We start from the raw sequence: 70,317 nt of genomic DNA on the forward strand, positions 1-70,317 counted from the left end.
ATTACGCAACACGCTTTCTGCTTGACAATAATTAACCACGGATTCCTCACGCAGAGACGACAGCGCAGCTTCATTTGGTGAATGAATACCTTTTCTAGAGCAACTGTCTGTGTAAAGGTTTCGTAAGTGGATCAGATTATACCTTTGTAAATATTTTTTTAAGTTAGGCAGCATTGAAAATAGGAGAAACGACTTTTCTGTCACGTCTTCGTGAAACCGAAATTAGATTGAAGAGCATTTCGAAAGGTTAACGGTTTAATTGAGGGTCAAAAGAACGTAACGCGTCCTTGTTTAAAGAAGGTATACAGAGTAACATTTATCAAAAGAGAAAAAAAAAATTGAAATTAAATTATATTTAGATATAAATATATATATTTATTATAGCAAATTGAATTGAATGTGAAGGAACATTCCAAATATCAAAACCAACATGCATAGAATTTCCAGTTTAAGAAATTCAATTCAGTTTAATTCATTTTTATTACATTTACATTGTCTCAAATCGGCTTTACACAGATAACGTGGTAAGAAAGAATGAATAAAATGTTCTCTATAAAGGTAAGTTTGTCCTGAATGAGTGATTCGGTGGCAACTGTGGCAAAGAAAACTTCCCTGAGATGGCATAAGGAAGAAACCTTGAGAAGAATGAGACTCAAGAGGGAACTCGTCCTCATCTAGAAATACACAAGTGGCTGGACAATAACACAGGCTTTCATAGTTTATACCAACCCCTATGACACATCACAGTTATGTAATACTGATATACTAAAAGTACACTTATCTATTGACATTTGTCCTCCTAAGTTCAGTGTCAGAGCCCAGATTTTTACGTCACCGGAAACCTGTCAAGGAACCCAAATGTTGCGTCAATGGGCATTGCAATGCTGGAACCAGTTTGGGTCTAATAGGTCAAGTAAAGGGAAAATGGAATCCGATGTCATCCAAAGACATCCTACACAATTGTGTGCCACCGACTTTGTGCAACAGTTTGGGAAGAAAATCATATGGCTGAAAAAGCCTTCTGTCCAAAAACGTTTGACCATATAGTGTATTATGATAATTCTTTTTTTACTATAAATGAATGCACTTCCAGTAGCAGCATGTAAACATAGATGTTGCATGATCATCAGGGCAAACAGCAGCTTTAAAACAAAATAATGTCAAGAGGCTTTCATACTTGACTTACAGTGCTGTAAAAAACTATTTGCCCCTTTCTGAATTTTTTTTGTTCATTTATTTGTCACACTTAATTGATTCAGATCTTAATATTATTTAAAGATAGCCCGAGTGAATACAACATGCAGTTTTTAAATGATGATTTCAAAAACTCTTTAAACCTGCTTGGCACTGTGTGAAAATGAATTGCCTCCCTCAGGTTATCTTTGTGTAATATAAAAGATTTGCTTGATGATCTGAATAAACTGTATGCTGTGTTCTAGTGAAATCTCTTCGAGTTATCCGAGGGGCTGCAGAATTAAACACCAGAGAGTGAAATGAAAAAAAACAGGAAATTTTAACTTGATCACTTTTTGACTCTTTAAATGTGAGACATTTGCACAGACACTGATTTTCCTCCATGTTATCAGTAAATGTTAATTCCCTAAATTATTTTCTGTGTTACAAATCAAGCAATTACGTATTTACATTCAGTATAAACAGTGGAGGAATAGTACATATAAATGGCTGGCCAAGCAAATGTCCCTGAATATTCTTCATAATCCGAGAAGCCCTTTCAGCAAAGGCCAAAGCTTCTTCCACAAGTTTATTGTCCTCTTTGTTGATGTATAAAGCTATTGCTCTATTGGTTTACATTTAAATATTTTACAACCTGTTATTATTCGGAAGGGCCTCATTATATTCGTAGGACCTTGACGTTAAGTTGGACTGTTTAAACTGTGCGACGCCTCAGCTGGAAACTCGTTATCTTCATCACATGACTCACACATTGATCCTATCTAAAAGCTTCTGTGATTATTATAGGTGAAGAGAAAAAGCGAGGAAACATGCAACTCATGCAAGTCATAAAGCTGGATAATCAGTCCAACCTAATACATTTCATTATACATTCTAATGGAGTTTACAGTTAAATTGTTATCTTCCTTTGTTGGGTGACTTTTAATGAATTTTGCTGTGTTTGACAGGGATATTATATTTGATTCGATGTGATTTTAATATTTTTCTTCTGGAAAAACAAAGAATGAATATACCACAAAGAATGAATAGTATAGTATCAAATATAGTATATAGTATCAAATGAATTGCATACAGGAAGTAAACATATACAATATAATAAAATAGGATTAAATCAAATCATTTTTTACATAAAATTAATTCTAAAGTAGCTAATGGTATATTAAAGGTTATGCATCCGGATTTTGGCTCTGGACAACGTTTCTCATCAGACACTTCACCACCATGTCCCAAGTCACATGCTACACATCATTTACATTTGTTCCCTGTCACATTATCAGCACATGAATTTACAGTAAGTATCACTTTACATTGCACTCTTTGTCTTATGTTTGTTACGATTCTCATTCTATGAATCGAGTTATGGTCTCTTTCTTTGTTTTGTGTGTGGATTTCATTGAGACAGTTTGGTACTTTGCACCTTATTAAACTTTATCTGCACTTCCATGTTTTTTACATGACAACAAGGATAATTCTTTGTTTATTTCGCTAATCTGCCCGTTAAAAGTAATTTTTTTTTTTATTTTGTTGTATGGAACATATGGTATGAAAATTTACTTTGAACAAATAAATATATAAATGTACAAATAATACCTTTTTTTCATTGAATTCTCCCATAGCATGAACAACAGCTTTACACACTCTTGGCATCTGGGCAGTTTGTTTATTCAAACTGCCCAGATGCAAGAGTGTGTAAAGCTGTTTCATACCATATGTTGACCATACCATATGTTCATACCAAATATTCACCTATAATACTTCCAATGCATCTGTAAAACTTGCCAAAGATGATCTTCACTAGTTGGAAATTTCTTTCTGACCTTGTGATCCAGTTCATCCCAGAGTTCAATAGGATTTAGGTGTGGTGACTGGGCAGGATATTCCAATGATAGATTTCACTCCAACCGACTGTTTTCTCTGTAAATAACACTTACAGAGCTCGGATGTACGCTTTGGGTAATTTTCTTGTTGTATGGTGAAGTCAGTTCCAATGAGCCGCAGTCCAGATGAAGTATGAAACAGTGGCCATGTTGGTTCAGTTTTCCTTTCACCTGGAATAAGTCACCAATTTTCCCTGCTTCAAAACAACCCCAAACCATTACGCTTTCAAATCCATGTTTGACTGTGGGGGTGAGGCAGTCTGCTTACATCTTCTCTCTTGTTCTCTGTTTCACAGAAGTTTTTCTTTTAGAACCAAAATATCAAATTTGAACTTATCTGTACACAAAACGGAAGAAATTGATTCATTGTCCAATTGTGTTTTTGATTAGTTTTTTTTTCCTAGTTTTACCTAAATGTCATTCTTTTTACATTTTAAGCAATCAACAACAAAACAAAGACATCAGAAAAAAAAAATTACGAATGAATAAATAAAATGAAGAGAAAAAGATGATCCATATAGTTCAGCAGACGCTATCAAACCCAATATGATTTTCTTTGGAATAAACACAATAGCTTTCATCCAAGGTGCATGAGATGGATAGCTTGAGGACTTACAGGTAATAAGAGTTCTTCTCTTTGCCAGGGCAACAATTATTGTGGCCCAGTAACTGTGATTTGCAAGTGAAAAGAGAAGCGGGCTCTCCAAAAATAGCAAGCAAATTTAGAGGAAATTAAGAGGGGGGACACAGATCCTTGAAACTAGCAAGTTGCACGGAATTGAAACGATGAGCAAAACCCAATCCAAATCTTCAAAGCAGACAAAACTAAATGGTTTGAAGAATAATGTGATAATGTGGCAAACATCCCGAAGCAATAGAATGCTTCTAACATAGTGCAATTGGTGTCTGGAAATGATCTAAAAATCTCTCTTTTGTCTGGTTATAACCCCCTGCTGTGCTCTGGCTTTCTAATATGATGGAACTGTCGTGGATGAAGCTGATAATGGCTTTGTCAATCAATTGAACAAGTATTTATTTATGCAAATAAATAATGTCACAGTGTTCTGTAACACTTCCCTTAAGGCTTGACATGCAAACAGATTCATGCTGGGAAACACAATTACAGCCAATCAGATCCAGTTCATTTTGGCACCAAACCTTTTTAGTATAATGACAAGAAATTCATTGTCATGAGTTTTTTTTATTTTAGATCACAATGACTCATTATGAGTCTGTTAAGAAAATGACACAGTTTATGTTTATTGTTCCAGATGTCTACATTTTGATGTCCAATTTTCCCTTCACTTTTTTTTTTAAGGCTTTATGTATTGTCAATTCCGTGTTACTATGTTAATTTATTTGTTACTGACTCACTATTGTTTCTTTTTAGGCAAAGTATCCTGTTGATGTCGTATATGAAAAAGTCTTTATCTCGTCCCTGTTTTATTATTTAATATATATTTGTCATATATATGACATTACAACAGCCAGAATACACAAAAGGGCAGAGATTTTCTTTATAATATATATGTTCACAAAATATCTTGTTTATTTATTCATTCATTCAGAAATTGTTTAATTTAGTACTCAACGGAACAGAAACAGCTTGTTTGCCATATATACATAACAGCAAATTGAAACTTTTTCTTTGCATATTCCAGCTTGTTAGAGCACTGGGTCAGCGATTATACGCCAGAGGCGTATAATTATACGCCATTATAGGGAGATTGTCGGTGCTAGGGCTCAAACTTTAACAAAAACAACAACTTTAACAGGTGAATATTTTTATAGTCTGAAATTATTAGAATATTCTTATAATCACATCCCCTACACACCCCCTACTTATTAATCACAATCTAAACTCAAGAGTACACCGATCAGGGATAACATTAAGCCTAATATTGTGTTGGTCCCCCTTTTGCTGTTAAAACAGTTCTGACCCATCGAGCATCAACAGCATTAACTTTTTCAGCAATATGAGCTACAGGAGCTCATCTGTTTAGTCGGACCACACGGTCCAGCCATCGCTCCCTATGTGCATCAGTGAACCTCGGCTGCTCATGACCCTGTCGCCGGTTTACCACTGTTCCTTTCTTGGAGCACTTTTAATAGATACTGACCACTGCAGACCAGGAACATCCCACAAGAGCTGCAGTTTTGGAGATGCTCTGACCCAGTCGTCCAGACGGCACAATTTGTCAAACTCGCTCAAATACTTACGCCCGTTTTTTCCTGCTTCTAACACGTCAAATTTGAGGACAAAATGTTCACTTGCTGCCTAATATATAACACTCACTAACAGGTGCCATAATGAAGAGACAATCAGTGGTGAAGTCCTTTCAAACAAGGACAAAATATCAATGTTACTGTGCTTCACCCACTGAATAACATTTCTTTTTGATAGCTTAAAAGATAATCAGATTTAATAGTTAGTCTGACTTCTGAAACAGATGGAACAACCATTAAAATCATTTAATATACTACTTATTTATTGCCCACACATCATTATATAACTACATTGTTGAGAGTCTAAAGGCTTGTGAGAGAAGGAATAGGTGGCAGGTGGCAGGTTTAGAATAGAATAGAATAGAATAGAATAGAATAGAATAGAATAGAATAGAATAGCCTTAATTTGTCACATATACACTACAGGACAGTGAAATTTGTTCTTCGAATATCCCAACTTGCTCGAAAGCTGGGGTCAGAGCGCATTGTCGGCCATGATACGGCGCCCCTAGAGCACAGAGGGTTAAGGGCCTTGCACAAGGGCCCAAGAGTCCTCAACCTCAAACCTAAAGCTATATTGACCACAACTCTATTCACTTTTTAGTAAATAAACACATACATAACATTACATAAAAATATGAATTAAAAGTGCACTATTTAAAATACATTACAAACATCACTGGATGGTGCCTTGGGCCCCAGGCCACTATAACCACACACACTGGGTAGATTTGATGAGAACGGTATGAATAATCAGGTGAAAACAGGTGTTTATTATTGTGCCTTTGTGCATTCCATGAGGCGGATTATTCAACACCATCCAATGGTGTTTGTAATGTATTTGAAATAATGCACTTTAAATTCATATTCTTTCTCATAGAGCAAATTACAGTTTACTTAGTTTAAAGTGTTCATTAATACATGAATTAACAAACATGCACTAACATAGTAGCTGCTGTTCACTCATGGCGTAGTTAAGGTTGGTCTCGATTAGTATACGCCTTAGCTCATTATTAGTTCATAATAAAGTAATATTTAGTTTATATATTAGTACATGCTTATTTATGTACTGTTGTTGTAACGTGTTACCCATTTTTCTTCAAGGCTCTTGGGATGTTTCTGTTTTTCTTGACCCACCTTGCTCATTGTCAATGCGTAAGTGCTTACAAAATAGCTTGCTTTTCTCTCATGGACAGCTAATCTATCCTTTTCCACAAAACAGGCCTTTGTCTACAGCTAAAAGACAACCAGAGCAATAAATTAACAATCATGGCAGCTGGGCAACAAGAAGCACATGTCAGACACCTGTTCCAATATGTCTGATCACTTTTAAATGTTCGGGTTTAAACCAGATGTTAGATATTTAACACATTTATATGTAAATGATTGTAAATGGAAGAGAAATTTAGATGTATTGTCTTGTAGTCATTGTCTTTGCTCAGACTTAAATGACTTTATTCTCTAGTAAGAACAAAGAGTTGGCCTTGTCATTCTGCTACTTTTGAAAAGTACTATATTTTCTTTGGCAATGACTCAGTTAGAACACAGGGAAGGTTTTTCATAACATGACCTTGTGTACCTGAAGTTGAGTCATTCTCAACGATATTGAGGAAATTATTCATGAGCAAATTCCAGGTTTTTAGATATCCGTGTAAATAAAAAGGGTATAATGTAGCAGATGCTAAAGTAGCTAATGAGCTGAAAGAAAACCGAAATTTTGATCGTCATTAAGTCTTGATAAAGAAAACTTTCTGAAGGAAAACAGTGTTATGTTTAGTTAACAATAAGTGAGGAAGTCTCCCACCCAAAGCCCCAAAGCACTGTGGCCTGATGTTGAAGAGAGCTCTAGAGAGGAAGTGAATAATAAACACCCCCCCCTCTCTCTCTCTTTCGCTCTCTCTCTATTTTCCCTCTCTCTCTCTCTCTCTCTCTCTCTCTCTCTCTCTCTCTCTCTCTCTCTCTCTCTCTCTCTATTTTCCCTCTTCCTCTCTCTCTCTCTCTCTCTCTCTCTCTCTCTCTCTCTCTCTTTCTCTCTCTCTTTTTCTCTTACACGCACAATTGCTCCCCCTCTCACATCCTTTTTGAACTTTAAACCTCTGAGCTACCATCACTCACGGCATGCTCCTCTGTACAGGGTTTCATTGCCTTCATGTTTTTACCAGAACCAGAAGCAGAGAAAATAGTTTCTTCTGTAATCATGACACAGATGCCAGAGTGAATAAATAATTGCACTTCAGGATTCACTGATTACTTGACGGAGAGATAAAGGTAAGCAATAACTTGATCGGTCAATTGTAGTCCTGTGATTTTTTTTTTTTTTTTGCTTTATGGCTGATAAGAAGTAACTAGCTCAAAAGTTACAACAAAGTTAAGCATTAACAGAATCTAGGCTTAAAACCACGAACCCTCATGAAAGGTCTTTTAGAAGTTTATGTCTGGGAATCTGTTAAAATCAGGATCGGAGATTAATATCTATTTGCTGCTTACAGAGAGCATCACTGCCATTCGAACTGATTGGTACAGGTGAGAGTGGTGAAAATATGTCCGCTACTCTGGATGAGTACTGTGGGTCAGTTTTTTGGGTAAGTTTCAAACTGCTATTTTTTTTTTTTCTAATAGCACTTGACCTACTAGTTATATTGTGTATATATACAATGTCAGGTGATTAAATTGATATAATATTCCATTATTATTTAAATAGTATTCATATGTTTCTTAATTACCACTGAATAATAACCCTTATATTTGTGGTAAATACACACACACACACACACACACACACACACACACACACACACATATATATATATATATATATATATATATATATATATATATATTCAAACCCGACTAATAGGAAGACTTTCTTTATCAGTTCTTTATTGGAATGTCTTTAAAATGATGTATTATATAAACATAAAACCGAAAGTTAATAATCAACGAGTGATGTTTGCTGATGTTCTGTTTTCAGTCATGATGATAATTATGAATGACTATGCAGGAGCCATGCTGTGTATATAATCTTTACTTCATCGGCTATCTTTGGACCATGACTTTGCATTTTAGTGTGCGATGAAGACATACACTACAAATCTCGCGTGGTGCTCAAACAGCACTCAGGTGCATAGTAACTTGTAGAAGTAATAGTAATAGCAATAGTAATGTGAAAACTACTTTTACCCTTTGTTTTGTTCAAACCTGTAATATGTGCTGCTGATAGACATACACAAAGTCTGCACAACCCTGTTTAAACTGCAGGTTTTTGCATTATATAAAAATAAATTAAACCAAGATGCTGCATTATAATTAAAATAAGCCACAAAATTCTAATGAAATTCTGAAAATATATGCTTTAGTGGAAAAAAAAAAAAAAAATCGTAAACTGGATATTCATATTATTATAGTAATTTTTTTTTCCTCAGAATGTATTGTACTGTAAATATTGAATTATTTTTGGTAGTTCATTTTCAAAACCGCTAACATGGCTTTACTTTAACATCACTATATGGATAAAAGTTTGTGCACACATAAGAGTTGCATGTTCTATTTGAACACCTGATTTCACATTGATCCCCGTTTACTGTTAAAAAATAAGCTCAGTTTCTGTTGTAAGATCTTTGAGTAGATTTTGAAGTGTGATTGTGGATATTTGTGTTCATTCAGCTACAAGTGTGTTAGTAAAGTCAGGTACTGATGTAGCTGAGGTGAGGAGGCCTGGGGTGTAGTCAGCTTTCCAATTCATCCCAAAGGTGTTTTGATTATTTAGTAGTGTTCAATAATAATCAATAATAGTAATAAGTTTGTAATATGCTGGAACAGTTATGGGTCTCGTAGTTCAAGTGAAAGGAAAATGTAATGCCACATCCAAAGACATCCTATAGAGTTGTGTGCATCCAACTTTGTGGTAACAGTTATGTCAGGTGTCCGTCAGGTGTATATTATGCTCACTCATAAAGTGTTTACTATCATGTTGACAATTAACATATGAAACGAAAGACCATGCTGGAGCTGTATTATGCTGATAATCGTGACTTGCACATTAAAGTACTTTTCGACCATGAGTTTGCTGGTTTAGTGTGCTATGAAATCTTGCAAATCACATGGTACAAAAAGGCACCTTTAAATTTGCTAATTTATGCTACATATCTTTAATATTCAATCCTGATCCTTTCCGGATCACTTACTGTAAAATGAAAGTGATAAAGTGTAGTAATTAAAAGCAAAGTTTGCTATATAGAGTGCCCTCCCAGAATTATAAGCACTCTTAATAAAAATAATCAAAAAATCAAAAAATTATATATTTATATATTTATATATTTATATACATATATAATATAACATATACATAGATACATTGATATACTGTTATATCTAAGTTTTTTTGTACTTTTAATTTCCTTTTATTTGTTAGTTAGTTACTTATTTTAAAGATTTTTAATAATTAGATTATGTAATGTTTTCAAAATAATCAGCACCCCTACAATTAGTATTTGATAAACTAAGCAGTGAAGTCTTTTCCTGTAAAGTCCAACAAAGTTGGAAACAATTATGGACACACTGACACATTCCTCGATGGAAAATATTGTACGCTACATATAGAAAAAATCCAATTTGGATCTTAAATAATTTGTTGTAATTAATCAGGGAGAAATGCTGCATTGATAAACACATTTTCTTTCACCAGTTCTGCATTGATACAAGGATATTTGGCTCATCCTCCTAAAAAGCTGTACCTATGGCAATGCCTGAAGCAGAATTCATAATAAAATATTGTAATCTTCACAATCTTCAAGATCCTCTGACTTTCCTGCTCCTCTAAATGCTGGATTAAGAAACATTTTACTGCATATAAGTTGTGTTTACAGGAATTGGTTTTGGTTTCGAGCCAGTGTTCAACATTAAATGTTATATCAGTCATGCAGTGCACCAAGAACAGAAAGTTCAACAAATGACCTGTGCTGCCAGAAATTGTGATTGCACAAATGATTACATAGAGCCAAGACACGAGGCAAAAGATGTAAGACCTAATGTCAGAGAGTAAAGGCATTACTTATTCACAAGCACATTACAGTGGGGTTTTGGGTCCTTTACCTGCTTAAAAATCACTTTTCTTTAGCAAAACTTTTGATTATGTGCACAGGCATGTACATAGAGCTTATTCAGTGTGCTTTTCATAAGGAAAAATAAAACTGATAAAGGATAGATTTTGACCATAATACACCAATGCCAAGTTGCTGAATTCCTCTTTGTACAGCTTGTAAGCGGTTTATTTTCGAACAAAAACACTGTTGCTTTAAAATTAAAGTTTAAAAGTTTGATCTTAAAAAACGCAAAAATCAATAAAAGCATGTACTTAAGTTATTTTTTTCATTCCTTTGCTATCTTTGTCAATGTATAGGGTGACAAGTGTGTGTGTGTGTGCTTGGTTAATGAATGGATTTTACTCCAAATGGATGTAACCTCATATTTATATATACTTATTATATTAATTTTATACAAACATTTTTGCCTGTTTTTTTTTTTTTAATGAAGGGTGCCAATAATTCTGGAGGGGCTCTGTATTTTGCCTGAAGGATTAATAAAACACATAATACCTGATGTATTACTTTGGTAGTTACTTATAATTACTTTAACTGCACAAATGACTCATAGTTTAAGTACTGTGGGTTTGATTCAGGTGATGCTTTAATACAAAGGTTTTCTCACATGATTACAGTTAAAAGTTTTTTGGCTGCTTATTGAAGCTGGGATTTGAGTTTTGCAGTCTAGACTAGACTAGTGCAGTCTGGACTAAACCAACTAATGTCACTGATGCCAATAGAAAGCCTACAGGAAATAATAAATATTCAAATGTTCATAATGATTAATATAGGTGTCTATGTTATTTTATGAATAACATTGTGTATAATGGCATGGGTTGTGTAAACTTTATTTGTTATTGATTTCTGGATATAGTTATAGATTAAACTATTATTCAGCATTATTATTCATGGCACCATGTTGCCTTCTTGTATATACACTATTTGGAATAAAACAAAGTTTGTGGACACATAAGAGTCATATTACATTTTTGAACATAACATTCCAGGTGCTTGTGGAGATTTGCTCTAATTTAGACACAAGGGTACAGGTACTGATGTTGGGTGAGGTGGCCTTCAGTCTTCCAATTCATCCCATATCATGCTGGAACAGTTTGGGTCTTCTAGTTTAATTGAGGGAAAAATGTAATTCTAGGGCATCCAAAGATGTTTTATACAGTGATTTGTCTCCAACTTTGTGGTAACAGTTTAAGGAGGAACCACAAATGAAAAAGTCAGGTGTCCAGATGCTTAAATCCATATAGTATTCAGGATTATATATACATATACATATACATATACATAAAGAAATTCAGGACTCATGGTGTGTTGGTTTTCCAGTGACTGTGACAATAGGAAAAGTCAACAAAATCAGTTATTTTTGATTAAAAATTTCTGAAATTTGAGTGTAATTTGAGAATAAATTCATTCACATGAGTATCTATTCCTATTTCAGAATGCCTCATACCTGAATCGTACCGATCCAGATTTGCCAGTGTGTTTAGAGAGAACAGTGTTGGTATGGGTGCCGCTGGGATTCCTGTGGCTTTGTGCTCCTTTACACTTGGCCAGACTTTTCAAGAAAAAAGCTCCCAAGATTCCCTTCTCCAAGCTCTACATCTGCAAGCAGGTAGGCGTTTTCAAGCTTATCGAGCCTATTCATATGAATGAGTGTCAGTAGTGCCTCCACAGAGACTATAGTTTGCGCACAGGCCAGATGGGTCCCCAGTCTACTGATGCATAATAACTTCTTCACAGTGAATTCAAATGATTTTGGTCAGCCAGGATATGAAAAGTGTACACGCCTGTCCAGAATCTTATTAATAATATTAGCATTGCTCAGAAGTAAAAGGAAGTCTGAAATCAGTATACAAAGACATGACTTTTTTTTGACAATTTGTACTTCATTCTTTGGTCCGTGCAGCTACAACCCATCCAGCAATTCATTCTGAAGCATTGAGAAGAATTTATTACATTTCCTATAGATTTTTGGTGGACATACTTGGCACTTTCTTTTCTACCAAATGAACTAAACTAATTCCATTATTCCATCAGATTGTGGCAGGACTTCTGTTACTGACAGCTATCGCTGGACTTGCTGTCACACTTGCTGAAGATTACAGACCGACAAATGACTCAGTCATTAAAAAAAATCCTGCTGTGCTTTACGTTAATCCGGTGCTGTTTGGAGTCTCTTGGGTAAGACTTCAAATCTTTGAAATCCATTTATAGGAATATTTCTTCCTGTTTACTGCGAGGTGTACAGACATTATAAGGTATTTTACGGATGTCCTAAGCGGTCATCCAGTATAATCTTTTTTCTTTCTCGTGATCGCAACCTAATTTTCTCTTCATCTCGACATAACAGATGTTGTTTTCACATTATCAAGACTTAATTTTCTCGTGATTGCAATGTACAAAACCCTTTTCCCATGACGTAATTGTATCGCGAGAACATCTCGAGCATGATGTTGTAGTCATCTCCTTTGGTTGTATTTACAGTGTAAAATTTGATTGAATATACCTGTAACTCTCTGTGCTGATGTCGATTTCCCTCTGGGATGAATAAAGCGATCTATCTGTAAATATCTGTCTCTGAATACATTACCTGTAATATATATATATATATATATATATATATATATATATATATATATATATATATATATATATATATATATATATATATATGTGAAGTGTGTGCTCTCATTATGCACATTTTCGATTTGCAGGTTTTGGTGATGTTCATGCAGGAAGCTTTACGACGCAAGGAGAGAGCTGTCGATTCTGGAAGCCTTTTCCTGTTCTGGCTGCTGTTGGTCATCTGTGATACCTTTCCTTTCCAGACAATTCTAAGAGATGCATTACAACAGGTAATGTAAATCAGTGCTTTTTCAATGTGTTATCAAAAAATTTGTAAAACAAGTCCAACACATAGCTCAAATAGAAACGGTTACAGATACATATTCCTAAATTGCTGAAATAATAAAAGATTAATTGTTAAAATAATTTGTCATGGTTAAATAATTTTTTTTTTAATACTTTCAGGAGAACATATCAGATCTTCCTAGGTTTTGCCTTTTCTACATAGCATATGGATTTCAGCTGGTCGCTTTGGTTTTATCAGCCATTGCTGATGTTCCACCTGACCTTAAGGAAAGGACAAAGAAGGTAGATCCAGTTTTGTGGTAAAGAACCACATATGTCATGAATGTTTTTTTACTACTTTAAATGAATAATACAATAATAAAATAGTTTTTAAACATTTTTTTATGTTATTTATTAGTACAAACTAGTCATGTTTTAAATAAAAAAGTTGCAAACAATCGAGGTATATATATATATATATATATATATATATATATATATATATATATATATATATATATATATATAAATTACAGACTTGATTAATCAATCAATTTATATTTTGGTTTCGGCTCCTGCAGAACCCTGAAGCTGGTGCTGCATTTCTTAGCAGAATCACCTTCAACTGGTTTAACTGGTAAGATTCTGTTGCCTTCTGCTTTATTTCTTTTCTAATACATCTTTTTCTTTGCATGCTTTTCTCTGCACAACAACAGATGGCCTCGGTCACATATAGCCACAATCTTTTTTTTTTTTTACTTTCTGATTTAAATAACATCAATAATTTTTTTTTCTATTAGTTCACACTCTGCTAAAACGCATTAAATATCATGCTAAAACATGTATTATCTTTCCATTTAAGGATGGTCTTCAACGGCTATAAAAGACCGCTGGAGCAGGAGGATATGTGGGAGTTGAATGAGAAGGATAGCACAGGATATATCACCCATAAGTTTGAGGAGATCATGAAAGAAGAACTATGGAAAGCACGGCAAAGGCTACAGAAGAAACTAGCCAAGAAAAAAAAATCTACACTAAAGTCTGATTGTGAGCAAAATGGCCTGGCCAAAGGTGTCAGTCAGGATATCCTGGTTATGGTAAAGGATTTGTCTTATTAGTTCTGTTCCGACTTCTTCTACTCCTAATATTACTACTACTACTACTCCTACTACTCCTACTATTACTACTAAAACTACTACTTCTAATTCTTCTACTACTTCTGTTACTCCTACTACTACTATTACTACTACTATTACTACTACTATTACTTTTTCTACTTCTACTATTATTACTACAAATTCTAGAACTACTTTTACTAGTACTATTACTTAACATCACTTCACTAGTACTATGTCTATGGCTGCTATCGGTAGTTCTATTTCTAATATTACTACTACTATTACTTCTAATACTGGTAATAGTATTAGTAATAATATTAATACTTCGATTACTACTGCTTCTACTACAGTTACTACTACTAATTCCACAACAACTACTAGTATTAATTCTATTACCTCAATCTAGTGTTTTTCTTAATAGGAATATTAGTAGTAGTAGTACAATCAATACTACTACTTCTACTACTACTACTAGTAGTTATTCTACTTCTACTTCTTCTATTACTTCTATTACTATTACAAATTCTACAACTATTTTAACTACTACTATTACTTTTAATACATGCATTAATACTGCTACTGTTACTATTAATACTACCAATTTTACTTTTAGTTTTCTATCACTACTAGTGGTACTACTACTCTTTTTATGACTGCTATCAGTAGTACTATTTCTACTGTTACTACTATTACTTCTAATACTTGTAATAGTACTAGTAGTACTATAAATAATTCTACTACTGTTACTACTACTAATTCAACAACTACTACTAGTATCACTTATTGCCTCTATATAGTTTTACTAGTAGTATTGTTAGTAGTACAATTAGTACTTCTATTACTACTGCTTCTATTACTTCTATCACTATTAGTAGTGGTGCTATTACTACTTCTACTTCTATTACCTTAATAACTACTATTATTACTAGTGCACCTGCTATTATTATTATTATTATTATTATTATTATTATTATTATTATTATTATTATATATTAATAAAAATATGATTAATGTTACACTTTTAATAATTCACCAACGCAGTGGTATAATTAATCTGTTAAGATAATGTATAATATAAACAAAAATATGATGTAATGCCTTGTGAATGCAGTATATGTTAGAAAAGGATTGTTATCAAATGTTAGCAAAATGAAATTTAGGTAACTGCTTTACATGGGATTGTTCTGATTCTGGTTTAAGTGCATAGATAATCGCCTCTATTCTGACTGGTTATTGGTGGAAATTGTAAACACAATTAAACAGACTTACAGTCTAGACAACAAATTTTTTTTCGAGAAATTCGCTTTGTCAATAAATCTAAGCGTACACAATACCTTTATATAGCAGGACAGGTGTAGGCATATGATAATAAAACAAGCTTGCAGAGTGATTACCAGGACAATTCACAATTCTTAATATAATTACCGGCATGGCAAGTAAACCTGTCAGGTTTGTTTGAGCAGACATGAAAAGCCTCATGAATGCTAATTTGTATGGCTTAAGAAGCTTGTTTTATTGTTAAGGCTGGTCTGAAAAATTGTCTCAGATTAAAAAAAAAAAAAAAAACCATCTTTATTTAACCTCCAGTTTTGCTTTTTGTGATTAGGAGGAGAAAGGAGCAGAGGCAGAAAAGAAGAAGAAAAAGAAGCAAAAAAAGGACAACGGTTCAAATTATCCTGACTCCTGGCTGGTGCTCACCATTATGAAAACCTTTAAATGGATTCTTCTGGAGTCTGCTCTCTTTAAACTGTTACAAGACCTGTTTTCATTTGTGAGTCCACAGCTGCTCAAGTGAGTCATTAGATTTTTTTTGATGGTTCATAGACATAAGGCTTTCATTTTATAGGCCATTATTTTGTGACACTCGCATGCAGATTCAGTACTCAATTTCTATTTCTAGATGGTCTAGAATCCATATATGCATATATGACTTTTCCAGCATTTAAATATGCTTGTTAAATTTTCCATTCAACATTTAGTCCCTATTTGGTGAGATTTGTGATCATTCAGCCACAAGGGTGTTAGTAAAGTCAGGTACTGATGTATTGAGATTCCTAGGGGCTGTCAGTGTTCCAATTCATTCTAAAAATGTTCAGTAGCTGTTTATTAGTGGTTCAGGGGGTAAGGCTCTGGGGTAATGATCATAAGGTTGGTGGTTCAAGCCCTGGAGAAAGACCCTTGACCATGACTGACCCTGCACTTTGTCCCCAGCTTTTCATGAAAAGCTGGAATATGTGAAAAATTACTTTCCCTTTGGGAATAATGGAATACTCTGTTTTTTGGGGTTTTTTTGTTTTAGGGTCATGATATCCTTCACTCAGGACAAATCCATTCACACTTGGTGGGGTTATGTTTATGCTGTACTACTCTTGATTGTGGCAATTCTTCAGTCCTTGTTCCTCCAACAGTATTTTCAGCGCTGTTTCGCTCTGGGAATGAAAGTACGCACGGCTATAATGGCAGTAGTCTATAAGAAGGTACAATTTAATTTTTTTTATATTTCTAGCATTTTAGATATATATCATATTTTAGTTTGTCTTCATGAATGATGACTTGAAACTGTGTGTTTCGGTGGATTGGTGCCCTGGACAATTTTTGCAATGCAAATAAAAAAATAAAATGATCGAACTAATGTGTATTTTAATAAGCAGTACCCAAAGTCTGTCACGAAAAAAATGTAGCAGTCTCATTACTTTCTTGAATTAAATTAAACTCCATTATGACAAAATTGAAACATTATGCAAAACAATTTTCTGATTGCATTAGAAATTTTTTTTTGTTCTTTACTGTTTAAAGGGGCTGTTTTTTATATTTTGTTGTTTATTGTTTTTTTTTTTATTAATTTAAAAGCATAGATTCCTAATTGATAGTTCATTTGTTTATGAATACATTTTATTAGGAATATACAGTATATTAAGGTTAGTGGCTAGTAATCTAATGTGCACATCAGTTTCCAGACCTCAAAACTAATTAATGAAGTCTTACTTAAGCTTAATTCTAAAGTAACACAGAAGATGGTGCCTCAGTCCAGTGCAAATCTGATGTTGGAGTAATTATTTTTCTTGTGCAAGAAGAATTATTAAAACTTGAGTCACTGCCAGTTTAAAGAAGCAACAATATGTCAAGATAAAATGCATGTTTTGTGCTGTAAATACACCAAAGATTTTCCATTTGAGGCTGATTTTAAATGCATAAATATAACAATAATAATTATTTAGTAGTCATTATTATTTAAAGGTGTTTTCCTTCAAACACACTTTAACCACACAAAATCCACACCTTTTTATTATTAAAAAACTTTCCATTAACTGAAAATTAACTTAAAGCAAGCTTTAAAAACAGAGACATTTTCTTTTCAGGAAAGTCTATTAAATGAATAAGAACATACAGGCATAATTCTAATAATTCAACAAATCAGAATTGAAAACATTATAATGATAAGAAAAAACAAAACTCAAATTTTAATTATATAAAATAAATAATAGCATATTATACAATTTATACAATGTGCTGGATCAAGTGCTAATTATATAAGTTGCTTTAAAAAATGATGGTGGAAGGCATATTTAATTAAACTGCATTTCAGGATTCATGACGTAAAATGAAATAAAATATTCTTATTTATACCGTCATAATGTTTTTTTTTTATTAAATATCCTTTTTTCGTGTTACATTTTTTTACCTTCAGTCCAAATTTTTTATACCTTTGTTTTTGGGCAAGATTGTAATATAAAAAAATCAGTCTCAGACACTTCTACAGTAGTAACAAATAATTTGGCAATGCTGGAACCTTAAATGACACGCGGCCATTTATATAATCTGAACAGAAAACCCTTAAAAAGGAAACGTTCTCTGCATAATTGCTAACAAAATTTGGAATTTGGACTTGGTTAAACCCTGAATACAGCCCATTATTAGTAAAATATAATTTTGCCACTTTTTCAGATGAAAATTCAATTAAATTTCTCAACCAATCCCATGTCTTAAACCTTAAACTTGACTCTCGCTCTTACAGGCATTGGTCATGTCTAACAATGCAAGGAAAGAGTCCACAGTAGGGGAAACGGTCAATCTGATGTCAGCTGATGCTCAGCGCTTCAATGATGTCACCAACTTTGTCCACCTTTTGTGGTCGTGCCCACTGCAGATTATATTGTCTATAGCATTTCTGTGGATTGAACTGGGACCTTCTGTTCTCGCTGGTCTCTTGGTGATGCTGCTTATGGTTCCTGTGAATGGGCTTCTGGCCACCAAATCCAAGACTTACCAGGTATTTAATTTTTCTATTGGGAATAATTCTGTCTCAAATTAGTGCATTGCAGACAACTTTTCAAAAATGCAGATATTCTTTTTGTCATATGGCATGTCCTATGACAGATTATCAATACATTATGTATAAGCTCCTTGTTTTGTATGGAATCCATAATGTTTTATTGTTATGATCCTGTATATATATTTTTTTATATTTTTTATTAATATTTTATGTTTTATATGTATTTTGTTTGTTTAACGTCAGTAATTTTATGAATGCAGCAACAGAGGTAAAATCAAAACCTTTAATGCAACACACATTTATTAACAACATCCTTTCTTTACTTAGACAAATAAAAACAACACGTCATTCACTTCTGATCCAAACACACTGGAATTGATGGACCTTTAAATTTATTTTAATGTGAAGGAGGACAGAATTAATTGAATAAGTTTCTTGCTCAGCTAGTGGGTGAAATAAATTCATGCACAAGAGAAGGTCTAAAATGTCCAGTGTTTATTCTAATCGCGTCATCCACAGCTGGTGTGTTGTTAAGTGAGGAAAATATATTCTGAGAAATTGAATTACATGAACTGTCTCATTTTGCACATGACCCTGTTGTCCTGATTCAAATCCAATGTGCTGAAGTACAGAGGCAAATGAGTTACTTATGTTACTTACACACTATATTCATGTCAAGCATGGTCCTGTAGGATTTACACTGTTATTCCTCTCATTTTTTGGTAATATACATTTCACTTTTAACTGGTCTAAAACTATTTCAAAATAACAGTACAGTACACAGGACTACAATAAGTGAACATATGCAACAGTGCGAAAAAATATGCACCACACCGACAATACACCGACCAGCCGTAAAATTAAAACCACCTGCATTATATTGTATTGATTGTTCGATATTGGATTGGGCACTTTGATCAGTTTGTGGCTATGCAGCCTCATACACAGAGAGCTGTGGTACATTGTGATTTCATACAGGTTTCGAAAGTCAAAATTAATTTTATTTTAGCAATAGCATCACACCAGACAGGCCCCCACGCCCCCCACATGCAACAATAAACTTACACCTATGACCTTGTACCAGCCACAAAATAATGGGATTGACCCACCTGTCGTACATAAGATTCTCTGATCCAGTCATTTATCCACCACAATTTGGCCCTTGATGTGTAATATAAGAATGTAGATTCTTACATTTTGTCCTCTTCCAACACATCAAATTTGAGAACTGATGTTCTCTTTTTATATAATATATATCTCAACACTTGGCAGGTGCTACACTGTAATGAATAATCAATATTATTAGCATTACGTGCAAGTGCAAGTTTTAATGCTATTGTAGATCGATGTAACTACATGGGATGGACAAACTGCATGTACTGTAAACTGTATGTAAATTATATGTATGTATGTAAACTGTATGCAAATTCTATGTAAACTGTGCAGTGTGTTAGGAGGCAACAGAATGTTCAGACTGCTTGTGGAAAGAAGCTGTGGGAGATAGAGGTGAAGGTGGCATGCTCTGGTAACTTTTGCCAGATGGCAGGATGGTAAAGTTTCCATAAGAGGTGTAGGAATGGGTATCTACAATACTGGTTGCCTTGCAGATTGCAAGATGGATAATTGGTAGTATAATATAGAGTTTGTGCTCCCATACCAGACCTTAACCCAGATGGTCAGAAGCCACATAATTGTAGCTCTACCTAGCTAGTTTCTTGCTTGACAAAAATATCTATTGTGTCGTTTTTAACCACTCACAATATCACTTTTTATTTTCAGATGAAAAACATGAAATTTAAAGACAAGCGCATGAAAATGATGACTGAAATTTTGAACGGCATCAAGGTATTCAATTTCCTTCACCCCACATCGCATAAGCTGCTATTATACAGTCCTTAAGAGAGCTTGATATTTCAGAGCCTTCAAGCTAAATTCATAACGACAATCCCTGAACCTAAAAAAGTGGCCATGTTTTCAATTCAAATTTGGTTGTATTGCGTCAGCTTGTTTGAAAGACGCCGGCGTTATGAATATGCTAAGTTAAAAAATAATAATAAAAGAAAAATTGCAGCAACATGTTCCTGGTGATTGAAATGTCACGCTGAGAGCTGCTTTTTTCTTATGCCCACCTGTAGCTGTGCTGGTGCGAGACTCCCTGAGTAGTTATTTCCTTTGTCTTTGTCTTTAACTTCCTTTTTTTTCTTCTTTTTCATCTTTCATAGAATATCTGATTTTTGTTTAGAACCTTTCATACAACCCCCAACCTGCTCATTCATTGTTTCGCAGATTCTGAAGCTTTATGCTTGGGAGCCATCTTTCCAAACTCAGGTGAATGACATTAGAGAGAAGGAGTTGAAAGTGATGAGGAAGTTCGCCTACCTTTCGTCCGTTTCCACCTTTATCTTCTCCTGTGCTCCAGCTCTGGTAGGTGCTATGGGTTCCACACTCATATACTTATTCAAGATTTAAACATTTTTATTAGTCACAAATAGAGTTACATAAAGAATACAACTTGCATTAAATTGTAAATCTGATCGGCTCGGAAAATTGTGTATTAGATTCTAAATATAAATGAGAAAATATGCAAAATGATATTAAATAATGAGAATGTGGGAGTTAAAAAAATAGTGCAAATACATTTAGATGTGCAAAAGGGAAGTGGAAAATTGTATGGAATGTAATGAGGTGTGACAACAACAAAACAAAAACAGTAACAGTGACAATGATAGAGTTAAGTGCAATATGTACAGTACATGAATGTGTTTATTTTCTCTTTTTGAAAGTAGACAGTCTCTTAGTTAACAATATTGCAAGAACAGAAAAGAAAAATCTTTGATGGTATAGTTTTTAATTGCATTATTTATTTGTAATTATTAGATTGATTTTTATTTTTGTTCTTAAAAACTAAAAACTATTTTATTTTTTGTTTCTGTCATATTCACGACAAAGTAGCTGACTGATTTCCGCAATGTTTTCCAAAACATTTGGGTTTTCTTTCTCCTTTACCTGTCATAATGCCGAAATATGGATGCAGTTGCAATGTTACATACAAACATAAAGTCAAAGTGACACTCAAAAATGTGGGGTCAGCAGAATGGTCACATAATTAGTTAACATTCAGGTGCAAAATAGATGAGGCTAAATCAGGATGCACAGTCAAAACACATCAAAACACAAGCAGAAATACAATTCAAAATTCCACACATACAATACTGAGCTGAAACAATATCTGAAAGAAGAATTTTGATTGCAAACAGGTGAGTTCCTTTAGATATCATGCAACTTCATTAGAGTTTGTGAAGAATCCATTGAAAAGAGAAGTCACTAATGTGACTAGCTTGAGTTTTTTGATTGTTTTATGTATCATTTATTATCATGTCATTGTACATACTAGTATAATCATGATCCCCTGACAATTTTAAAGGACTATGATTGTTGGAGTTATTGAGAAATGTGTGTTTTGTAGGTGTCCCTGGCGACCTTTGCTGTCTTCGTGTCTGCCAGTCCAGATAATATCTTAGATGCACAGAAAGCTTTTACATCCATCTCTCTTTTCAACATATTGCGATTTCCTCTGGCCATGCTCCCTATGCTGATTTCCTCCATTGTACAGGTACCCTGTTCACACACAAATATTTATTCTCACCTATTTTGTAAAATTTCTATTATCCATTGATGATATATAGCATTCACAAGAACTAACAATAACTACTCAATATGGAAAAATGCAAGTGGACACCTGACCAAGAAGCTTTCTGGACATTCCACAGTCCCCATTTGCACTTATAATGACCTGAACTCTTCTGGGATGATGTTCCACTAGATTTTTGAGTGTGCTTGTAGAGATTTGTGCTCATTCAGTGCAGTAGGGTTGAGGTCAGAGCTCTATAGCAGGGCACTCTTGATCTTCCATTTCAATCCACGTAAAGCAGATCTTCATGGAGCACGGTTGGTGCGCAGAGGCGTAGGTTTGGGTCTCGTAGTTCAAATGCAGGGAAAACTTAATGTTGTTGAATCCAAAGACATCCTCTACAATAATGTGTCTCCAACTTTGTGTAACAATTCAAGGAAGAGACACAAATCACTGGAAAAGTCAGGTATACCTATATATATATTAGGATGCATACCCCTGACTTTCGTTGCTAGTTATTTAGACAATAGTGGCTGCTATACAAGCACATTGACTACTCTAAAATATATCCAAGTTTAATTTCTATAGTATTGTCCCTTGAGAGGATACACTGAAATATATTTTTTTTACAGACAGCCGTATCCAAAAACAGATTGGAGAAGTTTCTTGGTGGAGAGGATTTGGACACAATGGCAGTGCAGCACAGCGACAACAAGGGTGCTCATGATTAAGTTCTAAATAACAATCCATATTCGAAGAAAGTTACTGATGATGCACATAACGTCTTGCTAATTTCCATGGAGCGCCTTTTAAATAATCGAAATCACCTGTGTTTAGTTCATGGCTCTGAGGTTGCCAGATTTTACTTAAAAGATTGAAGCTAATTGTATATGGCTTTTTTTTATTGACCAGGTGCAGCAGTAAGTGTGAACAATGGCACTTTTACCTGGGATATTGACTCGGAGCCAGCTCTGAAGAAGTGTGTATATATATTTTTTGTTCTTTGTGTAAGCTTGTGAGTCATAAAGGTGTTCCATTGATTTCAGGGTACCTTGATTTCTGCTTAAAGCTGTTAAACGCGTAGCTTTAGTTTTTAATATGAGGGAAATTCTGCTAAAAATCCAAAGCACAATAGTAGATTTTAATCGGTGCTGAGATGTGACACACAATATGACTAACAATAGTATGCTTTATTGACTAATTGTCCACTGGAATACTGTATAAATGGGTACTAAATATATACAATATGCCAAGAATCTTTTTTCCCCTTCAGAAAATGATTTATGCCTTCTCACATACTGTACATCTACATAAAACGGGATCGTTCATTTGCACTAGAAGCATCTTGTAATTTAAAATTGCAGCAATTACTAGTCATTTGTTGGCCTAATTGCCATCCTGCATTTAGGTTTGCTCAATTATTTTGACATGTTAAGTACATGCTAACACAAGTGTGTGTGTGGGGGTGTGTGTGTGTGTGTGTGTGTGTGTGTGTGTGTGTGTGTGTTCAATCACTGCAGTCTTTGTGCTCGGGTACATATTCACCTTTCAAGGACAAGTTACAAGCTTATTGCAAATGCATTGTGACTACAGTTACTGTATTTACAATGGATTGTGGACACCTGACCATAAGATTGATATGTGCTTTTTGAACATCCCATTCCACATTTAGTCCCCATTTGCTGTTCTTCTTCTGGGAAGATGTTCCAGTAGATTTTGGAGTGTGGATGTGGAGATTTATGCTAATTTCGCCTCAAGGGTGTTAGAAAGGTCAGAGAATCATCATGCTGGAACAGGTTTGCGTCTCTTAGTTCAAGTGGAGCGAAAAATGTTATGTTACTGCATCTAAAGACATCCTATGCAATTGTGTGCCTCCAACTGAATCACATATGTCTGAAAAAGGTCAGGTGTCCGAATACTTTTGTCCATATAGTGCGTTTCCAAAAAAAAAGCTGTTCCACTGGTGTAAATGATTACTCCGTCTGTTGATATTTCACTCAAAATCAGTCAAAGTGATATGAAATGATAACAATATGACAGTGATGTAGGAAGGTAAAAGAAATATAATATTTCTCTGTGTTTCCTCAGTGTATCTCTGGATATCAAGGAAGGTCGTCTTGTGGCTGTGGTGGGTGCAGTGGGTTCAGGAAAATCCTCTCTGATTTCAGCACTGCTTGGGGAACTGCACAACCTCTCTGGTTCAGTTCATATCAAGGTAGCGAGGCAGATAAATTACTGCTATTTGTGCACTACTCTGCTTCCACTCAGCGTGGAGATCTGTAGGAATCACAGACACCTTAATCTTTTTTACATTTATCTAAATTGAGCACCTACATGCCCCAGCGCTCGATGATCAGGAGTTTATAAATTAACCATGAAAAGAATCACCTGTAAATCTGTAAATCATTAGAGTTTCTCTTACATGCTGATATAAATCAGTCTTTCTAAATCCTGTGTCTGAAGTACTACTGCCAAGTGATTTCCTTCCTCTAGCTCAGTCACTTCAACCCATTTAGCAGAAAAAAACATCAAGTATTACAAGGACCAGGATTGAGAACCACTGACTTGGATCATTTTAATCTATTGTTCTGCATGTAAAATTGCTGTTATTTTCAGAAAACGCTATACTTAAAAGTGATGTTTATGGGGTTCCATGACATCTAAACAATCCCCAATCGGTTTTAGTTGACCTACTGTAGGACCTAAATCAGTTCAGTAAGAAAACTGAATTCATAGCTCATGTGTCAGAATCACATAGTGGTAGCGATTATAGGTTTTTCAGAAAATGTCAGGCCAAGTCATTGGAGTGGCATAATAAATTCACCCTGTGTGTGTGTGTGTGTGTGTGTGTGTGTGTGTGTGTGTGTGTGTGTGTGTGTGTGTGTGTGTGTAAATAAAATCATGGCATAGCACAAGCATTATACCCAATAGCCATTACCAGTGTCTTAGTGTTGGTGAAATTTACAGTTGGCTAGTGTTTTTGCAAATACAACATAACACTGTTTAAATGTACTCTTTAACAGAAGTAAATCAGCTTTAGAGAGTTGTTTCAAAACATCTCTTCTTTATTAAACTGTCTTAGTATAAAACCTAAATAACATTAAAGAAAATAACACAGATTCTTATTTACAGAACATTTGTATGAAATAAAAACAATGGTCAACCAAAAGCCCAAAGCTTATTACATGCATGGAAATACATCTAAATGTAAAAAAAAAATTACTCTGGAAAATGAGACAAAGTGAATGACAGAAAACACCCAAGTATATACAGTACTTTTGAGTGAATAAGCATGTGTGTGATGTGTGTGTTGTGAGTGTGTGTATCCGATGTTTGTGTGTGTCTGTGGTGTGTATTACTTATATAAAGTCCCACTTAAAATCTATTAATTTTTTAAGTAGACTGGAGACACGTCCGCTTTGATACTCCTACAGCCTTGTGCTCTTTTCCGGATTCATCCCGATTAACCGCCTGAAAAACAAATGTGTGTGTTTAGACCTAGTGGAGGGGAAATGATTACTCACAGAAAACATAAAGCAAAGTATATTCTTGTATAAAAAACTGTTTTTATTTCGGGAAGAAAACAAGCATCAGCAAGCAGATCTTTTGGGCAAAAAATAAAACACAATAACACCGATAATTAAGGTTTTTTCTAACGCCGGAGGCTTCACGAATTTGAGAAAAGCAGCGGAAAACACCAGTCGTGTTAGTGTGAAACAAAGACAATGTGATTTCAGTGCAATGGAGTTTGAAAAATTAACTTTAAAGAAGGATTATCACATATTTTTCTGAATGAAACTCACCCGGTAATTGGGAATAATGCAACCCGAGTCAGAAATCCAGCTGCGCAACACAGTGGAGCATTTGGCGTATTAATCACTGAATATGAGCAAATAGAAGATCGATTAACTTCCAATATCCACCATACATGTTAGCTGCCGTAGCACATGTAATGAATTTTGTCATGCAAACAAAAGGGAACTCACCTGTTAGTGTTATGAAGACGGATAAAAGTCCCCACGTGCTCACTGCAGTTTACAAAAATACTGTATAGTAATGTTTTTTTTTCTCTGAGTAATAAATACAGCAAAATGCCGTTATATTGTGTCTACATCATTTTACAACGACAATAAAACAGCAATGTACTGCTTTTGAACATAACATTATTATCCTGTTGAAATTCTGCCGCAAATTAACAGCAATTTCTAACAGTGTAGTTCTGAAGTAAATCTACAGCCGTAGTTCTGAAGTAAGTCTATAGCCGTAGTTCTGAAGTAAGTCTATAGCCGTAGTTCTGAAGTAAGTCTACAGCCGTAGTTCTGAAGTAAGTCTACAGCCGTAGTTCTGAAGTAAGTCTACAGCTGTAGTTCTGAAGTAAGTCTATAGCCGTAGTTCTGAAGTAAGTCTACAGCCGTAGTTCTGAAGTAAGTCTACAGCCGTAGTTCTGAAGTAAGTCTACAGCTGTAGTTCTGAAGTAAGTCTATAGCCGTAGTTCTGAAGTAAGTCTATAGCCGTAGTTCTGAAGTAAGTCTACAGCTGTAGTTCTGAAGTAAGTCTATAGCCATAGTTCTGAAGTAAGTCTACAGCCGTAGTTCTGAAGTAAGTCTACAGCCGTAGTTCTGAAGTAAGTCTACAGCTGTAGTTCTGAGGTAAGTCTACAGCCGTAGTTCTGAATTAAGTCTACAGCTGTAGTTTTAAAGTAAGTCTACAGCTGTAGTTCTGAAGTTGTAGCAGTTCTCAGGTAAGTCTGCCATTGTAGATCTAAAGTAAGTCTGCACCAGTTGAGATTATCCAATGAAACAAAAGTGAAACATATAAACTATTTGTGAAGGACACTCAATCAAGTCATTTACCAATGCACTGATGCTCAAGGTTCAAGGTTTCCTGTAATATAATTGAGAACAGAATCACATTACACTGATGATATTCAGCTCATAAATGTTTAAAAGAAGAGCTGATGCATGTCATGTCCACCTTCCCAGTCTGTCTATGCCTCGAGGCAAATTTGTACCTTGAGGTGTCTCATTCATTTATGGCACCACAGAAAGCACAGGTGTGCTGTAATACTAACTGAATATTTCAATACATTTTAAGGGAATCCTTTAAATAAAACAATTACAAAATTAAACACAAATACAACTGGTGATTAGGACATATACAAATCAAAAGACACAGTTTTGCTTGCTATATAATGAACAGAGATTTTTGTATATTTTTACTAACCATAAATCTTTTTAGCTTAAATGATTACATGCATTCTTCTTAATTACTACAAAAAAAGTTGGAAAAGGTCATAACACGAAAAAAACATTCAGGTTTTACTTCGACTTGATGTCAGAGTAGAACTTTTGATAACTAACACTCAGAATAACATTTGTTGATGTTGATATTGGTGCAGGATTGTAGGACTGGTATACAGTACCCTTTTCTCCTTTGTCCTGTTTGTTCTGATTTCACTCTTTTTCCTCAGGGATCTGTTGCATACGTGCCGCAGCAGGCCTGGATTCAGAACGCTACGCTAAAGGATAACATTCTGTTTGGTTCGACTGAGGATGTGATGAGGTTCCAGACAGTAGTGGAAGCCTGTGCATTAAATCCAGATCTGGAATTACTTCCTGGTGGAGCTCAGACTGAAATTGGCGAGAAAGTAATGAAAAGATTTTTTGTTTTGTTTTTTCCAATTGTTGGTCAGTCATTGTTGATTAATTTGCTTATACGAATGCACTTGTCAAAAGAGGGGAGTTTGTCCATGTACGCTTTTTTTCTATCATATTTAGTTCAAGAGTGAGCGAAACATTTCCCAACAGCTCTGGCTGGTTATCAAAGCACAACGTGTTGCTCTTTAACAAATTTTAAAATTGTAATTGTAATTGAGCACACATGCTCCAATTCCCAACACATCCACTTTTTCCCACTCTCACTCTCCCTTATACATATTGAGCACTGGTTTTACCTTTGCAATTTAAGGGAGTCTCATTCACACCCTCAAAATAAAATAATTTGTTCTCTCATTCTTGTAACGCTGATATCACAAAATCTTTGATAATTGCTCTTTTCCTGTTCAACCGTATTGTTGCATGCGCATAATATCTGCCTGCCTATTATAACTGTTGCCTGCATTTGTATCCGCGAGCACTCGTGTTGTCTGGCAGCAGCTGCCGCTGACATTACATTCAAATATTTTATTGACCAATCTGAAAGCCTGAATTTTTAATCATGGTGCATAAACTTCCTTGGAGCTATTGTGTTAGGGAAGCCATGCTATGGCTGTTTTGTGGCATATATCTAAAAATAGTACTTTATGACTGTAAATAGATTGGCTTTTAAACTGTTGTATAAAGTATATGACATTTTTCTGAATTAGAAGTTCAGGTTGACAATCAAATTAATCCCACTAATTGTTTTAAAATGGATTATCCCCTGATTGAGTAATCCTTGACAATCAATTAATACCTTGTATACCCACAGGGCATCAATCTAAGTGGAGGGCAGAAGCAGCGAGTGAGTTTGGCTCGAGCAGCCTACAGCTCTGCAGATGTTTTCCTGTTGGACGACCCCCTCTCTGCTGTTGATGCTCATGTGGGGAAGCATCTGTTTGAGAGGGTGATTGGACCCAACGGCCTACTTAAAAATAAGGTATGTGAATGAGCTTTGGTCAGTGGAGATTTTATAAACTGCACTGTGACAACTAAATATTTGCCGTCGAACTGTACCTGCTAGTGTTATTTGAGACAATAAATATAAATATATATATTTTTTGCAGACTCGTATTCTGATAACTCATGGGATCAGCTTCCTGCCTCATGTGGATGAAATAGTTGTCTTAGTAGATGGTGTTGTGTCTGAAGTTGGCTCATATGACAGTTTACGTGCCAGCAAAGGTGCTTTCTCTGAGTTCTTGGACATACATTCAAAAGAGGAGAACAAGTCAAATGAACAAAAAGGTAAAATCTTTGTATTCTGTTTTTATCCATTGAGATTTCTGACAGATTTGGCCTCATGTTCCCAAATGCACATTTCATAACATTATAATCAGAAGTCCTGGCACCTGCAATTAGTAAGTTTAATGTTTAAGGTGTCATTTTCTTTTGTTATTATAGCTGTATTCATAGCTGGCGGGTGAACGAGTTAGGTTCCTGGGCAAACTGGACAGCCCATTGCAGCTTTTTTTAATAGTTAAAGTTAAAATCCATCCATCCATCCATCCATCCATCCATCCATCCATCCATCCATCCATCCATCACTGTACATTTATAGGGTATTTAACCTCAAGTTGTGAAATTTCAGGTGATGTGTTCAGCCAACTTTCCAGAATTCTTCAAAGAAAAGATGCTCAAATCATCCCTTTCAGAATTTCTACGAAGTCCTTGTTTATTTCTGTTTGGTTCCACTTGAAGTTACATTGGTTTTATTGCTTTTCTCAGAATCAGCTTCAGATCTTGAGATGATTGACATTGTTCCCGAGAGTCAGCAGCCACAGGCCGACAGCCCTGCTGAGGATATAGTCTCTGTCGTATTGAAGAGAGAGAACAGCTTACGTCACAGTCAGCGCCATGCCATGCGCAACGGCAGGTTTGTTTCAAATCCACATGCGCTTGATAACTTACGTCAGATTAAAGACAGCCACAAGCGATCACTGAGTGGACGGCATGCAGAAATACAACAAAACAAAAGCAGATGTGAAATGCTTTGTGGAGATTACCAAGCAACATGTTCTAGCTTTATTATCTCCAGAGGACATCACTCTCATGCCGTATGCTTTGGCATTTACAATCCTCATTCTCCTGACACATCGTATTTAAAAGCACTTAAAACTTTTACTCAGAAACTCTTTTTTTCACTGCTATTTTCTCAGTCTTCACATGCATCTGTCTTTAAGTGGAATGTGACCGATCTGGAGAGCAAAGTCGAAGCAGCGTTGAACATTTGTTAACATGAATGAACTTGTTTCCCTTTCCATTAGCATAAAATTAAGAAGGAACAGCTCGGCGAGACCTAAAATAGATGCCGAACAGACCAAGAAAGGGCAGAGACTGATAGAAAAGGAAACAATGGAGAGTGGAAAGGTATTTTAAACATCAATATTTCCTTAAAAATGAACCTTAGACTTGAGTTACTTACTTATTTTTTTATCTGGAGTCTCTAGTTTTATGGTGGAATATGTAATTGGTCAATTCCATGTGTTTGTGTCCAGAATATGTTGGGTTTATTTTATAAAAAACATGTTATTGTAATTGACTGTAATTATAGTATAGTAAAATACATTATATATAAACTATGTATAAGTCCCATATATGAGTAGTAAGCAAATAGACAGAAATATTTCAGATCCAACCTTCTGAATCTTTTTTTTTTCTACTTGTAGGAAGGTAAGTACTGGAGTCGTGACTGCACTTTACAATTGGACAGCAATTGTTTTGCTCTGACTCATCTCTTACTTGTTTTTTCTTCCCCACAAGGTCAAATTCTCAGTGTATCTGCAATACCTGAGATCTTTGGGCTGGGGCTTCACGACCATGTTCATTACAGTTTACTTCGTCCAAAATATAGCCTTCATTGGTCAGAACCTATGGCTGAGTGAGTGGACCAATGATGCAATAGATTATCCCAATGGAAGCACTTACCCTGCCCATATTAGAGATATGAGAATCGGGGTCTTTGGAGCACTCGGTGTGGCACAGGGTATGTACGCATTTGCCAGAAAGGTTTAATGAAAATGCATTAAGTTATCGTATCTATCTATACAGGTTTGAATAGGAGGCACACATTTTTTTCCCCCACTTCATTCACTCTTAGTAAGTGAATATTCAGGGTCAATGCAATGTATATTAGGTTACTAGTTAATGAAATGCTTGGGGAAATGGAACAGACTTATTACAAATATGAATAAATAAATATAAATGAGGCAAAATGAAAACCTTCATCGCAACACACATTTATTCATGATGTCCTTTCTTTACTTATATAAAAAAAAAATAACTTCACTGAAAAATCATTTTTATTCATTAAACATTTCTTTTACTGATGCGTCAAGTCTCAATTGAAGCACCAAAATCTGTCCGGCAATTAAAAACGTCTGTGTGGAAACATAGCAAAAGTTCAGTTTGGTGTCCTGATGATTTGCGTAATTTAAAACGCCATAATTACTTTAAAACATTTACAAGATTATTTTGTCTTCATGCTCTAGGTTCAGTCTGGTCTGGTTTTACTAATAATAAAAATATATTTGCGTAAAGCATTTATATCTGCCCATGCCTATGCTGATTAGAGTATTGAAAACTTTAAAATGTGTGATTAAGTTGCGATTCATTACGAGTCAACTCATGACAACCATGCAATTAATCGCTATTAAATATTTTAAACGATTTACAGCTCTAATATATATATATATATATGTAAAGGCTCAAAAGTCCAGAGAATGATGTTCATCATGTGACCATTCTGTGACATGGTGTATAGATTGCTGAGTAGCTGAGAACTAAGGGAAGTGTAGGTCATGGTTTTAGTTTGGACAGGTGCTGTTTGAAGAGATTCAAGAGATTTTCTCTGAAATGAATGAATGAATAAATACATGAATGAATGTTTGACAGTTACAATGATTCCAGTGATAAATTGGCACTGAAAAGACTGAAAAAAGAGTGAAAACCTTTTATGGGAAATATGTGTTTTTATATTTCTATAGAAAATATTTTTGGCAGGTTGACATTTTAGGTCCCTGTATTCACTACAACATACAAAAATAGAGGACAAAGACTCCAAACACACACTCCCACTGTTTTAGACCCTTATTCATACTCAATGCAAAGTGTCGGTTTCAAGTGTTGGGGGTTTGTATGGTGTAGCTACAAGCCAGTTTCTTTTCATAAAATAATATTTGGCATTGCCAAACCAAACAGTTTTGACATTTAAAATCTGTGGGTAATTTGTGTATTGGTAATTTAGCAATTCATTTTGGCCAAAATGTGCATTTATTGCTACCTCACAAGACCCCCTTTTAGCATAAAAGGGGACAAGAAGATTTTTTTTCAGGTTGTAAGTAATCATTTACAGCCCCTTATTGTCGATGTTTGCTGATATATAAAGTCTTCCTCATCCAAATAAAAAATAAATAAATTCATTCCAAAGATTTTTTTTTTATTGGGACCAAATAAGGCTAAACAATGCTTCCATTTTTGGACAATTTCCACTGAAAGCTTTTACATGAGGTTTATTTTAGGGACAACATTTACCTTCTGCACATTTTCAGTCTCTTCAGTCTGCTTGTAGGCGTTCAAAAAAATGATTACTGCATTTATATCAAAAGTCCAGTACAAGTATTTTGTACACTTTGGGTGATTTCACCTGTTCAAGGTCTGTATGAACATGTAAAAGAATTTCATTTTTTAAATGAAATGTTACCTAATGTATAAAAGTTGATATACTGGATGTACTTGAGCTAATAAGAAGAAAGCTTATGCAATGTTGAAATTGTAGGGGTGGAATGAAAAAAAATGACAGATATTATAGAAAATATGACAGTGTTCTTCAATTTAGCTGAAATTTGTGGAACGATTATCGAAATATTAAAAAAACAGGGCACCCAGCAGAGTTACAATTATTATAATGGAAGAAAGAATTACAACAATTTGGAACCATTAAAGATCACAATCTTCTTAATAAAGATTATGGTGGATTTTATAATGAAATATTCTTTCACACCCAAACTCTACTCATATAGTGCACCAAATGTTGTCTTTAATTTATAAATGTAAATGATCATGTTTAAAATTATCATACTTTACGATTATCATACATACTGCGCATGACAAACCTGACCTGCAGCACTCGAGTCAGTAAATCATTGACAATGATGGCGATTTGCTCCTCTCTTTTTCCCAAAATGAAGTGTATGTAAGTTCTTGCCATGCTACAATGGTTCTATGGTTATGCATAATAAGGTCTGCTGATCTTTTAAGTTCTTTATGAAGAGCCTGATATATTTGTTGTAGTTTGTTGTTTTTACTGTTGAACGCTTGAAGTAAGTTTTGAAATTTAGCTAAGCATGCAAAAGAAGGTCAAGAATCTGGATGTGATTGTTGATTGGGTGTCAAATAAAATATGTGATGTTTTTCTCTCAGGCATTTTGGTGTTTCTGGGCACTTTGCTTCTGGCTGATGCAGCAATTCGTGCCTCCAGAATTTTACACTCTCGATTACTTTCCAACATTCTCAAAGCACCCATGCTGTTCTTTGATACCACACCATCAGGACGGGTGGTAAACCGCTTTGCGAAGGTAAGTCTGAAGCTTTTCTATAAAAAGCAAAATACAATAAAAAAATACCCACTGACTTGAATTATTTTATTTTTTTTTTACGTGTGAATGGAAGAATTCACCAATAGCTAAACAGATGTATATGATCACCATTTCAAATTAAACAGTAATTAATAATTTGTGTTCAATATAACTCATTAAATTTTTCCTGTATCCTGAATGTCAGTTTTATTCAAATCAGTTTTTGGAAAGTATTCACCGCGCTTCACTTTTTCCACAATTTATTATGTTACAGCCTTATTCTAAAATAGATTAAATTCATTATTTTTCTCAAAATTTTACAAACAATTCCCCATAATGACAACATAAAAGAATTGTGTTGTAAATATTTTCAAATTTATTAAAAAGAAAAAAGAAAACAAAAGAAAATCATGTACATATATAGTCATGGCCTTTGCACAATACTTTGTTGAAGTTTCTTTGGCACCAATTACAGCAATTACAATCTTTTTGAGTTTGATGTTACAGACATGGCACACCGTTTTTGGGCAGTTTCTCCTGTTCTTCTTTGCAGAACCACTCAAGTGTCATCAGGTTGGATGATGAGCATCGATGCACAGCCATTTTCAGATCTCTCCAGAGATGTTCAATCGGGTTCAAGTCTGTGCTCCTGCTGGGCCACTCAAGAAAATTTACAGAGCCGTCCCATAGCCATTCCTTTGTTATTTTAGCTGTGTGCTTATGGTCCTTGTCCTGTCGGAGGATATCAGTGTCACCCCATGAGATCTGGAGCAGGTCTGCATCAAGGATGTCTCTGTACATTGCTGCATTATTCTTTCCCTCAATGCTGACTAGTCTCCCAGTTTCTGCCGCTAAAAAACAGGTGCCACCACCATATTTCACTGTAAATATGGTATTAGCCAGGTGATAAGCGGTGCCTGTTTCCTCCAGACATGACGCTTGGTATCCAGGCCAAAGAGTTCAATAATTTCTTCTCATGGTCTGAGAGTCCTTCAAGGTGTCTTTTGGCAAACTCCTTTTACTGAGCGGTGGCTTCTGTCTGGCCACTCTACCATACAGGCCTGATTGGTGGGGTGTTGCAGAGATGGTTTCTTTTCTGGAAGGTTCTCTTTTTTTTACAGAGAAATGCTGGAGCTCTTTTAGAGTGACCATCATGTTCTTTATCACCTCCCTGCCTAAGGCCCTTCTCCCCCAATCACTCAGTTTGGCTGGGCAGCTTTTTCTAGAAAGAGTAATGGTGGTTCCAAACTTCTTCCATTTATGGATGATGGAGGCCATTGTGCTCATTTGAAACCTTCAATGCTGCAGAATGCTCGATACAATCCTGTATCGGAAGTCTACAGACAATTTCTTGGACTTCATGGCTTGGTTTGTTCTTTGACATGCAATGTTAACTGTGGGACCTCATATATATATATATATACCGGTGTGTGCCTTTCCAAATCATGTCCAATCAACTAAATTTAACACAGGTGGACTCTAATCAAGTTGTAGAAACTCCTCAAGGATGATCAGTGGAAACAGGATGCACCTGAACTCAATTATGATTGTCAATGACTGTGAATACTTATTTTTTTGTTTGTAGAATTTTTGAGGGAAATAAATTTCTATTTTGGAATGAGGCTGTAACATAACAAAATGTGGAAAAAGTGAATCGCTGTACAAACCCTTTCCAGCATGATAGTGTCTCTGTGCACAAAGCAAACTCCCTTTAGGGGAGGTGGGAGCTCAGTGGTTAAAGCTTTTGGTTACTGATTGGAAGGTCAGGGGTTTAAGCCCTGGTTTTGCTAAGCTGCCACACTTCTGGCCCCTGTGCTCTGACCCCAGCTTCCTAACATCACTGGGATGCAAAGAAAAAACTGTGCTGTAAAGTACATGTGACAATTATAAAGATCCTAGATTTTAGAATCCCTTGTACTCAATCCAAATAAATACGTGTTTGATGTACAGAAATGGCGAATGCATCTCAGGCCTAAAATGGCAAACCTAGCCTTCCAAAATCTGGAATGAGCTATTCAAAAAATATTATGGCCATATTTTTTAGAAGGAAGATAACCAGTGACCTGGCTATCCTTGGCCAACAACAGACTGAATAATCTAATGGCTGCACCATCAATCAGTATTTGTATCTTTGGCCTATTATATATTATCATGTTTTGCTCTCATTTAGGACATGCTTACCGTTGATGAGATGATCCCGATGTCTTTCCGTTCTTGGATCCTCTGTCTTTTCGGCGTCCTTGGCACCTTATTTGTTATCTGCCTTGCCACTCCACTTTTTACGGCAGTTATTGTGCCTCTTGCTGTGGTCTATTACTTTGTGCAGGTAACAGAAAACATTATATTATATAATAGAAAACAGACTATTTGCAAAGTCTCTTCAATGTATTACAAATAATTAAGATAATGACATAAATGTGTGATACAACTTGCCATTTCTTTGTTTATTATTTATTATTCTTTAAATATTTCTGAGTCTGGATAACAGTGTGTCAGCATTAACATGGTAGAACGCCTTTATAATTCCTCCATATTGTATTTGTGATGCAGAGGTTCTACGTTGCCACTTCGAGACAGCTGAGGCGATTAGACTCTGTTTCCCGTTCTCCCATCTACTCCCATTTTGGAGAAACGGTAGCTGGGCTTTCTGTCATTCGAGCTTACAGACACCAGGAACGCTTTCTGGAACACAACAGAGTCACTATCGATAACAACCTCAAAAGCGTCTACCCTTGGATTGTTTCTAATCGGTCTGTTCTTTTTAAAATTTGTTTTATTGGTACAATAATAATATAATTATATATTTCTTTACTTATTAACCTTTACTCGTTTTAAAAATTGCAGATGGTTGGCCATCCGACTGGAGTTTCTGGGTAATCTGGTGGTGTTTTTCTCAGCGTTGTTTGCTGTGTTATCTCGAGAATCTCTGGACAGTGGGCTGGTTGGACTATCCATCTCTTATGCCTTAAATGTGAGACCACTATTTATAAAAACTATACAATTCATATGTGCTTGTTGAACATCCCATTCCACATATGGTTCCCATTTTTTATCATAACTTAAAATTTGTTATATAATAACAAAGAAAGATGTTCCACTAGATTTTGCCGTTTGCTTGTGGATATTTGTGTCATTCAGCCATATTCATCCCAGAAGTTCAATAGGGTTGAGAAAAACTTTATAGCTGGTCACTACCCCAAATCATGTACACATATCTTCATGGAGCTGGCCTAGTGTGAAGTATTTTCATGCTGGAACAGGTTTGGGTCTCCTAATTCAAGTGGGGGGAAAATTTAATTCTACCACCTAACATTCTGGTTACAGTTTTGAGAAAGAACCACATTTCAGTCCATATAGAATATAGACTTTACACATTCCATTGTATTCTCACATCCAGAAAGCTTACATGCACAAAAACCTTGAATTGAATGCAAGTATTGTTTTTTTATATATTTATTCCTCTTGTAAACCAGTTGCAAAAATGTGGAGGTTTGTTTATTCTCATTTCATCACTAGCATTTGATCCCTGAAACAGCTTACTTTTAAAATCCTCTCGTTACAACTACTAGGTGACTCAGACACTAAACTGGCTTGTGAGAATGACATCGGAGCTGGAGACAAACATTGTGGCGGTGGAAAGGGTCAGCGAATACACCGAGATTCCCAGTGAGGTACTGCTTTGGCGGTTATCTGATTTACTACATTTTTGGGAAATTTTTGTTTTTGTATTAAGGCCTTTATGTATTCATTTATCATTAGCAAATGCTTTATCCTTGTGAGAATTCTGCCAAGATTTTTTTTTCCCAGGAACAATTTGTGCAAAGAATTTGTTTAAAAATAAACAAATTGCTTTCATTTTTTCCTGCTGTTATCCAGCTGGTTGACCATTATTCACTGTTATAGTATGTGCTCTGATATTAACACCAGTGACAGATTATCACCTATTCAATACACTTGAAAATAAAGCAGCAATACAAAGGCTATCCATAAGTCAAGTTAATTTCTATAGCGCTTTTTACAACATACATTGTCTCGAAGCAGCTTTACAGAATTTTAACAGTTAAGGTGAGCGATGTGTATTTATCCCTGATGAGCAGCCATGGTGACTGTGGCAAGAAAAAACTCCCTTAGATGTTGTGAGGAAGAAACCTTGAGAGGAACCAGACTCAAAAGGGGAACCGATCTTCATTTGGGTGATATCAAGAGTGTGATTATAGTTTTTAAAACAATACAGAACACTGGAGAGTGAGAACTAACATGAACACTGCAATATAAGATTATGAGTAATGATCTTTCTACAGTCTATTACAGTCATTTGTGGTTATAAAACTAGGAGCTACTGAGCAACTCATAAAATAGCTCAACATTTGAGATCATAACAGATCCAACACCAGCTTCTCCATGCCAGAGCCTTTAAACACTCAATAACACATATGTAGTATTAATGTAATCTGTATAAATAAGTATAATTCATACAGAAGTATTAAATGTCGTAGTTTGGACTTAAAAAGTAAATAAGCTGAATTTATTTTTCACTTTTGTGTTTAGGCTCCATGGCTCACAGAGATACGTCCTCCAAATGATTGGCCCTCTGAAGGAAAAATTCAGTTTGAGGACTACAAGGTCAGATACCGGCCGGAGCTGGAACTTGTTCTTCATGGCATCACCTGCAACATTGAAGACTCTGAAAAGGTAAAACATTCTTTAGAGTGTAACAATAACACTAGTATGATGTATACTATGATTGAGGGATGTAAAATATTTATTCTAATATGTTTATGCTGCTATAAATACATTTATGGAAAAGAGATGCATGCAAAGAATAATGTGCATGTGAACACTTCTGATACGTAGTTACATCTCCCTGTGATGCAGCACGAGTTGTTAAAAATGCAGCTGTGGCATTATTTATAAATCAACACCACAAAACAATCTTTTTATCTGTGAGAGCTTTGTTTTTTTTTTGTTTTTTTTTTAATTCTGACATGTTTTTGCTTACCTGCATTCATCACTCATGTTTATTTTTTAACTTGATTTTACAGGATCGGTTCTTCACAATTATAGCATAATGCACGCTTTAGTTGCTATGGATTACATCATCTATTGTGCAATGACTTTAATAACTATTATTGTAGTCTGAATTTTCTGCCAATTGTTTTTCACTCCAGCTACAAATTCCATTTCATGCCGAACACAATTTAATTCGCTTGATATATACCTTAATATGCATATTAGTTTATATTTCTTCTTATTCTTTTTTAAAATAAATTTGTATTATTCATTTGTAAAAGATTAAAGTAAAGTATTCAGATTTTTATTCGGATGATTCTGAAAGTAAATTGATTCCGCTGGAATAAACCTGCTATTATAATGAACTAGAGTCGGTATAAAGCTCATAATTTGTATTTACGTTAAATACATCAAAATGACGAAGTTTTTCTTCGAAAGAAAAATCTATATAAAATTGAAAATTGTTATAATCGAAATTATAACGTGATTACATGCCTCTTCGTGAACAAATATGAAACACACGAGGGTGAGAGTTTTATCATTAATAAATGATGCTGTTAAAGTCACAAGTGTAAAAACTAACATTGTGCAAATGTCTAAACTGTGTTTATTTCCTCACATTTAGCACATTTAGAATTTTGAAACATAGATAGATATATTTTACTTCAATTCATTCTTTTTAAAAGGATGTAAGGTGTGTTAGGGCTGATTAATGAAATGTCCACACTAATACGCTTTCTTGTGAAAACATTTTTTTGCCTTGTGTCCACACCGAGACGACGTTTTCAGTCAACGAAAGGTTTTTGAGAACAATGACGCATATTTAGTTGTTGACGTGACGTTTCAAGGGCCGGAAAGTAAATAAAATCCAGGCGGAAATCACGCGTAGTGAAGCGTCTTACGATTTGCGCTTGGGAAGTACACGGACGTGAGCGTTTTCAGACGTTTCGGTGTGGATGAGCAACTTTTGGAAGACAATTGAAAACAAAATTATGGATTCAGAGCGTTTTTAGACGTCATTTCCAAATGTATTTGGATTAGTGCAGACATAACCTCAGAACCCATCCTCATAATTCCATCATTGTCAAAGTTATCAGCTGTTTACTGATGGACCCTCGAATGCAAAACTCTACATGACAGTTGCAGCCGTCAGCCAATGCAGAAAACTGTTTATATTAATTACAGTTCAAAATACCCCCGTGGACCTTTATCACATATCTGCCAGCACTTCATAGCCACACAGGCTAAAGTCTTTATGCTCAAACTGTATGTGATGCAAACAGATGTTACATGGTGCATGGTTACATGGTCCCCAGAATTCAGACACAACATCTGGATAAGATTTTTACATTAAATAGATTTTTAGATTAGCATATATTTATTATCCTGACTACCGCTTGGTTACTGACACTGATTTGTCTGTTTGTATGGATGGATTTTGTAGTTAAGTGTCTCAGCAAATAGATCCACCCACACACTCTCTCTCTCTCTCTCTCTCTCTCTCTCTCCAGCTGAGCCAATGAAAAGAGAAAAATTGGTTAATTAAAAAAAAAAAAAAACAATAATAATTTCTGGATTAAAAAAGAGAAACTCATTCTACATCTTGACGAAAAAAGTTTTGCCTACAACACTTTATATCAAGTGCCTTTAATGCATAGACTCAAAGTTTCTTAAATGACCTTCTACAGAAATTGATTATATTTACAAAAAAATGGAAACTAATGGGCTGAGCAGATTCCACCAAGAATTTTAATTTGCAAGACACAACCAGGGTTTACTAGGCAACAGCTGCACAGTTTTATAGATCAGATGGCAAGACACAGAAGTCAATGTCAATACTGGAAGTTACAAAATCCCACCAATTTCACATTTCAAAATTAAAACAGTGACATAAAAGCCGTGGGAGGCTTCACACATGGAGCTCGAGTGGTTTGCCATAAAAAGCTTGTATTGATTTTGTTGTGCTCTCTGAATGAGGTGAAAAGGGTGTGGAGGCTTTGTTCCTCGCTAAGACTACAGCGCTAAGAGCTCAATGGATTGCAGATTGACAGGTTTAAAAGTAGGGTTCACATTAAACATCCCCATTTGAATCTAAAAATAAAACTAATTCTGCAGATGGTTTAGAACACAAGTTTAAAATGGCATGACACTGCACAAATTGATGTAATAGAGGTAAGGAAAGGTAGATTTTTAAAGGTTGAGCAGGTTGATGATACAGTCGTCGCGTTTGTACGCATGGGTTATCTTTTCTTGAGAGGTTTCTGTGCTCTCTAGAGGTCATGGCGATTGCAGGATGGACAGTTCGAACGATGGCTGGGTTTCTAATGACCGTGAAGGAACCAGAATGTGCTTTTTTACCGTAGTTCACTTTCAGGGCTGTCACATATCACCGATTTGAAAGCAGATGTGCTTGGGACACATTTCAGCCTGTGACATTTGGTGTGTTTTTACTGAACTTGTCCAAAACTCAGTTTGAGGAGACACTCGAATCATGACGCGTAAAAATAAAATATGAACCGAGGACCAAAACGTGTCACGTCTTCATGTCTTTCAGTGCATGCAGATAATGAGTTATTAGTCTAACAAGCAATCGAGAGAGGGATCATGGGGTAAAAGATCCAAGCACACAGCAGTTGTTTGAGCTCAAATACTAATCACTGAATGTGATGTGGACAAACCTTGACTGTGTTACATGACTGTTTTACAGATCGGCATTGTTGGCCGAACAGGAGCAGGTAAATCCAGTCTGACCAACTGTCTGTTCCGCATCATGGAGGCAGCCGAGGGACATATCATAATAGACGGGGTCAACATCTCCACCCTGGGACTCCACTCTCTCAGGAACCGAATAACTATTATTCCACAGGTGCTCAATAGTTTCATTATTTATGTATGTACAGCTACAAAATAGACATGAAAAACTTGATTTCTGAATTGCCAGTGTTATAATAAAAAGGTCTCATAAACATCATACATCACTATTTCCGTTGGGACTAAATCTAATACAGATATTTTAGCTCGATAATCTTGAGAAGGTCCCTTGTTAATCTGCCTTGCTATGACAGCGAATGTGTGCAAACTGTCTCGGATTTAGTGAACACCAGAGCAGCTGCCAAAAGTGCAATGCTTCATTTGAAAATCAAATTTTCTAAATCCACACTAGCCTAGTGAACGCTTAGTAGTCAGGATTCAAGTCTACTTTGTTACTTAAGTGACTTTCCAGAAAAGCATGACAAGGCGTTTAAATGTCCAGCTTGTTTGATAAGCTAATTTATTCAATTCAATTCAATTCATTTTTGATTTGTATAGCACTTTTAACAATGAACATTGTCTCAAAGCAGCTTTACACAGATAATGTGGTGATTAAAAATTAATATATTAGAACATCAGGTCAAAGTGATAATTCACTGCAGGTGATCTTATGAATGTGTGTTTCTAATCAATTAACTTACATTGTTTAGTTTTAAAGCTTTGGCATTTACATTTGTTCATTCAGCAGAATCGTTACTCCAGAGCAATCTGTGAATGAGGCACAAAACTATGCAACTGGTTTAGAACTAAATATACAATAAATACGAGCAAAATTAAATCCAATACCTTTGGGAAGCTCAGCCACTGATCAGAGATCCTGGGGTAGATCGAGAACCTACTGGAGATCATGGTTGACCTGCGATCTCCCAAGAGATGCTTAAGTGTGTGGTTGAGGATGTGGGAAGTCTTGATTGACCTTCTTATTTAAGCAACCCCCAAAACAAACATAGTTAAATGAATGTATAAATTGATGTAAATTTGCATTTGCAGGACCCAGTGTTGTTCTCTGGGACCCTGCGGATGAATCTAGACCCTTTTGAAGTTTTTGGAGATGAGGACATCTGGAAAGTTTTAGAACTGGCTCACCTGAAGGGCTATGTGATGACTCTGCCAGCAGGTTTGCATCATGAAGTTGCAGAAGGAGGAGAGAATCTCAGGTAGGGTTAAAGTTGAACATTTTGGATCAGAGATGTAGCACATATGACACGATATGCAATATGTCTGTATCTGTTTAGAATTCCAAAAAAAGGAAATTGATAATATGTGTCCTGATTTTTGCCCAAACCTGGGTAAGTGACTAAATTGTCAGACACAAGACCTCTGGAAGTTGAAGTGGTGTGTTGTGGTATCTGACTCCAAGACCATGGATCACACCAGAACATCCCTTAGATAATCCACTAGATTGAGATCTCATGATCTCAAGGCTTCTTTTATGCTTTGTTATTTATGATCTCTATCTGAGGTAGAAACATTGATTGTTCTAAATTTGAAAGGGCATGCAGAGGATGCGACTGAGCAAGCACAAGTGAATCTATTTATCCACTGGGCAAGCGAATGCATTCGTTATTTGTCCACCCCGTCCTGGATGGTTGGGATGATGCTTTGTTGATGGTGGAGTGTGCTGCCTATCACCTCAGTTCAATAGGGTTGAGATCTGGAGACCCATAGCACACCAGTGACGTGGCTGTAGCATGAAGCAAGTAATGTTTCATTATAGGATAAAGCAGAGCCATCAAAAGAACTTTGTAATGACTCACAGTGACCCTTCTCTCTAAAAGTCAGAAAATGACATAGCAAAGACAAGGAGTTATTTTTTCATCTTTAATTCATTACTTGTCTAAATGTGTGCACTCTCAGACGTGTGGTGAGATAATGAGACTGCAACCTTCTTCAATGCTCTTGTGCCAGACATTGTCAGAGAAGTTTTCATCATGTTGCCTTTAGCCATTTGAATTATTCTTCATTGATCTCCCACTCAACAGCAATGCACTGAATTATTCAAAACAGATGTTGAAGTGTGAGAGAATCCAGTACTTTGTATCATTAATGTTGTATGGAATTATATCCAAAGAACACATGTAGCTCAGAACGTATTACATTAAAAAAGTAGCAGATTAATTAACCCGAGCATTAAATGTGATACGTTGGGATCATTTTATATGCCAGATTTCCAGAGAAACAAAATCTCGCAACGCTTACAGAAAAACATACAGTAGGATAGTTTCAATTGGTGTCTTGGATGTGTCAATTGTACTTTACTTTTCGACTATATTGAATTAATATGCCTGTTATATGGATTTATTCATTTTGTGTGATTATATTTCTCAAGATAAAGGCTACATAGAAATCTCAAGGATGGGAAAATGTTTGGTGTAAAATAGCTCTTGTCTTTTCATAGTAAGAACAGATAGCTATGAAGTCTTTCTAGCGTACTTACTTTAAAAGAAGCACTCAGCTGTACCATGGGAAACCAAAAAGCTCTTTAGAAGCCTGAGTCATTTAGACCCTCTTTTTGTTATATGTAAATTCTATGGACAAAGGTTTGTTGACACCTGAGCATGAGACTTGTATGTGCTTTCTGAGGACATTCCCATTCCATATTTAGTCCCCATTCGCTGTTATAATATCCGCCACTCTTCTGGGAAGATGTTCCACTAGATTTTGGAGTGTGCTTGTGGAGGTTTGTGCTCATTCAGCCAATTTAGAAAGTTGGGTATTGATGTAGGTGAGGGTGAGGAGGACTTGGGTGCAGTCAGCGTTCCAATTCATCCCAAATGTGTTCAAATCGGGTTGAGGTCAGTGTTCTATAGCAGGCAACTCAAGATCTTCCTCTCCCACCATTGTAACCCATATGTTCATGATGCTTTGGTGTGGTTCTCCTAGTTCAAGTGAAGTTTAAGGCTACCACATCCAAAGACATCCTATACAATTGTGCGCCATCAACTGGTAATAATTTGCAGAAGTATCACATTTGACTGGAAAAGTCAGGTGTCTCAGTAGTTGTGATCATATAATGTATGTATACATTTATAATTGTTGAATTTTTCATCATGTTTACAATCCTAAATCCCCATTTATTTCTTATAATTAATATATTTGGTCAGTGATGTAAATTGTCCAATGAAAGGTAACCTTTTGTTTTACAGTGTTGGTCAGAGGCAGCTGCTGTGCCTGGCTAGAGCTTTGCTACGGAAATCAAAGATCCTTATCCTGGATGAGGCCACGGCCGCCGTTGATTTGGAGACAGATGAGCTGATTCAGACTACGATTAATCGAGAGTTCTCAGAATGCACTGTGCTCACCATTGCCCACCGCATCAACACCATTCTGAACAGCACAAGGTAAGGTTTGTGCACAGTGGCATTGCCATGCTGGAACAGGTTTGGGTCTCCTAGTTCAAGTGGAGGGAATATGTAATTTTTCCATTTTCAGAGACATCTTATAAAATTGTGTGCCTCCATTGTTGTGGTAACAGTTTGGGGGTTACGGGACGGACGGACAAGACACATTGTGGTTAAATCCCAATTTGATGTGATTCACTGGGAAGAGTATACACAGCTTTAACCTACGGTTTTCAAGGCTTTTATTTAAGATCTAAAGTGCTGATTTGTACATCCAACTGGGATCAATAGTGCAAATAGTGTGCACGCTGTGAGTGCTTTGCAAAGAACAGCGGTATTAATTAGATCCGCTGCAAAAGTCGGAAGCAGCAGTCATATGTAAATAAGGCTGTTGTATTCGCAAAATTTTGCTGCTGTGGTCATCGGAAATGAAGCGATGAAAAAGATAAACAGAGCCTTAAATTGTAGAGTAAAAGCATCATCTTGGTAGTGTCCTCACCCTGATTATGCATTCTGGAATATTTTTTCTGAACAATACAAAACAAGCTGTAATCAGGCTTCTAATCTTGGCTCCTAGTTCGTCAGTATAAACCTTTTCCCTTGTTTTCCACAGGGTGATGGTTCTGGATTCTGGGAAAATAGTGGAGTTTGATTCCCCGAGTGTGCTGTTTGAGAAGAGGGGCCACTTTTACTCCCTGGCCAGAGAAGCTGGAATATCATCGATAGACTACTCAGTGCTGTGAAGTAAAAACCCGAACTGGACACTGAAATGAGAACATGCAGGTTTTTGTTGTGTTCGATGAACCTGTGTGTCCGAATTGTAGCTATTAGTCAATATGAACGTATACTAAAAATAACAAAACTGGAAAAAAAAAACTGGGTTCTGCTGTGCATCTAATATTTAATACAAATTGATTAAGACCACATCACAAAGTTTCACAGAAAAGCGTGACACATTATTACTACAGTATAAAGGCAGGAGAGATCCATCCAACCTTCATCCATCCAACCTCAATCCATCCAACCTCTCAGGCTGCAAGTGATTTAATATGAGGTGACATATTTTTTGATTTGCACATCCCAGGAGTGAAAACTAAAATCTAATGCCCTTTTTTATTATTATTGAGAGACTTTGGATTTGAGCAAAGTAGAAGTTTTCCCTTGAATGTTTTGTTTACTTTCTTGAAGACTATAAATATACTTTTACACAACTGTCTTGATGTTTACCATGTAGACAGCAAAGTTCATGCTTCTTTGTGTGTAAGATTTGAGTGTGTGTGTGTGTGTGTGTGTGTGTGTGTGTGTGTGTGTGTGTGTGTGTGTGTATGAGTGTGTGTAAGATATAAGATATTGGTGTATGATACAGTTTTGTGTGCATTGTTTCATGTTAACAGAATGTAAATCACAAACAAACGCACACATGCATCGTAATAGTGTTTGTTTTTTAGTATCACCATTTTTTACTAATTTTTTCAAACCTTCAATAAATTATTAGAAATGTTGAAAATTAAACGAAATACCTTTTTTTGTCCTTGAAAGTATTTACAAAGTATGCCATATTCATGCCTTACAGGTGTTCAAAGCATTCTATTAAAGGTGTAACTGCATAGAAATACATTTATAATGAACAGTTAATATTTGTGAAGAGATGCAGATATAAAAAGAACAAAAAAATTACAAATGTTTGAGGTGTGCAGTATGACTTGGATCCCCTGAAATGCATGCACAGAAAAAGGGTACACATGCATTTGCTTTTTATGCATACACAAAAGAGCTGTCAGATATAAAGCTTGTAGGACAAAGAAAGACCATGTCCATGCAGAGCTGCTCAGTGTATTTATAGCATTCGGTCATTACTGATTTGTATATGCCAGATTTCCATATATATTTTTATATCTGCTCAGCAGAGATGCTTATATATATAGTATAGGTCAGTATTATTAATTTTATCCCACAAGTCACAGTTGTGGCCTCATAATACAAATAGTTTGTTCAAATTTTTTTTTTCTCACCCCATAAAGACAGTAAAAACAGAATTCTAGATATACATGTAAATACAAATTTCTTAAATAAAAAACCTGAAATATCACATGTACATTTGTATTTAGACCGTTTTTAACAACTCTTGAAAATCAGTTCATGTGCCTCCCATTTTTCTTGATTGTTGCTGAGATGTTTCAACACCTGTGGAAAAGTTTATTGGTTGGACATGATTTGGAAAGGTACGCACCTCTCTTTTGAATGTCTCACAGCTGTCAATGCAAAAACCAAGCCATGAGGTCAAAGGAACTGGCTGCAGAGCTCAGAGACAGGATTGTTGCAAGAACCAGATCTGGGGAAGGCTACAAAAAAATGCTGAACTAAAGTTTCCCAAGAGCACAGTGGCCTCCAAAATTCTCAAATAATAGAACCAGGGCTCTTCAAAGAGCTGGTCGCCCGGCCAAACCGAGCCATCGGGGAAGAGCCTTAGTTAGAGAGGTTACCAAGAACACAAGGGTCACTCTGACTGACCACTGAAGATCATGTGTGTAGATGGGACCACCATCACTGCAGCCCTTTATTAATTTGAGCTTAATGGCAGAATGGAAATGCTAGTGCAAAAACCCATGGATGGTGGCAGCATCATGCTGTAGGGGTGTGTTTCTGCAGCCATTTAAATTCCCTGATTCTACCAAATCCACTCAGATTCAGTGGTCTGTCTGAGTATTCAATTCTGATTGGCTGGAAGGTGCATCAATCCAGTCAGTGTAATCAATGCATGCTCCAAGAATGCTCTGTAACTATTCTTTTATGTTTTAGTAGCATAATTTTATTATTGTGATGTTTAAAATATCTCTTTATATGTTATTTTTTTGTATAAAAAAATCAAAAACATTTTAATACTAACAGCGGCAGCAAACCACCAAGTTTTGATTGGCACTCGGTGGTATTTACTTACACTGACATACAGTTCAGCGTATATTTCAGAGGAATAAATGATGGAAGAAGCTTCGGACTCGAAATCGCCACAACACTCACAACAATTTTTTCGTTGAAAAGAAGAATGAGACCTTCATTTAAAGGTGCTTTTCTGCCTGCCTCGACCCCTGTATGATTTCTTCTTACAATAATTCTCTTTTCAGTCAGAGAAAATTCTTTACTGTGCTTTTTCTCAAGTGAAAGTTAAAGGGAGCACTTTTACTTAATATTTTACGGAATGTACTGTATCTCTACCTCAAATCAACTACATGGTTTGTGTACTTCATTCGCCACTGCTTTACACACTCTAAGCTTCCAGGCAGTTCGTTTTCCCAAACATTTAGCTGAAATATTTTGCAAAGTCGGAGATTTTTTTCTGACCTTGTGATTCAAGTTCATCCCAGAGCAGGATGTTCCATGATAATTGATAACACTCCAGCCAAATGTTTGGTCTTTAAATAACACTTACAGAGCTTGGACGTACGCTCGGGGTCATTGTCTTGTAGTATGGTGAAGTTGGCTTCAATGAGCCGTAGTCATGAACCATAAAAGACTAGGTGTTTCCAAACTTTTGACAGGCATGTGGGAAACTCACAGTTACTATAAATGTGGGTCCATCTAATCACCTCATAGTGAAAATAAAGACTCTTTATTCACCTCCCTATTGTGCAATACACACAGATGATTAATTACTGTACGCCTGACGTGGTCTTTTGCTGTTATAATTCGTCTGCCTCAAGGTTTTAAATGTTCTACGCCCTGAAATGCAGCATACAAATGACACACTCTTTATATCTAAATGCCATTGCCAGGTGACTTAAATAAACTTGAATACTGCAGAAGGACAATTAAAAGAAACAGCTGCTCTAATTGTTGCTTCTTTTATTTTATACAGCTAACAAAGGCTACAGCTTTCCAGCCTAACATTTGATCAGCTTGCTGAACAAACACCAAAAAAATACACTAAAAACTCATTTCTGGTGTAATTCGTTTGGCACGATCATGCCTTAGTGATTCTATATGCTTGTTAAGGATTTATTTTAATCAGATTAAATACAGCATAGACTGTATTTCTTGGAACTTGGAAAAAACAATACTCAGAAAGACAGCTTCCAGTTCATATTCCAGGAAAAATAATCAGGCTTGTGTTATGCAGCAAAACATTTTCATTGATTATTTGATGCTTAAAATAATTGAGAGAATGACCTTAAAATGCTCCATATATTTGAAAGATTACGTTTAATTACAACCCGTATTCCAATATCTTTGGGAGACTGTGTAAAATGTACAAATAGAATGCAATGATTTGCAAATTTCATTTCATTAATATTCTATTCACAATAAAACAAACAAAACAACAGAAAAATATAAAATGTTTAAAATGAAAATATTTACCTTTTTGAGGAAAAAATGGTCATATTAAATTTGATGGCTGCAACCGGTCTCAAAAAAGTTGGCACATGACCATGTTTACCACTGTGTAGAATCATATTTTCTGTCTGTATATATCTGGGAACTGAGAGGACCAGTTGCTGAAGATTTTGGAAAAGGAATTTTGTAGTATATGTGTGTCAGGGAACCACCGGCCAGGCCTTCCCTCAGCACCCAGCATGCTGTGATCACCGTCACCTGTTTCCCATCATTTCTCCCCCTACTTAAGGCCTTCACTCTCATTCACTCATCGTCCGTTCTGCAGTGCATACTGTAGATCATTCATGGACTACCCATTCTATGGACTTTACCCGTTTCCAGGTTCTTTTACGGACTACACCTGTTTTCTGGTACGGCTACTTCCTGGCTGTTTGTATTCTGTTTAAAGACTATTAAACTATTAAACCTTTTTATAGTTACTTCGGTTTTTGTCCACTTGATACCAGCCTCACAATGTGTCTGATACAGGATTTTAGCTGCTCAGAGTGTCCTTTGTTGCATTTTTTGTTTCATGATTCGACATGAAGTCATGCTACTGTAATGACTTACTTAAATATGCAAGGCTTAACCCGAAAAAAAAATTTCTGAGTGGAAGCATCTGTTGCTTTAAAACCTGTATATATCGTTCAGCATTTATGTGTCTTTCTAAATCTGGACGCTTCCCATTCCACAGGAACGAATGCAACGTTCCATCAGCAAATTGTTGAACTGAGTGTTGATAACAAGCCAGATGATCCCTCTCCTCTTTAGTCCGGAGGACTAAATTTCATCAGTTTAAACATTTGATAAGGTTTTCTATGTTCTATATATGTTTATGAGATTTGCAAATCATCAAGTAAACCTGCAAAATACTGCTTTAACGAGCAATGCATGTAAATGAATACAATTACTGAATGTATTTAATCTCAAGTACAATTTCCGACTTAAAGGCCATTCCTGAAAACTAGAACAAAAACTATATACGCATGAAAGTCATTAATATGTTCACTTTTCACTTTGATGGTGAACCTTCTTTGCATTCACACAAAAATCTTCTCGAATCTTACTCTAATATCAGTGCACAAGAGGAAAATATGTTTTTTGTTTACATACAGTGGATATAAAAAGTTCACATATCCGTGGAAAAATAAAAACCAAACCAATGGCAGACATTTGATATAATAGAGCAACAACTTATTTAGCTTGAAATACCAACTTTTGGGGAGTTTGAGTCTAATTTAGCACATCTTGACTTTTTTCTTACAAAAATGTTCTACAAGATTTCTTCTGTGTATGGGTTCTCATTCTAGAATGAAATCTCATCTTCCTCTTCCATTGCTTTGTTGACTTGTTTGTATGCTTTGGGTGGTTATTATGTAAGGACTTGGAATTCAATTAAGCAGGAATTTATAACTAAACAAGAACGCACACAAATAAATGCATTTGGAATGCTGCTGAATATGATCAAGCAATTCTTTTCATCTTCTTTTCCCCTCTTTTTGTTAATCGCGATATCGCAGTCATGGTGATATTAAAATCGTATTAAGTACTGAACTTTAATTCAGATCTATTTGTATCTTGATGAACATTGTTACAAAGTCTCTATATGCAAGTACATTGATATAAGGGAATAAATTATACATTAAAAATATAAAATAAATTGATCCCCAGTGACAAGGCTGACGCTATGATGAAGTTGAGTTGTACAATATGGTCAAAAAGCACAACTGTGTGAAATGGAAATCAGTTCTAGTTATCATAGCTTTCAATGTTCTAACCCCAAACTCTTAATATCAACTTCCATTTAACTGTCCTGTACCAATAGGCTGTCCATGTGGAGCCATCCTTAGCAGAAGCAAGTGGTGCCCAGTTAAAGAGAACTTCATTCAGAAGTATAGCACTAGGGTGGTATAGGCAGGTCTGGAGAGCAGAAAGGCATCAGGAGCACTGGTATATCTGACATGATGTATCTTGTCCACCATAGATACAATGAAGATTGATCATATTGAGCAGCATCCCATATAGCCTACATGTGTGTGCAATTATTTCTTTCTTTTTAATTGATTGACTGAATGAATAATTATATTTAATCTTTCCAGAGATTCAGGTTTGATCTTGAACTTGGTTCTCTTTGAGATTCCTCCTACCTCAAAAATGATTCTAGTAAGTGGAGTGATGGTGTTACTACAACAAGAATGAGTGTAGTATGGTGTGTGCACCAGCATAATATTTAGTTTTATTTATGTTTAATAGTCCTGTTATAAAATGCATAATCCATGCATAATCTATGGATCCACAATAACCTGGAACAGGATCAATTTCAGTTTCAAAAATGATAGGATGAATAAATAAAGAACGAACAAATGAATTTCTGCACTAGCAGTTAATTCTTAGCTTTTCCCTCCTTACAGGTGTTCTTCAAAAAAACCTGAGGTACTTCCATTTGCAGATAAAGTCAATCTCCATGGAGACGGAGGGACATTACTTCTTTTTCTGAGCGTCCATGCACATGGCATTGGCTTTGGGCTCAAATAAGAAAAACACATTATGGGATTGATGTGTTGTTTGCTTTAAGAAAAGAGAGAGCACACTAAAGAGAGGCATGATGAGAGCTGGAGAGAAAAAAAAACAGAACTGCATGTCCTCCTCGGACACACACAGCGCTCTCCAAAAACATAAAAACATTAAAATTGGTTTGGATCCCTTGAAATCACATTCCAGTATGCCAGACCAATGCACTGGACAATATGTATAATCTCACAGCAGGACCAGGACTTTGCTCAGTTGAAAAACAGTTTGCTGCATTTCCAGTAGGCTTTTTTTTTATTTTTTTTTATTACATTTTAGAGCCCTTCAATCTTTCAATCCTTCAATCTTCTGCAATTGAACCATCCAAATTCATCATATATATACGTATATATATATTACTACTAAATATAGATTTTTTTTTTTCAAATTTTACACTATTAAACATGAGTGAAACATTAATGGGAGCAATGTCATGTAACAAAAGATTCACCTACAGAGAGAGAGAGAAAGAGGGAGAGAGGGAGAGAGAGAGAGAGAGAGAGAGAGAGAGAGAGAGAGAGAGAGAGAGAGAGAGAGAGAGAGAGAAGGGGTCCTCAGAGTGAATGTTGCATTTGATTGTTGAATCAGACTTGGATGCACATCTCTGTCTTTCATGCTCCACACTTCACAGTAAGTCTGTATTTTTGTTGTTTTTTAGCACATATGATATTGTAGATATTTTGTTTAATGTTACAAACTGGATTGAGTTGGAATGAAATTGGCAATTTTCACGCCACCTGTTTGCTTTACAGATTTGAGCTCAACAGCAACAGCAGTCATTTTGTATGACCATTTTTAAGTTTTTAAATCTTATTTAAATAATTATTTAATTGATGGTATGGAAATAATGTAATATATATCTATCTATCTATATATCTATAGAAAGAGAGAGAGAGAGAAAGAGAGGAGGAGAATTAATAAAACGTGGCTAGAAGAAAGCTATACACAATTAAATATATATATATATATATATATATATATATATATATATATATATATATATATATATATATATATATATATATATGAATATAAATATATATATATAATATTGGCATAATTGTGATATTGCAATATTTTTCCACATTGATAAGAATTTTTTTGTTTTATTTTCTTCATTCATTTTTACATTTTAAATGAATGAAGAAAATAAAATGTAATTTTTTCTTCTAATGGGATTTTTTTCTACAATTACAAGAAAATACTTTTTTTTATTATCCAACTCTTCTTATTGTAATGTTTTTATGGGCTCAGGTATGATGTCGGTATACTCCTTTATAGACACTACTGAATGGCTGAATAGGATTACAGATTGTTGTTTGGTGTTATAATACCTAGCCATGCTGTCCTTTTGGACCATTTTGCCCTCAAACATATTTGCATGATTAAAGAAAAAAAAAGGAACACTAATAAATGATGAATTGTATGTAATACTGAATGACTGTGTACTATGATCTAAAATGTTCTTCCTTTCTAAATCACTTTTTTTTTCTTTAGTTATCTGATCAACTCCTGTTAAGGTGTGTTTAAAGCAAGACATTGTCATTTTGGGTATTAGTCTCCACGTTTTCTCAACATGAACGAATCTTTGATGCATTTCCAGCTGTCCTGCAATACGAGTCCAAGCTCACCACCTGACCTTTACATCAGTGTCACCAAACAGGAGCCCTACCATGTCGCCATCCCTATGACGACTTTCTACAGCGTCCTGTTTATCTTTGGGGTCCTATCCAACGGCGTTAGCATGCTTACACTCCTCAGGGATGCCCGCTTGAAGGTCAGCGCCATACAGCTCTACCTGCTTAGTCTGGTTCTATCTGACATCCTCCAGCTACTGACAATTCCCATCACGGTATACCGTTATTACTGGGAAAGCTACCCATGGAGACTCGGAGAACCCTTGTGCAAAGCTTACTTCATGGTGCGCCAGATGTACTGCGCCACAACCAGCTGGGTGATCCTTGCATTTACTATTGAGCGTTATGTGGCCATCTGTCATACCATGTGGTCGCTTGCTGGTCTCAGGAGGTCACGACTGCCCTGTCTTCTAGGCTGGATCTGGCTACTAGCATTAGGGACTTCAGTGCCATTTGCCCTCGTCTACAGGCATGCCCGAGCCTGCATCCTAGATTATGGTGCAACGTCACCTGATGCAGCCTTCGTCGTGTCCACCATGTGTGAGATGACCGAGCAGGAGCCTTCTCCTCTTTACAAGGGAGCACTGCTTCTGAGGAGCATCCTCTGCTTCTTGGTCCCACTCGTGTGCATCTTTGCCCTCTACATACTCATCATTGCCCACTTTCACTACAACAGCCGCCAGCGCATGGCCATGGGCATCACTAGGGCTGTAAGTGAAGGAGGAAATCCACCATGCTTTCAGAATGGGAAGCTGCTGATTCAGGAGAAACGGGCTTTGCGACTTATGGGTGAGATTTTATTTTCCGGATACCTTCACCCTAACCTTTTTCTTGAGGTCAAATTACCCCACAGCCTTTTGTAGTGCGATTCTCAGTTCTTGCTGCCTTCACAACAAAGCACAGTTTAAACAGGAAGTAGAAACCACGACTATATCTGCATAATTTAGTCTAGAAGAGAAACCATGGTTGTATTAGCACATGAACAGGCTGGCACAGCGGTGCCTCCTGGATGAGGGCCCAGACTTGGGAGTAGTAAAGCCATTGGTTTGAAAGAGGTAAAGCAAAAAATCCAATATAACCAAAAATAAAAGCATATATTTAAGAACATTTATAAAATATAGTAATTCAATTCTATTGAAAATGTAATTCTCTGAAATGTGTATTCGGCAACCCTAACATTGGCAGATTTTGAGGACTGAAACAGATGCACAAGGACAGAATCCACATCCAAATGCTCCAACTATCATCGGGATTAAGGCTTATAGCCGGTAGACCCCATGGATACCTTAGAAAAGCTTGGAGAACCCTTGTGTGTACCTTTATGGTATACCACAACCAATTGGCTGATACTCTGAACACTCTGTTACACCATGTGATCCTTTGCTAGCCCTAAGAATATGTATTTTACCCTGTATGTGGCTGTTAATGTGAGTTCCTCATTGCTGTAAACAGTGTAAACATTGCAAAAGAGGAACTTGTCCAGATTTGTTTCTTTAAAAACTTTGAAACCATGTAGACTAGTAGATTTGAGTCTATCAAGGTGAGCTGGAGCAGCCATGGACTGTAGAATTCAAGTACATGTGTCTACTGGCAGGATTACCTTCTTTGTTTATAATGCACATTCTGTCAACTGCTCTTTCTTTTCTTTCAATGCTTGCAGGGGCTGTGGTGGTGACTTTCTTTGTGTGCAACTTCCCCGACATTGCATCCTCGCTCATGCAAGTCTATGTGGACTCGTGGTCAGGGACGGTGCTAACGGTATACACGGTGCTCAAGTCCTACCTGTCGCTGCCTCTCTGGTATGTGAACAGCGCGCTGGACCCTATCCTCTTCTGCATCTCCTCGAAAATATTCCGGAAAGCGTGCTGGGAAACTGTGGAGCCTCTCAGATCGAGATGTCTGCGTGCACGGAAAGACAGAAACCCGATGTCAGCGGCGAACATGATTAGCCAGAATTCCACAGGAGCAGTTAGCACATCAGCCTGAAAACTCTCCATTAGTCTCCATTTGAGCCAATTCCGTATTAACGTGTACACTGTCTGGAAGCAGCACATTATTCCAGCACCTGCGGATGAAAAATGTGTTGTGGGTTTTATGGATATACAGTGGGTTCAAGTTCTTTGTGATTTTAGCATGAGTTCAATCTCAGGATTGCTTGTATTGGTAACAGCATAATAAGAAAACTATTTGCTATCTTCTACATAGCACAGGGTATAAAGATGGGTGAATTCTGCTGACTGTCAATAGGCATAAATGTCTCTTGTATAATTTGTGATTGCTCTTGTTTATGTCGTTACAGTTAAAACGTTACTTGAGCCTGCCGTACCATTACATGTGAAAATGTCAACGGTTTCTAAAAATGATTATCCCTGTGATAATATAGTGAATCTATGGACCATGATTTGCTAGAATTCATCATTATACTTGCACCACCTCCTAAATCCAAATATGTAATGATCAATTAGGCATGTTTATATTTGTTTAGCACATCACTAAAAGAAAAAGAAGAAGCATGTAATCATTTGGAATTGCAGTTATTTTGTTAGCTTGCATTGGATATTTCTCCCAACATTAAAATCCCCTCTACCCCCTGCCACTTTTATTTTTTTTAAATTGGTGTTTTAAGTGTCATATGTTCTTTTTGAGTGTGTGTGTGATATTTCCATGTCTGGCTTGCACTAACTGCACTAATCTAACATTTGTAAGAGTAAGAATCCTAACTCCAAAACACTCAACTCAGAACAAGGACTCCCCCTAGTGGTAGATCAGGTTCAAATCCCAAACACATACAATAAGGTGCCAATTAAATAAGATTAATATTTATGGGCCCTCACTAAATGTGAATGTACTATATATCAATAAAATCTTAATCTGACACAGTTAAGGTCATGAATATTAATGAGGCAGCACCCAGGATTGACACATGGTTGACTTTTTCCTGGTGGTAATATCAAGCTATAAATTCACGCTGTATTAATATATTTAGTAAATGAATAGAAGACAAGTCTATTTGGTGTGACAACCATTTAGCTTTTAATTCTTTTGCACACTCTGTACACTTGCATAAAAGACAAAGTCAGGGATTTTGTAGGATTTTGTCAGGCGTATGATTAACCAATTATACCAAGCAGGTGTTAAAGATCTTCAATTCCATATGTCGATTAAAACAGCAAACAGCTGTACTTCTGACTGTTTCATGTCACAGTTCATACAATATGGAAAGACTGAGCACAGCAACAAGACACACAGTAGTTATACTGCATCAGAAAGGTCTCTCCCAGGCAAAGGTCTCAGAGCAGACTGGGGTTTAAGAGGTTGAGGACTGTAGACACAGTAGTCAGACAAGGAATCTTAATAGGCATATCATGCTTACTTCCCTTCATCATCCTCTATCATGGAAACAAGGTTAAGTGAATAAACGATGCAAAAAACATAGGGACTGGGGTGCGGCAAAAGCTGAAGACCGGTAAAATAAAGAATGTTTGCAAACAGTGAAGCATGGTGAAGGTTTCCTGGGAATTTGGGGCTTCAAGTGGAGTTCTAAATTTGGTCAGGATTAATGGGATTAATGCTGAAAAATACTCATATATGTATATGTTTTTTTGTGGCACAGATTTTATTAACTCGTGATTAATTTAGCGCACATTCCTTTTTGACCATTTTTATAAAACTATATATATATATATATATATTATAATGTATTTGTTTTAATATATATTTTACTGTTTTATATATATATATATATATATATATATATATATATATATATATATATATATATATATATATATAACCCCATACCCCCTTAATTCAAACATGGCGCATGGCGGAAGTGAAACCCGTATAGAATGAAATTAAATATATATTATTTCAGCCAATCACATGCCCGTTTTATTCTCTGTTTATTAATATTCATGCATTTACCCCTGCGATTTGAAATTTCGCTCTCGGCTCCAGCCAATAGGAATCCGGGGGCGGTTCTAAGGCGGTCTGAGTGGCAAATTCAAACTGAACATGGCGGCTGAGAACGACCACGAAGAAAACAAACAGAGTAGAAGGTGTGCGAATATACTTTGTGTTTTGTGTATCGTATGAAAAGTGAATTGCAATGAAAGTATAAATGACTCGGGGTTATTTTGGTGTTTAGATAACTAGCAGAACAAAGTTTGTCTGAATCTTGACAGTTAGCTTTGAGCGTCGTCGTTGGCGGTGGGTGGAATTCAAATAGCTTTGTATTGGTACCTGTAGTTCACTATATAGTGTGCAAAAGTGGGTGTTTTATACCCTGAAAAGTGCGCGTCTGTTATTAGTGCGTAGTTATTTGGAACTAAGCCACATTAGTATACTGAGTGTGTATATAATAATAATAGAGATAAAGGTATTTGTATGGAACTGCCTCGATTGTTTGCTAATGCTGAAAAAATGTACATTATTTATTTATAGTTAAAAACAATTTCTGCACTTTTCATAGCTTATTTATATCTGTATCTTTTATTGCATCATTGTGCTTTACCGCAGGGGAACAGTATGTAACATAGTCATAAGCCAGGAGATGCCTCACAGCCAGCCGGTTATTTTCAACCCGGATTTCTTCGTGGAGAAACTGAGGCACGAGAAGCCGCAGGTTTTCACTGAGCTCTTGTTGAGTAACATCAGCAGGCTCATTGATTTACCCGGAGCAGAGTTCGCACAACTCCAGGGAGAAGCAGACCTCAAGCTTCCTGCTTCCACAGGCTTCCTGCGTCTCCCCAACTTCCTAAAGCGAAAAGGTAAACAAAACACACCTCAGAAACCGTGCTGCAACCATTACACAGTCTCATTCATCATTCATTTACAGGAAATTTGTCATAAAGGGCAAAGTGAAGAAGAAAAAAGTGTCTGAAAAACTCAAATGTTCAAAAGATTTTGCAAAATTCAACTCCGGGAATAGTTTTTTCCCCAACACTAAACTCAGAACAAGAATCTCCATGACCAGACGAGAGTTTCGATATGTCACAGTGACGTCATATTACCAAGCAATCATTTGTCTTTGCGGTTCAGAATAGAATATATATAGTGTCACATATATATTACAGCACAATGAAATTTTGTTCTTCGCATATCCCAGCCTGCTTTGAAGCTGGGGTCAGAGCGTAGGGTCGGCCATAAACAGCGCCCCTGGAGCACAGAGGGTTAAGGGCCTTGCTCAAGGGCCCAATAGTGGCAGCTTGGCGATACCAGGGCTTGAAGCACCCGACCTTCCAATCAGTAACCCAGTACCTTAACCACTGAGCTACCACTTCCTCAGTGTTTTGATGTGTTGCATGTCTATGCTGCGGCAATGTTGTATTTCCAACGATGCGGTTGGTCAACGAGCATGTGATGTCACTATATTATCCAGAAATCAACGCTCTTCTGAACAGTACTCCATGACCAGCTGTTCTGCTAAATGCCGACAGCTTTGATTCAGCAGGTATTTCAACAAAAATTTTGGGACACGACAAAACCAAGGGGACCGACGTTTCCTACCTTTGTAATTACCTATTGTGCATTTGTTTTGTTTTTTTTGTTTTTAATTTAATTTTATTTTATTTACAGATAGTCCTTTCACGGTAACTGTGTTTGTTGGATGATATATTGGAAATAATTGAGCTAAACCAGGGGCCAAGTTTTATTCAGGAAACAATTCTCACAGATCAGTTGGTAGGGTGTGTGTGGAAAAGAGACACATGCATGTTTCTTTTGTTTCAACAAAGTAAAAGGTAAAGAATATGCACAATATGCGGACAGTGAAGACTTCTACGGACGGATGAATCCCAATTTTTGTCCGAAAGTTTTGAACAGGAGAGATGATGTTGGCAGACTGTCTCACAGCAACAGTCAAGCAGTGTATACTTAATGGTTTGAGGTTGTTTTGGAGCAGAGAACGTTTGAGACCAACATGGCTACAATTCCATACTGCAACACCACGCAGTTCCACTGGACTGCTGCTCATTCGGATCCATTTCACTATATGACAAACAACGACCGAGTCATATATCTGAGCTCTGTTATTTAGAGCGCAAACAGTCACCTGGAGTGATCTTTATCACCACACCTAAATCCTATTGAACTGCTCTGGGATGAACTGGATCACAAGGTCAGAAAGAAATCACCAACAGTCCGGATGCCAAGAGTGTGTAAAGCTGTTATTCGTTCAAAAGGAGGATTGTTCAATGAAAGTAAAGTGTAACGTTGGACATTTGATGTATTTGTTTACTCATGTACAAATGGAACATGCATATGTCTAAAAAAAATAGTAAAAGACTGCGTTTTTAATCTTTTTACACCATACATATATTATATATTAAATAATACAGTCTCATGTCATAAATGTTTGGGTTGTGATTTGGTGTTTGGGAACCTCTGGACCTCTTTCCCTGATGTAATGCTAATATATAATCGCATGATAATATTCAGACATTGGAATTGGAATGTCAAGAAGAATTTAATATCCTCGATAAATAAAGCGGTCGGTGGACATTCGCTGTTATAACAACACCGAACTTGTGGAGATTTGTGCTCATTCACACACAAGCAGAACAGATGTAGTTGAGGTGAGGAGGTCCGGGGTGCAGTCAGCGTTCCAATTCATTCCAAAGGTGCTCAAAAGAGATAAGTTCAGAGCTCTATAGCAGGAGATCTTCCACTCCAGCCCATGTAAAGCATATAGTATGTGCATGGAGTTTGCTTTGTGCACAGGGGCATTGTCATGCTGGAACAGGTTCTGGACTCTGGAAATGTCATGTAAATCAATACTTAATCCATGTAGTATTTTATTTATTTATGAATTAATTTTGTTTTTCCAGAGAAAGGTGTGATCTTTGGAGCACCATTAACTGAAGAGGGCATTGCTCAAATTTACCAGCTCATCGAGTACCTTGGAAAAAGTAAGCAACTGTCCAGTTTAGTCTGAACCAAAACACATTTTGACCTTCACCTTAACGTTTTTGTTGCTAAAAGTAAACAACCGCGGTATTACTTGAGAGAATTTCCTGACCTTACGTGACTAATGAACGAAGGAAGCGAATGAATATTTTATTCTGAAGCAGTTGCTGTTTTCTTTGCCCTGTCAGACCTACATGTAGAGGGTCTGTTCCGTGTGCCAGGGAACAGCATCAGACAGCAGGCACTGAGGGAGATGCTCAACAGTGGTGCAGATGTCGACCTGGAAACGGGGGATTACCACCCGCGTGACGCGGCCACACTGCTCAAGGCCTTCCTCGGGGAGCTCCCAGAGCCGCTGCTGACTCATCGCCATTATCACGCGCATCTCAAAATAGCAGGTAGTCTCTTTCAGGCTTGACCGTGACCCCTCAGGACAGTTTTATTGGCACAGAGGGGCGTCACTTCATATTTTCACCGATTTATTGCTTTAAAGCAGCGGTTCTTCGATTCGGGGTTATGGACCTCCAGAGTTCTCTGAGTGTTCGGTTTGGTTACAGTAACACCAACCATTTTTAATGTATTTATTATTGGGGTCCTGTGTCCTGTTTGTTGGGTTATTTAAGCTGAATGGATTTAATTAAAAAAAAATCATAATAAATACGCCTATAAATATTTGTTCCAATAACTTTGTGAAAAATGAATAAAAATGCTCTATGGCTCTTAATAGCTACAATATATAGTGTAAAAGTTTGTGGACCTAACCATAGTGTAAGCTTAAAAAAAGCACTTACAAACATCCCATTTACTGTAATAGTACCCTCCACTCTCCTGGGAAGATGTTCCACTAGATTTGTGGAGATCTGTGCTCATTTCCGCCGCAAGGTTACGGAAGCATAGGGGGGATCAAAATTCAATTTAAAATGTAATCTTTGAAATGGCAATTTCAAAGAAAAATAAAAAATCAATTTCTATGAATTTTGCTCCGAATATCACACTGTGTTACGCCAGTCAAGTGTCGTGTGAACGCATTTCGGACAAATAACATTTAAATGTTCATTTTGCTACCGTTTCTGCTTGGACACGTTACACATCATATCAATTTGGGTAATTCATTTAAATTATGCAACTTGTAAAGCATTAAAATCAGTATGTAATCCACATATTCAAAATGTTTATTGGAAAAGGCAAATGCAAATTGTACTGAATACTGAAATGCTTTTTTTGCATATTACATTTGAAATAGAATTTTGCTGCCTCTGTGCTTCCATAGAGTCAGAGCTCTGTAGCAGGCCACTCGCATATCTTCACGGAGCTCGCTTTGTGTACATGAGCATTGTCCTGCTGGAACAGGTTTGGATCTGCTAGTGTGAGTGAATGGAAAATTTAATGCTGCCACTGCCAAAGACATCCTGTCATGTGCCTTCGTCTTGGTGGTAACACTGGGGAAGAACAACATGTGGCTGAAAAACTTAAGTGCCCCAATACTTCACATTTAATTAACGGGCATAATATTGGATTAGTTTGAAAATGTTTATGAACCTGTAGAATCTGCTAAAAAACATCCATTTAAACAGTTGCTTTTAACACTAACCACAGTCCGAAATGTCTGAAATCTATTTCTAGATGCCATTATTTAGAAATAATGAGACCTAAAGTACAATAATTCTCTATCTAATGGTTATTTTTTGAACCTAAGGTCTAGAAGTTTTGGCGCTCAATAAGTTTATTTCAATAAAAAAAGTATTGCCGTATTAGTATTAAATAAAAGGTTTAGGAGCTTCATATCAAGTGCTGGTAATATTTCAATCGTAAATAATGTCGACTAAGCACATTTATATTCCATTACAAGTGGACGTATAAAATAGGGCTGCAGCTAACGATTATTTTGGTAAACCAGAATTCTACTGATTATTCCATCGGTCAAATGCAAGAGAAAATTTGATGGGTCTCTAAAAATGAACAAGTCACGTGTTTCCTTTTTAGAAATATGAAAGTTTTTATTGCTAAAATTGCACACACGAGTATCTGTGAAAACTAAACCCATTTAGTGCATTTAATTGCCATATTACATCAAAATACAACTATATAAATGAAAAAAAAAGTATTACATTTCGAATTACTTTTTAAAAATTACTGTACTGTTTGAAATGTTCCCAAACATTGGAAAATTACTGCCGTGTTCTTTGGCCTGAATCTTCCCAACAATTGCTCCAGATTTTAGCAGGTGGTGCATCAGCAATAATGGTCCGTGGGGAAACAGTGCTCCATGTTTGTTTAAATGAAACAAATAAATTGCAAATAATTTGCCATTTTTTCCCTAGTTGAAAATGCGATACATGAATTAGTTTGACACCGTGTCCTTCACTCATTCGATCCTTTACAGAGATTACGCTGTTCGACGAGAAAGGAAACAAGACCTCTGTACCAAACAAAGAGCGCCAGCTCGAAGCACTGCAGCTTCTCTTCATGCTGCTGCCTCCAGCCAACCGCAGCCTCCTCAAACTACTGTTGGACCTTCTCTATCACACCGCCAAGCAGCAGGACAAAAACAAAATGTCTGCCTTCAACCTGGCCCTCATGTTCGCACCTCATATCATATGGCCCAAAAATGTAGGTCTGAGTTTTTCACCATTGTTATTCACTTATTGTGTGCTGCGGCACTTCTTTTAAAAAAAAAAACCTTTCGTGTCCCAGGTGACTGCGAACGATCTGCAGGACAATTTGAACAAGCTGAACAACGGCGTCGCGTTTCTCATCAAGCACTCGCAGAAGTTGTTTCGGGTAAGAACTCGGAAAGTTATTTAGTTGGGGCTTTTTTTTCTTTTCGAAAGTCATTTCATCTTTCGATGTCCTTCTAGAAGTCGTCTAATCCGTCGCAAATGAAGGTTGATCTCGCAAACTCGCGCCTTAACGACTTGTTCTGTGTTTTTCAAGGCTCCAGCGTACATCAAAGATCATGCACGGATGCTCTTCACCGGCTCAGAAACTCCTCAATCAAAGGTTATAATTATGCAGAGTCAGTGTGATATCGGGGCCTTTTCTTGATCTTCTGATCAGTCACCTGAGCTCAAATCGCAATTGTGATTTTTCTAGTCTAATCCCCCCCACCCCACCCCCTCTCCCTCCATCTTCATGCCCAAATATAATTATAACTTTTTGTTCTTGAGCAGGTCAAATAAAAAAAAAAAAAAGAGTTGAATTAATATTCGAGGACAATTTGCATACAAATGAAGTTTGTCTTTTATCTTTCATTACACCGTAGTAAAGCACTGACCGCATCCGTCTGCCTTGGAAACCCTTAGATGTATTTTTTTTTTAATACACACTTATTCAGTGGAAGTGAGAAAGTGACCAGAATGTAAATGACTTCCGCCACGTTGCTTTAGGACGACTTGGAGCTGTGCGCCGGAGCGGTACGTGGCCCCCCATCCAAGAGAAGCAGCGAGGCAGACGGCAGCGGCGGTCAGAAACACACGCAGGAGGCGCTGCGGGAGCTTTTTCAGCATGTCAGCACCATGCCTGACTCTGCAAAGAAGAAGAAACTCATTCGACAGGTAACCTGTTGCTCTTCCACACTTAACCTCGTCCTCGCCTGGTATCTGATTTGGAGAAGACGAGGATGTTCAGCATTGTGTTCGAAACCATTACATCTGAACTACTGGGGTATTCAGTGGTGGATAATGTACACAAACCATGTACTCGAGTAAAGTATTTGCCTTTGAATGTACCCAAGTCTGGAGTTTCTTCTATCATTTATTCCTCTCTAAATGTTCTGCTTGCTGTTGAACTGATGCTGGACTGTATGTTAGTGTAAGTAAATACACTAAAATTAGATTCCACCAATCGCCAATCAATACAGAGTTAAAATGCAGCGAGCGCTCGACCCCGATTGGTGGATTGCTACGTGATCGACGTTAAGTTTTATCATTAATAAAAAGGAACGACTGATTTCACGGAATGTAGTCGAGTAAAAAGTCAGATATTTGACTTTGAATTGTAGTGAAGTTAAAAGTCTCCCTAAATAGAAATACTTCAGTAAAGTACAGATACACAAAAAAGAATTACATTAACTTCGTTACTGTTCACCACTGAAGATATTAACGGAATAATCTCGGGTTCTGCCCATAATATTACAATTGGCGGTGAACCGATAGGGTTTTTTTTTCTTTTCTTTTCTTTTTTCTCCCCCAGTTCAATAAGCAGGGCACTCCAACCCGTGAAAGCCCTAGACCTTCCAACCAAAAGCATGCTCGATCCCGCTCATTCGGAGGCCTTATCAAGGTCAGTCTGTCTTTCCCTCTTTCTTTCTTAAATATTGATTCATTCTACTACTCAACACTGCATCAGTATTACACCTAAAAATGAATTCCTTTCAACAGAAGAAAGTTTTGGGGAATCAAGTTACAAATGAACGAGTGGCATCCGGGACGAGCCAAAGCAAAGATGTGAACAAAGAAAACGTAAGTTGCGACCGGATCTGTACAGGTTACTTTTTTTGTTTTGTTTTGTTTTGTTTTAATTATTGTTTTTTAAAGAAGTTTGTTTGGTTTGGTGCCTCTGTAACCTTTTACATTATAATACATGAAAACTGAATTCTCCTGGACTGAGTTTAATTTATTGCGCTTTGTTGAAATCACTTTTGAACACTGTGTTGGTCAGCCATATTTCTCATTCAATTCTTGTCATACCTTCTTTCAGGGTTCCTCATCTATCAAAAGAACTCCTCATTCTTCAGGACAACATTCTAGTTTAAGCCTGTAATGTTTTTTTTTTTTTTTTTTTCTTCCTTTTTTCATTTTCATTTTCATTTTTTATTTTTATTTTTTTTTTTTTTTATTAATTTCAGCTTAGGAAGTATTTATTTGGAAACAATTAACAAGTGTTACTATGCAAACAAGATGGATTTCCAAACAATTTTTTTTAATTTTTACATGGGTTAGATATTATAACCAGTTGTGAATGTCCTAAATTAAAAATGTTTGAAAGATGTAGGGGGAAAACAAAAAAAAAGTAAAAATTGTCGCAAGCATGTAGCATCTACTCAGAAAAGCCTGGAATAGAGTTTGTATTTAGGAAGGTTAAGCATGTACTGAGAGGGTTTTTATTTTTATTTTTTATTATTGATATTATTAATTCAGGATGTGTACTTTGGCTTCCACTGGATTTAAAAAAAAATATCCAGGTATGTAAATTTAGCATGACTAGACATCCACTGCACCCGAAATGTGACATACTAAACAGCTGTTGTGTTTAATTTAAACCTACGCTTTAGTATAAATATACAGAGTCTGGGATGAAATTGTGGTCTTCTTACAAATGTTGAAGGCTACACAGGTGGTCGCTGTTACAATGTTTGAGATGTGAGAAGTTTATTGAAAATTGTCTTTTTTGAGGGGGGGGAAGTTTCTGTTTTTCCAAACGGAACATGTCCTAGTTTACACTTATTCATAACTTATTTTAGAGGCATGTAGACTTTATTTTATTTGTTATACTACCATTGATTTCTGCATCACCACTCGAAAGTGCATTGTACCGAAATGAAACTAGGCTCAGCCTCGTGGAACATGGATATAAAAGACAAAGGAATTTGTCAGATTTGTGGGATTTCACATCGAACAATGTGTTTTTAAAGGATTTTTATTTTAACTTTTTAAATGTGAATAAGCTTCAGCCTGAATTTCTCCATGTTTATTTGCAGTCTTATATTGTTAACTCATCTTTTATACTACTGTCTTTTTTATTGTTTATTTTTAGGATTTAACCACTTTAACTTGAGATTGCTTTTAAGTTATTTCTTTTAATATTTTTATATGTGAAAGTGATTCGTTTCATCTCAGTGGCTCTTGAGTTTCACTCGGCTTTTCTTTGCCTTTTTTTTTTTTTATGGTGACTGCATTGTTCACATTTTACCTCCGACTTTACCAGTTATTAAAACCAGCATGGTATTGTAGCAGTATGTGGATCGATGTTGTCATGATTGGGTTTAAAGTCATAGCTGTATTGTACAGTGCCTTCAGCTTTTGACATTAAATCAAAAGTATTAAAATCTACTCTTTATTGATTTTGTTCCTCTTGGAAAGTTTGGGCCTTTAATATACATTATATGGACAAAAGTATTGGGACACCTGACTTTTTCAGCCATATGCGGTTCTTCCCCAAACTTTTAGCACAACGTTGGAGGCACACAGGATGTTTGGATGTGGTAGCATGAACTTTTCTCTTTACTTCCCTTTAGCTCCAGCATGACAAACCCCCCTATGCACAAAGCCAGCTCCATGAAGATATGGATTACAAGGTTTGAGCTTGAGTGACATGCTACAAAGTTCTGACCTCAACCCCACTGAACACCTTTGGGATGAATTGGAGTCTGCACCCCAGACCCTTGAGGAAAAAATATCTACAAGCGTCCTCCAAAATCTAGTGGAACATCTGCCCAGAAGAGCGAAGGTTATTATAATAGCTAATGGGTCTTAATGTAGAACCAAATGGTGAAAAAGCACATATGAATCTTAGTTACTTATCCACAAATTTGTCCATATAGTGTTTGTATATGAATATTCTCTCAAGTCATGTCATTGAGTTTTTATTCTACCTACCGTAATTTCCGGACTATAAAGCGCACCCATATATAAGCCGCACCCACTGAATTTTACAAATATTTTTATTTTGAACATAAATAAGCCGCACCTGTCTATAAGCCGCAGTCTACACTAATGTTCTTTACACAGGCTTTAACGAAAGACACGTTACACACGGTGTAACGGGTGAAATATGTTGCGCTTTCTTTATGAGCATAGCGGTATTTTGGGAATAGCATGCCACTGCATCTTTCCAGTATTACTGCGTGTGTGCAAGACTGAGGATTATGTCCTTATTATTTTCTGATGCTCAAGTTTCTTTGACTAACCCATAACGCTGTTGCCAAGAAAAATAAAAAAGCACGAGTTTTGGAAACCTGTCTGTGCTTATATGTTGCAACTGGAGTTAGCGAGCTCTCCCTTCACCCAGACTCAACGCGTTACAACGGCTTGTATCTAAACAGTAGCCGACCAAGTAAGTCATTGTTCACCGTCTTCCTCCTTCCTTACACAACTATTTATCTCGGCAGTTTATCTTTTTGGCATCGTCATGCGTTTAAAAAAAAAAAAAAAAAAAACTTTTTTTCTCCTGATGCCGTGCAGCTCAGAACACAGGTGAGGTGCGTTTTTTTTTCGTTTCCATTCAGAAATTTCATTGGTCTAATGTTATGTCGCTCAGTTTTTTGGCTTGAAGTTTGTGAAACCGGAAAAACCCAGGAAAAATCCATAAATTAGCCGCTTCGTTGTTTAAGGCGCGGGGTTCAAAACATAGGAAAAAAAGTAGCGGCTTATAGTCCGAAAAATACAGTATATTGACAAAATTATAAATACAGAACACGGCCAGAGCCACCAAAGCAAAATGAATTGTTGTAATTTGCATTCAAATCTGAACTGTTTTGGTTCAGATCAAACACAAAATGTGTTTCCTTGCCAGGGTCTTGATGGATCTGGAGTCTACACCCTGAATAGGAAACCTGTTCATCTATCACTTTTATACAATTTTAACACGCACAAGAACTAGTGGTCGGAATCAAGCCCAATGTCACGTGGTTTGTAAATCGATCATAATTTATTCATAGATTTCTATCAAAGTATTGAGTTCTGCAATCTGATTGGTCAGATGTTTAAAAAGATTGGCATAACAGTGCCATGTTAGAAATATGAACACATTGAATGTGCTGTTATTCCTGTCAGGCAAATCACTGCACGCTTAAAAATAGTGTGTTTAATGGTTCTTTGTCAGGGTATGTGGTTCTTTCAAGAAAACAAAAAAAAAAAGATCTATAATCTCATATAGGGCTGTAATGATTATGTAGCTTATTGATTATTTGCTGATTATTCAAATCTAATTCATTAGATGTTTTTTATTTGATGTTTTGCTTATCACAACTATATAAAACTAATTCAGGATGTTCATGTATAAAAGCCACATATTGACTTTAACAATCTTTAATTTTGACATAATTTGACGTTTTAAAGCTTATAATAAAAGCTGTAATAAAAGCTGGGGAATTTCCCTTTTAAACAAATTTACTGTTTGGGTTTTTTTTCTGTAACAAAAACAAACCAAACCTTTAAGTATTCAAGGTGAATGCTATAAAAAGAGAACAGATCAGATCCAGTGCGACTTTCCCGAAGTTACAAACAGTTTACACAATAGCACTTCATTAAACTACACCATTTTCACATGATGTGGATTCTACAGTTTTGCTCACCGTGATGATGTTTCACCTTCATCCGTGACACCAGTGTGTTTCCTTTTCACGTGCTTGTGCATCACTGTGGTACTTCCATCCCACACAAGCTTTGCTTTGCAATAACTTGCAGGTTTTACAGTCTTACAACATTTTAATATAACCACCCCACTGCTGCGCTCCCTTTACTGGCTTCCAGTAGCTGCACGTATCAGATTCAAAACACTGATGCTTGGCTACAAGGCCAAAAATGGACCGGCACCCTCTTACCTCAGAGACCTCATCACATCTCGCACTGCACCACGCTGTCTGAGATCCTCCAGCACTGCTCGACTGGTACCACCTTCTCTCAGAATGAGAGGTAAGTACACTTCAAGGCTCTTCTCTGTTCTGGCACCGAGGTGGTGGAATAAACTTCCCCTAGATGTCCGTACAGCAGAGTCCCTGACTATCTTCAAGCAACGATTTAAGACCTTCTTTTCCTGAAATACTTAAATTAGCACTTTTTCCAAGTTTGCTTTGTAGAATTCAAGAGTTATATTTATCAAAAGTTTGTAATCTTGCGTACCAGTGTAGATTTATTCATTACTAAAGACTCAAAGCACTTTTGTACTGGATAAGTGCGTCTGCTAAATACACACAGTTTTTCCTGCTGCCAGTCGACCCTGTACCGTCCGCCACTGCACAAGCGGATTTTGAATTTCATTATCGATTATAGTTGTTGGAACCCTAATCTCATATAAAGCAGTTCAATAAATTAGATGGAATCAGTTGGAACAAAATCTAGAGGATGACCAGTCAATGAACATGTTGGTTATAATAATGAACATTCATTATTTCATCAATATTTCATTTGCATAAACTATTTAGGTTCAAATAGACCATGTCTACTGTACATTTGAGAGACATCCTTATCCAGAGCAGTTAAAGGTTATAGGGATGGTAAGATTCACTGATTCGCACCGTTTTTTACCATTTATAGCATCGGTAAAAAAGTAATTTATTTATATATAATTAGTAGATGTGCTGGATTTTTATTATTTAGAAAGTAAGCAAAAATTTGTGATCAGTATTTGATATGTGGATTGATTTCTCATCGCTAAACTGTTTCTCAAGCGCGTTCTCGCAACCCCACTGCTGCTACGTGAATATGTATCACAACACTACGGAGACGGAGGCGTGTCCTGATAGTCACATAGAATACAGATTAACATGGCAGAGGTAGAGCTGTGTCTTCCTGGAGACAAAACAAAAAAAAGATTATCTAGTTTTATTTAAACCTTTTATTAAAAAAAATTGTGCACTACAGGGTCATGCGTTAGAAGTCAGAAGGCACTTAAGTAAATGTATGATTTGCTATACAGTTGACTCACTCTGTACTTATAAGTTGGGGAAAAAAATAAACACGAGTGATTTTGTGCTTTCACAGCCTATCGGTGCTATTTTAATACTGACCACAAGGGGGAGAGAGAGAGCAGGTAGAGAAAATGCAGCTTGGTGTGAGGAATCTTGTCACACATGCAGTTCGTTTCTGTACTTGGTTTGAATCCATGCAAAAAAAAATAATAAAGAAAATCTATCATTCTGAGATCCAACTTTTCCCTGAAGTAACCCGCTATTGATCATTAAAAAGTCTTTTTTGCTTTTTATTGATAAATTTGCTTCATTTTTGGCTGGTTGTTGCCCACTTTATATTGCCAAAATTATGCTGAAAAATGTATATACATTTATATAATAATAATAAAAAACCCACCTCTATTATTATGCACATTTTTGCTCTTTCGTTCCTGGCTCTGTAGCTGCACATTGTGACATGTCTGGCTAGACACCCAAAGAGCTCTGTTTTCTTTCAATGCGCCTAAATGTG

The 70,317-nt window shown here is 36.2% G+C and overlaps 3 protein-coding genes across 4 annotated transcripts; all 3 read left to right on the plus strand.

Annotated features, from left to right (window-relative positions):
• Nucleotides 1-7,375: 7,375 nt before the first annotated feature.
• On the plus strand, nt 7,376-46,211 carry abcc2 (ATP-binding cassette, sub-family C (CFTR/MRP), member 2). Of its 2 annotated transcripts, XM_046842950.1 has the most exons (33): nt 7,376-7,565; nt 7,787-7,879; nt 11,832-12,005; nt 12,431-12,574; nt 13,108-13,248; nt 13,424-13,546; nt 13,825-13,880; nt 14,106-14,340; nt 15,968-16,152; nt 16,661-16,838; nt 18,377-18,631; nt 20,414-20,479; nt 20,921-21,058; nt 22,101-22,247; nt 22,898-22,982; nt 23,178-23,244; nt 24,354-24,480; nt 27,736-27,912; nt 28,734-28,901; nt 29,029-29,209; nt 29,690-29,837; nt 30,229-30,331; nt 30,725-30,947; nt 33,383-33,537; nt 35,708-35,863; nt 36,088-36,287; nt 36,382-36,508; nt 37,107-37,208; nt 38,086-38,229; nt 41,255-41,413; nt 42,349-42,515; nt 44,505-44,699; nt 45,313-46,211. In XM_046842950.1, exons 2-33 carry the CDS (start codon nt 7,838-7,840, stop codon nt 45,440-45,442), a joined length of 4,698 nt encoding a protein of 1,565 aa, XP_046698906.1. In that variant the 5' UTR covers nt 7,376-7,565; nt 7,787-7,837; the 3' UTR covers nt 45,443-46,211. The 2 variants fall into 2 exon arrangements, with proteins under 2 accessions (XP_046698906.1, XP_046698907.1); XM_046842951.1 differs by lacking the exon at nt 7,376-7,565 and having other exon boundaries at nt 7,739-7,879.
• A 5,977-nt stretch (nt 46,212-52,188) lies between these two features.
• LOC124381716 (pyrokinin-1 receptor-like) lies at nt 52,189-55,891 on the plus strand. Its single transcript, XM_046843590.1, has 3 exons — nt 52,189-52,265; nt 53,133-54,061; nt 54,933-55,891. Exons 2-3 carry the CDS (start codon nt 53,212-53,214, stop codon nt 55,256-55,258), a joined length of 1,176 nt encoding a protein of 391 aa, XP_046699546.1. The 5' UTR covers nt 52,189-52,265; nt 53,133-53,211; the 3' UTR covers nt 55,259-55,891.
• A 1,347-nt stretch (nt 55,892-57,238) lies between these two features.
• Nucleotides 57,239-66,228, plus strand: arhgap19 (Rho GTPase activating protein 19). The gene is made up of 11 exons (XM_046843588.1): nt 57,239-57,330; nt 57,791-58,041; nt 60,100-60,180; nt 60,367-60,576; nt 62,562-62,788; nt 62,873-62,959; nt 63,113-63,178; nt 63,565-63,732; nt 64,370-64,459; nt 64,558-64,638; nt 64,877-66,228. Exons 1-11 carry the CDS (start codon nt 57,287-57,289, stop codon nt 64,937-64,939), a joined length of 1,368 nt encoding a protein of 455 aa, XP_046699544.1. The 5' UTR covers nt 57,239-57,286; the 3' UTR covers nt 64,940-66,228.
• Nucleotides 66,229-70,317: the final 4,089 nt, after the last annotated feature.

This window comes from Silurus meridionalis, chromosome 28 (assembly GCF_014805685.1).
Source record: "Silurus meridionalis isolate SWU-2019-XX chromosome 28, ASM1480568v1, whole genome shotgun sequence".
NCBI lineage: Eukaryota > Metazoa > Chordata > Actinopteri > Siluriformes > Siluridae > Silurus > Silurus meridionalis.

Bases quoted from the DNA above. Each gene is read 5' to 3' on its own strand.
- abcc2 (XM_046842950.1), top strand. From the start codon at position 7,838: ATGTCCGCTACTCTGGATGAGTACTGTGGGTCAGTTTTTTGG. The intron at 13,881-14,105 runs GTAAGATTCTGT...TTTCCATTTAAG, and splicing joins ACCTTCAACTGGTTTAACTG to GATGGTCTTCAACGGCTATA. The intron at 36,509-37,106 runs GTGAGACCACTA...TACAACTACTAG, and splicing joins CCATCTCTTATGCCTTAAAT to GTGACTCAGACACTAAACTG.
- LOC124381716 (XM_046843590.1), top strand. From the start codon at position 53,212: ATGAACGAATCTTTGATGCATTTCCAGCTGTCCTGCAATACGAGTCCA. The intron at 54,062-54,932 runs GTGAGATTTTAT...CAATGCTTGCAG, and splicing joins ACGGGCTTTGCGACTTATGG to GGGCTGTGGTGGTGACTTTC.
- arhgap19 (XM_046843588.1), top strand. From the start codon at position 57,287: ATGGCGGCTGAGAACGACCACGAAGAAAACAAACAGAGTAGAAG. The intron at 58,042-60,099 runs GTAAACAAAACA...TTGTTTTTCCAG, and splicing joins CAACTTCCTAAAGCGAAAAG to AGAAAGGTGTGATCTTTGGA. The intron at 60,181-60,366 runs GTAAGCAACTGT...TTGCCCTGTCAG, and splicing joins CATCGAGTACCTTGGAAAAA to ACCTACATGTAGAGGGTCTG.